At 34.4% G+C, this 70,914-nt stretch overlaps 8 protein-coding genes and 1 long non-coding RNA gene across 12 annotated transcripts; 5 read left to right on the top strand and 4 right to left on the bottom strand.

Moving 5' to 3' along the window:
- The first annotated feature begins 1,100 nt into the window (after positions 1-1,100).
- On the top strand, positions 1,101-3,709 carry LOC126665401 (uncharacterized). Its single transcript, XM_056106375.1, has 3 exons — positions 1,101-1,934; positions 2,002-2,739; positions 2,832-3,709. Exons 1-3 carry the CDS (start codon positions 1,101-1,103, stop codon positions 3,507-3,509), a joined length of 2,250 nt encoding a protein of 749 aa, XP_055962350.1. The 3' UTR covers positions 3,510-3,709.
- Positions 3,710-26,471: 22,762 nt separating this feature from the next.
- Positions 26,472-28,005, bottom strand: LOC130015031 (uncharacterized). Its single transcript, XR_008790030.1, has 2 exons — positions 26,972-28,005; positions 26,472-26,808 (listed from the first exon to the last, which is right to left on the bottom strand). It is a non-coding gene; the product is annotated as an uncharacterized LOC130015031 (long non-coding RNA).
- A 3,555-nt stretch (positions 28,006-31,560) lies between these two features.
- On the top strand, positions 31,561-35,183 carry LOC126665180 (DUF724 domain-containing protein 2-like). Of its 3 annotated transcripts, XM_050357901.2 has the most exons (8): positions 31,561-32,493; positions 32,660-33,064; positions 33,425-33,470; positions 33,544-33,648; positions 33,797-33,901; positions 34,050-34,154; positions 34,838-34,979; positions 35,100-35,183. In XM_050357901.2, the coding sequence occupies exons 1-7, from the start codon at positions 32,413-32,415 to the stop codon at positions 34,939-34,941; spliced, it is 951 nt and encodes a 316-aa protein (XP_050213858.1). In that variant the 5' UTR covers positions 31,561-32,412; the 3' UTR covers positions 34,942-34,979; positions 35,100-35,183. The 3 variants fall into 3 exon arrangements, with proteins under 3 accessions (XP_050213858.1, XP_050213860.1, XP_050213859.1); XM_050357903.2 differs by lacking the exon at positions 34,838-34,979; XM_050357902.2 differs by lacking the exon at positions 35,100-35,183 and having other exon boundaries at positions 32,402-32,493; positions 32,610-33,064; positions 34,838-34,957.
- Positions 35,118-37,246, top strand: LOC130014545 (DUF724 domain-containing protein 7-like). Its single transcript, XM_056106128.1, has 5 exons — positions 35,118-35,206; positions 35,281-35,432; positions 35,554-35,599; positions 35,684-35,788; positions 36,278-37,246. The coding sequence occupies exons 1-5, from the start codon at positions 35,173-35,175 to the stop codon at positions 36,958-36,960; spliced, it is 1,020 nt and encodes a 339-aa protein (XP_055962103.1). The 5' UTR covers positions 35,118-35,172; the 3' UTR covers positions 36,961-37,246.
- A 397-nt stretch (positions 37,247-37,643) lies between these two features.
- Positions 37,644-40,548, bottom strand: LOC126665181 (uncharacterized). 2 transcript variants are annotated; one of them, XM_050357907.2, is made up of 6 exons: positions 40,124-40,548; positions 39,892-40,050; positions 39,475-39,570; positions 39,309-39,386; positions 39,081-39,170; positions 37,644-37,968 (listed from the first exon to the last, which is right to left on the bottom strand). In XM_050357907.2, coding segments are annotated over exons 1-5 (621 nt in total). In that variant the 5' UTR covers positions 40,410-40,548; the 3' UTR covers positions 37,644-37,968; positions 39,081-39,168. The 2 variants fall into 2 exon arrangements, with proteins under 2 accessions (XP_050213864.1, XP_050213863.1); XM_050357906.2 differs by having other exon boundaries at positions 39,275-39,386; positions 40,124-40,545.
- Positions 40,549-42,525: 1,977 nt separating this feature from the next.
- On the bottom strand, positions 42,526-45,735 carry LOC126664462 (scarecrow-like protein 13). The gene is made up of 2 exons (XM_050356854.2): positions 45,570-45,735; positions 42,526-44,552 (listed from the first exon to the last, which is right to left on the bottom strand). Exon 2 carries the CDS (start codon positions 44,337-44,339, stop codon positions 42,708-42,710), a length of 1,632 nt encoding a protein of 543 aa, XP_050212811.1. The 5' UTR covers positions 44,340-44,552; positions 45,570-45,735; the 3' UTR covers positions 42,526-42,707.
- Positions 45,736-48,180: 2,445 nt separating this feature from the next.
- On the top strand, positions 48,181-49,581 carry LOC126665383 (uncharacterized). Its single transcript, XM_050358168.2, has one exon. It carries the CDS (start codon positions 48,181-48,183, stop codon positions 49,579-49,581), a length of 1,401 nt encoding a protein of 466 aa, XP_050214125.2.
- A 12-nt stretch (positions 49,582-49,593) lies between these two features.
- Positions 49,594-50,627, top strand: LOC126665356 (uncharacterized). Its single transcript, XM_050358135.1, has 2 exons — positions 49,594-50,100; positions 50,196-50,627. The coding sequence occupies exons 1-2, from the start codon at positions 49,594-49,596 to the stop codon at positions 50,625-50,627; spliced, it is 939 nt and encodes a 312-aa protein (XP_050214092.1).
- Positions 50,628-51,005: 378 nt separating this feature from the next.
- LOC126665349 (uncharacterized) lies at positions 51,006-52,959 on the bottom strand. The gene is made up of 5 exons (XM_050358123.1): positions 52,924-52,959; positions 52,350-52,621; positions 52,146-52,269; positions 51,499-52,016; positions 51,006-51,351 (listed from the first exon to the last, which is right to left on the bottom strand). The coding sequence occupies exons 1-5, from the start codon at positions 52,957-52,959 to the stop codon at positions 51,159-51,161; spliced, it is 1,143 nt and encodes a 380-aa protein (XP_050214080.1). The 3' UTR covers positions 51,006-51,158.
- Between the last annotated feature and the right edge of the window lie 17,955 nt (positions 52,960-70,914).

The following is a 70,914-nucleotide window of genomic DNA, read 5'->3' as shown; positions in this document are numbered from 1 at the left end:
TCCTGGCGAGGTTGCTTCGCCCCTGCTAGATGTGCTACGTTATCACTAGTCCCCCCCAGTGTGTCGGATATTTATGTCCGAGGTGGTAGTGTCCTCCGAGATCTCCAGTCACGTGAGTGGTGGTTTGATTGTCCTAGTATTGATCAATGCTGACACCCAGCCGCTTGTCAGAAGGGGTAGCTGGTGGGATGTGAAGGGACCTGTCCTTTCGAGTTGGTGCGTATGACAGCTGTTAGGGATGGGTCTCCTGAGTGGCGGTTGTGTTTTCGCGCACCTTTCATCCACGTGTCTAGAGGGTATTGCTAGTGCAGTTTCCTAGGAGACGTTTTAAATGGGAAGAGAGAGAAAAATTAAAGGCGTGTCCTTTCAATTTCCCTCTCTTTTTCAAGTATAAATTGCATTTTTCAAAAACAGATTAAACTTTTCATCTTCGTCTCTCTCGTTTTCTCTCTGCGCTAAAAAAGAAACCTGTGTGCTTTGATTTTTTCTCAGTTTTCTTCGTGTTTCTGAGTGTGAAGGTTCTCTGTTTTTCTCTTTGGCGAAGGATTTTCCAGTGGTTCTGAAGCTTTCTATTTCCAGTGCTGTCTGCGCCAAAGGATTTTCCATTGTTCTTCGAAGGTTTTCTGCTTCACATACAAGTAAGTTTTCTTGTTGAATTTTCAGTTTTTTGTATCTGTGGTGACTTGAATTTTGTGTTTGTGGTGCTTTATTTCTGTTTATTCGTTCCTTGCTTGCTGCGGAGATTTTTCTAGGGATTGATGCTTGTTTTTGCCTCTGTGTTTGTGTAGTGTTTGAAAATTCCTTTTGTTTCCCAGAATTCATTGTTTTGCTTTGTTTTGTGGCAGTTGCTCACTGTGATTTTATTATTTTTCGTTGTTCCTGTGTGGTTTGTTTGGGGTCTGGATTTCCAGATTTTGGGGATTTAGGGTTATGTCCTCTGTTTGGGAAGCGTTTCTCCAGTAATCTGGAGGTTTCGTTTGATGTTCTTCATGTTCTGATGGATTCACCCCCTAGGAAACTCACATTGATCCATAGTTTTAGTTCATTTTGTTTATTTAGTGAGACTTGCCTCATCTGAGCTTGTTTCCCTGTCCTTAGGTATGTCGGGTGACCCATCAGATCGTGAAGAGGGGATGGGGTATGATGACCATGACGTGGGCACAGACGAGCCGTCAACTGAATTTTATGTAGTACGCCCTCAGCGCAATGAGGCTCCCGAGGTGGAAGAGGTGGGGACCTCTATACCTGAACCTTCCCGTAAGGGAAAGGAAAAGAAAAAGGCGGGGAATGATAAGCTTGAGGACCGGGATATAAAGACATCGCGGTGTACGTTGGGTTTTTTGAGGGCTGTGCGAGCAGCTTTCGGCATCCCGGAGGAGTACGAGCTATCGGTGATCCCTAAGGGGAAGAGGTTGAACGATGTTCCTCCCGAGAATACTATCATGCTTACTTTGGAGCATCTACAGTCAGGGATTCGTTTTCCCATTTCCGAGCAGTACCAGAGGTTAAGCGATTATTTCGAAGTGCCTTTATCACAGATTCACCCTAACGGTGTGCGGCACTACTCCTGTTTTTTGAAGCTGTGTCAGCAAAACGGAGTTACGGACAGCATGCGACTCTTCTGCTGTATGTATCTGATGTCGTTGAAGGACCAAAGTCATTTTGCTTACCTGCGATTTCGGGGTGAGAGGAAAGATGTGCCCGGGGGGCTGGTCTCGGGGATAACCGACTCTTTGAGGGATTTCAAAGAGGATTATTTTCAGATTTCTCATCCTACGGCTTTCCAAGGGATGGTGACTGCCTGGGTCACCAAATGCTACAAACCTTTGAAGTGGTTTCATATCCCTGGTCCTATGGAGCGAGATGACATGTACAAGCTCCGGGATGCTGCTCCTGCTGGGGAAAAGGCTCATGCCGATGATCTGAGCCCCAAAGTTCCTTTTGACTATTGGAAGAGCCCGGCTCCAGCTAGTGCCGGTTTGTCTTGCTTGTTTTCATTAGTTTGGTGTTTGTCTTAGCACTTTGTCTTGTTTGGTATCTTGCTTGCTGTGTTGTGCTTGTACTTTTTCCTTTGTTTTGTTTTTTTCTTTTTTTTTTTTTTTTTTTTTTTTTGACTCATTGTGCCTTTGTGTTATTGCAGTGAACAGTCTGGATCCTGCTAAACTTGCTGGGAAGAAGCGCAAGAGGCCTGCTACCCGAGCTTCTACCTCGGTGCCTCCAGCTGTTCCCCGGGCAGCGGCTGATGCGGCCTCGGGGCCTCGGCCAACGACGGCGAGTACCGCGGCCCCTGAGGGGGGTATTCACGTGGTCCCCCTACGGGTCCAACTGCCTAGTGGTATCGATGTCCCCCCTACTGCTGAGCCAGTAGGAGGGAACATTCCTTTCGTGGACCTGGGATCTGCCGAGACTGTGGTGGGGCCGCGAGAGGCTGAGGAGGTCCCCCAGGGGGCGGCTCCTGGGGTGGGTGGTTCCGGTGCTCAAACCTCCCACTTCCAGATGCCGGATTTGCCGGACGTTTCGTCGGACTCCAGCACCGCTGCTTCCGGGCCCAATGGTATTACTCGGGCGCGCTTCGCTGAGTGGGTCGGCCAGCATAACCCCGGGGTCCGGGTATCAATTCATGAACTGCCCATAGCGGGGGACATTGCTCGGGTGACGACTCTGCCCGAGGACGAGGCTTATTATAAAACTTATAAGCCCGAGAACTTGCTGGCCACCGTTTCTGCTCTCTGTATCCAGGTAAAAAATTTTTTTTTTTAAATATTGCTTGGCTTGTCTTTTTGTTTTACTTGATTCATTTCTCTTGTCTAAACAACTGTGTTTTCTTTTAGGCGGCTCAGATGTCGTACCGAGCTGATCGGAATGCCAGCCAGAATGAAGATGACCTCCTGCTGGCCAAGAGGCTTTTACTTGCGGAGGCTGCCAAGGTCCGGGATGCTGAAAAGAGGGCTGGTGAAGCCGAGAGAAGGGCCTCGGAGGCCGAGAAGAGAGCTTCGGATGGTGCTTCTCTGGTGGCCAAGTTGGAGGACAAGCTGAGGTGTTCCGAGGATCGTCGGGCCGAGGATTTGGACATGCTGGAGAAGCTAAGAGGGGAAATTAGCCGGCTTGAGAATGAGCATTCTGCGGCTAAGGATGATTTTGCCAAGCAACTGTCCGCCTTGACGACTCGGAATGAGTTGGCGTCTAAAGGTCTCCGAGAGACCGTGGCCGACCAAAAGAAAAAATTAACTGAGATGACCAAGCGGGCCGAGGATGCAGAGGCCGAGGTGGCCAAGGGAGTTGCTCGGGAGGAAGGCCTGTATGAGGATTTCCGGCGGATGCTGTACATCGGGGAGGTTCAAGTTGGCGAGTTCGTGAAAGGCCGGTTTGGAGCCGACGTCGATGTTTCGGACTTCAAGCTAGACGTGTTGGAGCTGCATCGCCGAGCTAAAGAGCTGCCCGAGGATTATGATGTTCCAGCCGACATTGAGGATTATTTGGCTGATGACCAAGACCAAGGCCCGAACTAATGCCGATGTTTTTGTAATTTTCGAACAATTTGGTTTTTTGTTTTGTAGTTTTGAACAATTTTTCTTTGTCTTGTAAATTTTGGGATTTTTGAGCTTTGAGCTCTTTTTACCAGTTTGAATATTTTCTTTCGTATATACTTGCTTTTCCTGAATGACTTTTCCCATTATTTTGTAGTGTTGAGCTCCGAGCTCCTTTGTTATACTTTGAATATTTTTGCAAAGTTTGATTACTTTGGCCTTTGTATATATCTTGTTTTTTACTTGCCGGTTTGCCTGTTATCTTTCTGAATGAAGTTTTTCATTGTTAACTTAGCTTAGTTACTGAGCTGGTTCCAGTAGTATAAATTTTCTAGTTTCTATGTTGTTTTTATACGTGGGCTCTTGACTTAGACTTGGGATAAAAAATGCTAGGATAGGTTCTTAGTTATTCATAGACCAAGTTTAAGCAAGTTGCTCGGCGTGGATAGCCTATTGTCTTGGGACAACACGGAGTTGTTGTTGCTCGGGGTCGAGAATTGCTCGTAGTACGCAGGTGGCATCTAGCCCGCTGGTGGCGTATGGCCCGTAGATGGCACATAGCCCGTAGATGGCACATAGCCCGCTGGTGGCGCATAGCTCGTGGATGGCACATAGCCCGCTGGTGGCACATAGCCCGTAGATGGCACATAGCCCGTGGATGGCACATAGCCCGTGGATGGCACATAGCCCGCTGGTGGCACATAGCCCGTAGATGGCACATAGCCCGTGGATGGCACATAGCCCGTGGATGGCACATAGCCCGTAGATGGCACATAGCCCGTGGATGGCACATAGCCCGTGGATGGCACATAGCCCGTGGATGGCACATAGCCCGTGGATGGCACATAGCCCGTGGATTTCTTACCGAGTAGAGTGCTCGGGTTTTGGAAAAGACATGAATTCTTTTTAATCTTTTTTATTCATTGAGGGGAAAAACTTATGTTTGAGTTTTACAAAAGCCTAACTCAAACATAAGTGAAAAAACCCCTAGGTACCTCGAAAATGAAAACAAGTAACTACTGATAGTATTTCCGAAGAACCTGGGAGTTCCAAGTTCTCGGGAGCACTCTGCCCGACATGTGTGCTATTTTATAAGCTCCTGCTCGTCCGACCTCAGTGACTCGATAGGGGCCTTCCCAATTAGGTTCGAGCTTTCCCACTCCAGCATTTCCCTTGGCAATGTCTGCCCGTCGTAGGACCAGATCGCCGACTTGGAAACTCAAGGGTTTAACTCTCTTGTTATGATACTTAGCCATTCTTTGCTTGTATGCTTCGATTCTTAGCGCTGCCTGCTCTCTTCGCTCTTCCAGCAGGTCTAAGCATAACTTCTGTTCTTCCTCGTTCTTAGCCTCATCGAAGAACTGGACCCTTAGAGTCGGCATCCCGATTTCCACTGGTATCATTGCCTCGCACCCATATGTTAGAGAAAACGGGGTGTCTCCTGTGCCTGCCCTTGGCGTGGTTCTGTAAGCCCATATGACCTTCGGTAGCTCTTCCAGCCACTGTCTATCGAACTCTCCTAGCCTGGCCTTGAGCCCTTTTAGGATCGTCCGGTTGGTTACTTCGGTCATCCCATTGCTCTGCGGGTGAACTACTGAAGTGAAACGCAGGTCAATGTGCAAGTCGTTGCAAAATTCTTTGAAGGCTCGGCAGTTGAACTGCTTTCCGTTATCAGTTACCAACGCTCTGGGTATACCGAAACGACACACAATTTGCCTCCAGAAGAAATCCCGGATCCGAGCTTCTGTGATGGTGCTCACTGCCTCTACCTCGAGCCACTTAGTAAAATGATCTACTGCCACTATCAAGAACTTTTTCTGCCCCGTGGTTGGCGTGAAAGGCCCCAGGATGTCAATTCCCCATGTTGCAAATGGCCAAGGACTTGTAATAGGACACTGCTCTGTAGTGGGAGCATGTCGGATATTCTGGTGTCTCTGGCAGTTTTCACACTTCTTTACTATCTCCTCTGCTTGCCTAACCATCAGGGGCCAGTAGTAGCCCTGCAACACCGCTTTCTTGGCCAACATGCGAGGAGCTATGTGTGCCCCGCAAATACCCTCATGTATCTCTCTCAACACATACTCTCCTTCCTCAGCTGTCAAGCATCTCGACCACGGGTGGGTGAATGACTTTCTGTACAAGACTCCGTCGAGGAACGCGTAGTACGGAGCTTGTCGCAAGATTTTGTAGGCTTTATCTCTGTTTTCTGGCAGAGTTCCATCCATCAGGTAGTGGGCTATACCTTGCATCCAGTTTTCCAAGGGCTGAGTTAGAAAAATGGTTTCATAGTTGTCAATACTGGAATGCTTTTGAACAGAGAAATGGACTCCTGGTATCTTTTCGTTCACTGTTGCTGCTTTGGCCAATACATCGGCCTCTTGATTTTCCAAACGAGGAACTTGCTCTATTACCCATTTTCCTCCGAGCTCCTGAATTTTGTTCAAGAAGAACTTGACCCTGTCCACGTATCTCCTCATTTCCGAATCCCGAGCTTCAAAAGTACCCAGAGTTTGACAAACGACTAACTGAGAATCACTTCTTATTGTTACGTGCTCGGCCTTGACCACGTTTACCATTCTCAAACCGATCAACAGAGCCTCATACTCCGCGGCATTGTTGGATGCCGGGAAATCGAATTTTACCGAGCTTCGGAGTGTGACTCCGTGAGGGCCTTTCAAGACTACGCCTGCCCCCGATCCATCCAGATTTGATGCCCCGTCGACTTCTAAGACCCACCGTAGAAGTTGTTCATCAGGTTCTTCAGGTTGGTCGCTTGCAGTGGTCTCAGCTATGAAATATGCCAATACTTGTGCTTTCAGAGCCGGTCTTGGTTCATACCGGATGTCATATCCTCCAAGCTGGACCGACCAGCTGACCAGCCGTCCCGACATCTCTGGCCTCTGCAGCGCTTTTCTCAGAGGTTGGTTCGTACGTACTACAATGATGTGAGCCTCAAAATATCTCCTTAGCTTTTCTGCCGCCACCTTCAATGCCAAAGCAAATTTCTCGATTTTTGGGTATCTGACCTCCGGGCCTTTCAAGACCCTGCTAAGATAGTAAACTGGGGTTTGCAGACCCTTATCCTCCTTCACCAGGACTGCCGCTGCTGTCTCGTCATTCACCGAGAGATACAAGTACAAGATTTCCCCCGGCTCAGGTCTACCTAGCACCGGGGGTGTGCTAAGGTAAACTTTCAGCTCTTCAAAAGCTGTGTTACACTCCTCTGTCCACTTGAAATTCTTTGTATTCTTCAGGATTTTGAAAAATGGCAAACATCGTTTGGCCGAACAACTCATGAATCTTCCCAACGCCGTTATTCTTCCATTCAACTTTTGTACATCTTTCACCGAGCTGGGTGCTTTCATGCTCATTACTGCCTCGATTTTCTCCGGGTTCGCCTCGATGCCTTTCTCCGAGATGAGATGCCCTAGAAATTTCCCCGAGCGTACTGCGAAAACGCACTTTTCCGGGTTAAGCTTAAGGTTAAAACCTTTCAGCTTTTCAAAAGTTTCTGCCAGATCTTCTGCATGTTCCTCGATCCCTTTAGATTTCACGACTATGTCATCCACATAAACCTCGACATTTTTGCCCAGTTGATCTTTAAAAACATGATTCATGAGTCTTTGATAAGTTGCCCCAGCATTTTTCAAACCAAAAGGCATCTTCTTGTAGCAATAGGTCCCCAGATCTGTTGTGAAAGCTGTTTTTTCTTCGTCATCTTTACTCATCGGGATCTGGTGATATCCCTGCGAAGCATCTAAGAAGGCATAGACCGCAAACCCGCACGTTGCGTCCACCAGTTGGTCAATGTTTGGCAGAGGAAAACTGTCCTTTGGGCAGGCATTGTTTAGATCAGTGAAATCTATACAAAGCCTCCATCTACCGTTGGACTTTTTGATCAAGACTACATTGGCCAGCCATTCAGGGTAGTCTACTTTCCTGATGAACCCGGCTTTCAAGAGCTTCTCCACTTCGTCTCGGATAGCAATCTGTTTCTCTAGAGAGAAAGTTCTTTTCTTTTGCTTGACAGGCTTGCATTTTGCATCCACGTTTAACTTGTGCGAGATGATCTTAGGGTCTACCCCCCCAATATCCTCTGGCTTGTTGGTAAACTCTTCCACATACTGTTTTATCCGAGCTATGATAGCTTCCCGGTGCTCGTCTGGCCAGTCTACCCCCAGCTTTACATACATCTCGGATCCCTCTGTAAGTTCAATCGTTTCTAAGTTTTCTCGGGGTTTCTGAGCTTTTTTCTCTCTGATGAGCAGCTCGGGTGTATCGATGTTCATCGTTTCCACCGTGCTGCCCATAGTGGCCATGTAACATTGCCTAGATAGGGTTTGGTTTCCCCTGATAGTTATGACCTCGTTTTCCAGTGGGATTTTCATCATTAAGTAACGAATACTAGTCACTGCACCTGTGCTATACAACATAGGTCTACCAAGAATACCATTATAAGCAAGAGGCATGTCAACTATCATGAACAGTGAACGTACCTTCCGTGTTGGTTCCGCCAGGATTCCCTCTGTTCCGTCCTCCTGAGGTATTTCGATGCCGAGCTCTAAGTCTAGCTCGACCATGCCCTCTGGGGTGACCGGAGCCCCCCCCAGCCCCAGGAGAGGAATGTTCACAGGCTTGAGGTCAGTCTTGGATCCTCCCATTGTCAAAAAGACTGATAGAGTCAACAAGTTAACCGAGCTTCCATCGTCTACCAGCAATCGTTTTACCCATTTTGATCCAATGATGGCCGATACAATCAAAGCGTCTTCATGAGGAAAATCTACTCCTTTCGCATCCTCTGGCCCGAAAACAATGTTAGGCCATGGCGACCCGGTAGATACAGACATGACCATCTTTTGCTTTTTCTTTCTGCGTTTGCGACCATACTCGGATTCTGAGGTTCCTCCTGAGATAGTGTTGATTACCCCCGTGACTTGTGTTTTCTTTGATGGGGATTGGGCTTCCCTACTCCCTCCGGGCTCCGACCTGACCGAGTTGACCCTCGTATTTCCTCGGTCTTGGCCCTCCTTGGCCACAACAAAATGTTGTAATCGCCCCTGGCAGACTAATTTGTCTATTTCGCTTCGCAAACGTCCACATTCCTCCGTTTCGTGGCCATAACCATCATGAAAATCACAGAACTTGGATCGGTCTCCATCTTTCACTAGCCTTGGTGGATAACGAATCTCTTCGTTGTTGTGCTTGATCCAGGATAGAATCTGCTCCCTTGGTGTGTTAAGTGGCACGTATTGTCTCGGTACTCCTGCTCGATCCACATATCCTTCCGTTCCTCCTCCAATACTGAAACTGGGCTTAGTACCAGGCCCCGTACTTGGCGGACTGGTCTGAGCATTGAATGGCTTGTTACCTCTGTACCCCGGAGTCTCGTTCAGAGGTCGGTACCGATCTTGGCTACGGTTAGATCCCTGAGTATTCTGCGTTTTACTGGGAACCGGGCTAGCCGTCCCGTAAGACTTCCTCTGCCTTTCCTCGTCGAGATTGATATAATTCCAAGCCCTGTCCATCAACTCGGTGTAAGTGTCAACCGGGTTGGTGATCAGGCTGTCTCGGAAGACTTGCATGCTGGTGTTATCTTTCATAGCATCGATGGCGGTATCATCGTTCAAATCTTCTATCATGATCGCCTCGGCATTGAACCGAGCAATGTAAGCTTTCAAACTTTCTCCCTGCTTTTGAAAGCATTTCTTCAAATCACTGGATCTTTTCTTTCGTTCGATACTCGGGGCAAAATGAGTTTTGAAAGCCATAGCGAGCTCCCTGAAACTAGTAATAGAGCCCTCCTTGAGGTTCTGGTACCACTTTTGCGCTGCATCGCTCAACGTTGAAGGGAACACTTTGCACACCGTGGCGTCCGAGACACTTTGAACTCCCATGGCAACCTGAAAGCAACTTAAATGAGTCATCGGGTCGGATTTACCGTTATATCTGTCAATGGGCGGATATTTAAACTTATCTGGAAATGGGTCATCCCATATAGCCTTTGACAAAGGGCTAGCAATGCCACAGGTAGTAAAAGGTCGAGACTCTGCCTTGTGCCCTTTGTGCCTATCTAGCTCGGCCTGGACCAGACGAGTAACCTCGTCATGCAAAGTTTTCTGATGCTGTGACGCTGCACCCGAGCTATGAACACTTTCTGCCCCGTTTCTCCTGACCGGTGGAGCTCCTGCTCTCGCGGTCCGCAGAGGATCTGCCTCCGGGTCTGGGTCTCCCCTCCCCAAGCCAGCGTCTCCGCGCTGTGTCCCCGGTGGTAGATTCTCGTCTTGCACCCCCTCCCTTCGAGGAGGAGGAGGATCATTCCGACCTTCGTCTCTCGGAAAAGGGCGATCATGCCGACCTTCGTCTCTCGGCAAATTGGTGTCACGAGGATCTTCGCCTCTTGGTGCTTGATACTCTGTGGGACCCCTAGGTCTGGGTCGTGGGTGATCGCTCCGACCTTCCTCTCTCGGAGGACGACCATTCTGAAACTCAGCAGCCTGGGGTGGAGGGACCACGGGGGTGGCCGTGGGATTGTAACTTGGGTAATACTGGGACATGACTGCAAAGTGCATCTGCTGGGCCTGGTGCAGCTGGCGAGCCATATATTCTAAATATTCTTGAGCTTGTAAGACCGCCGGAGGTATATCTTGCCCAGAAGTTGTTCCTGTTCCCGTAGCCACCAGTGTAGCGTCTACCGGGAAGTTGAGTTGAGTGGGAGACAAGGTATTGTGGAGGAAACTCTGAGGCACGGTGGTTCCTGGGGTTGATAAGTGGGTGTGACTTGCATCTGAAGCAAAAGGGTTTGCCCTTGGATAGTTTTCCAACCCATATAAAGGCACAAATCCAGCTCCACTGCCGGAGGCCCTGGATCCTCCCACCTGAGCATTCGCCGGAGGAGTTAAGCCAGTGATCACAGAGGTCCGACCACTAGCAGAGACTCCACCAACCAAGCTAGCGTCGGTAACCGTAGTTCCCAGAGGATCTACCCTGTCCAAAACAGGATCATCAGCCATTGTTTCTTGTCAAGATCTGATCAGCAACGTCAAGAGAACCAGAGTAGAACAGGGGAATACAAAACGTTTTCCCACAGACGGCGCCAAGTGATAAATCACCAAACAGGATCCAAGCTTTTCCGACCTGCACACCACAAGCAAACAGAGGTCAGAAGGAACTCCGGTGGGGGTCACCGGACGTTCACTCCGACGCTCAAGTAAGGTATTGAAGTAGAGGAAGAAGAAGAAGAGAAAAGAGTGAGTTTTCAGTTGAGAAAAAGAGAATTACCTAGGGTTTGTCCTTAAACCCTCTATTTATAGTTAGGGTTTAAGGACAAACCTGCCTTGCTGGCAGGCTGTGAGCCCAGTGGTCCCAGAATTCGGTTATGCTCACGTGGGAGAATATCCCTGCAGGTGGCGCGATTTGTTAGGTGTGTCAGAGGGAACATTCCTCACGCACCTGTCAGAAGATCTTCTGTGGTCCCAGGATCCGGTACACGAGTGAGCGCTTCTGGGCAGGACCTCGGAGCCCGGTCAAGCCTTGAAGCCCGGATATCTTGGGAGTCAAGTTATCATGGTTCCTGTATCTGAGAATGTCTCGGAGCTCGGACCAGATGGTTCGGTCTTTCGGGTTTACGACCTCGGAGCTCGGCCTAGGTTTGAGTCAAATACGACTTGGAGCCCGGATAGAATTCTGGGTCCGACCTCATCAAGCGTGATTGTCTCGGATGATGTTTGGATTCCCATCGATCCGGTGACCCCCCAAGTCATGTGCTCTATGATTTCCAGAAGGTCGGACATTGTTACCAGGTCGGTGAAATGCTTGACTTAGTGATGCTCATTCCTGGCGAGGTTGCTTCGCCCCTGCTAGATGTGCTACGTTATCATTTACCAAATATGGTAACTTGATTTTTAGAGAGAACGCTCAGAACCTACTTCTGGTGTTCTTTCTGAGCACCGTTCCCTGTTTTTAGGTTCTTAGGTCAGACCAGATTAACCACCGCATTTAGTGATCTATCACTTGACATCGTTTGTAGGAATCTCTCTTTTTTCTTATTTTACATTTCACTTTTCACAATAACAACAAAAAAACTTACAATTGGCCTAAGATTAAAACTAAAAAATTCTAGATAATATTCTAATGATTCCAAATAATCAAATTGCATAGCATTTGGAAAAGTATAACTCAATTTAGCAATTACACAGGAGATAGAGTTGTAACCACAAATTTACAAAATAAGCAGAACTCATACCCTATCTTAAAGTGAAACATACTTTAATATAAATAAAATTTTACAAAGCCCTTTAATAGAGTTTAAGTAAATGAGTCTACAAGAGATACAAAAAAATAACCAATTAAATAGATTCTTGTACATTGATTTATTTAAGATTTAATGACACACAATCAGGCTATAAAAACAGACAAAGAAACAACATGGTGTGGAGTATTAGACTATGATATAACTGAAATTGATCAAACACAAAGAATAAAAATTATAATAGACGTGATATTGTTTCCGTTGAATCAAGAAGCATTCAATCTGGAGTTGTATAACTCAACTTATAATAGAAACAACATGATTAATATTTCTGCCAGAAATAGAGCTGAAACCAGAAAATCTAAAATAAAAAAACTCAATTCATTAAACATACCTAATTACTTGAAAATCATACTTCCACCCTAAGAATTTTATTCTTTGATGTTTAATTTTTGTAGTTTAGGATACCAACTCCATAAATCCATATTATATATATATATATATATATATATATTTGATGAGTTAATCATCTTCCATTAGAATAAGGTTAACTTTAGTCCTTCAATATTTGTATAGTGTCAATTTAAATCTCAAAGTTTAATTCATTTCAAACAACTCAAATAAACTTAGTTTAGTGACATATTTTCATTCCAATTTAGCTCTAATATATTTGTATATCGTTATATTTTAATCATTTTGAATAGTTATTGCGTTAATCGAAACCCTCGTTAATTTAATTAAATATCAATGCTCATGTAAATGCTAACGGATGACACTTACTCTTGACAATCAAAATGATTGAAATTAATGAGCATAATTATATAAAATTTAAATATGGGTGTTACAACTCTCCATGCCTTAAGAAATTTTATCTCTAAAATTTTAGACTTACCACCATTATGGAATAGATAAGGATATTTCATTCTCATGTGTTCTTCTACCACCCATGTAGCTTCTTTTGGAGAATAACGACTCCATCTTACTTTAACTATCAGTATCTCTTTATTCCTTTATTTTATTTACCTTTGTGCCCAATAGTTTTATAGGTTCCTCTGTGTATACCAATTTCTCTTTGAGTTTTATCTCCGCTTCTCGTACCACATCACTAGGATCAGATCTATATCTTCATAACATGTAAACATGAAACACGTCATGAATTTTTGATAATTCTCCTGGTAATACTAGTCGGTAAGCCAGTGGACCAATACTCTCAATGATTTCGTTTGTTCCAATATATCACGGACTAACCTTTACCTGTTTGCCAAATCTCAAAATTCCTTTCCATGGAGATACTTGTAGGAAAACTTTCTCACCCACTTTATATTCCATTTCCCTAGGATGTCAATCAATGTAGCTCTTTACCGATCTAATGATGCTTTCAAACACTATTTGAATGTATATAACTTATCCACAGTTTCTTGATCAATTTTAGGACCTTCAAGTTGTGTCATTCCTTTAATATCCTAACAAACTAGACTTCGACAGTTTCATCCATACATTGTTTCATTTAAAGTAATACCAATACTAGAAAGAAAATTATTATTGTAGGCAAATTCCTTCAAGGGTAAACGATCATCTCAATTCCCTTTGAACCCAAGCGCAAAGCCTCTTATCATGTCTTCCAAAGTATGAATGGTTCTCTCTAGTTTCCCACCTGTTTGCGGATGAAATATTCTACATATTGCAAGTTAGTACTCATAACATTTTATAAACTACCCCAAAAGTGTGAGGTAAATTGTGGATCTCTACCGGATATAATTGAAATATGCACACCATGCAATCTAGCAATCTCATAAACATACAATGTATCCAATTTATCAAGGGAATGAGCAGATTTGGTAAGTCAATCAACAATCACCCAAATAGAATCATGTTTTTACGAATTTATGTAGAAACACAAAAACAAAATCCGTAGTGATTTTCTCCCATTTCCACTTAATTACAGCTAAATAATGAAGTTTACATGTAGGTGTTTAATGTTCGACTTTCACTTTTTGACATGTTAAACATTTAGCTATAAATTATGACACACCTTTCTTCATCATTGGGAACTAATAACAAGGCTTCAAATTATTGTACATTTTAGTACTTCCAGGATGCCTCGTATAAGGAGCATTATGAACATCTTCTAATATATCCTTCTTTAAGTTCTCTATATAAGGCACACAAATACGATTGTATCCAACAAGACCATTATCTCATAAAACAAATTGATCGTGTTTTCCTTATTGAACCTTTATTCTCATCTCTATAAATAAGGATATTCAAACTGAGTTTTTTTTAATTTTATCTTCAAAAGAAGGCTTCACTTGCAAGGTGGCTAATAAGGTATCATCATGTGTGTCCAACCAAGTGTTCATTCCTCTAAGTACTCAATATAACAGAGCATGCCTACCATATGACCATAACTTTTTAATTTAAAGCATCATCAACATCATTTTGTTTTTCAGGATGATAATCTATAGTACAGGCATAATCTTTCAGTAACTCGATCCTTCTTCTTTGCCTAAAGTTCAACTATTTCTGTGTAGGAATGGATTTCAAGCTTTTATAATCTGTGAAAACTTGAAATGTCGCACCATATAAATAATGTCTCAATGTCCTTGATGCATGCACAATGGCATCTATTTCTAGATTATATGTTGGATAATTTATTTCATGAGGTCGCAGCTGTCTAGAAGCATAAGTAATAACCTTTTCATTTTGCATTAATACTCATCCAAAGTTTTTCTTTGATGCAATAGTGTGAACTACATAGCCTTTTTTTTAGATGGAAAAGAAAGTATTGTTGTTGAAGTAAGACTTTTCTTTAATTCCTCAAAATGTTTCTTACAAATTTGTCAACAGTTTTGCAATAACATAAAAATCTTTTACAAATCTTCTTTAATATCCTGCCAATCCTAGAAACTTTGAACACCTGTAACACTCTGAGGTGACTCTCATTCAAAAATAGCTTTAATTTTTGATGAATCTGGTTGTGCACTATGTCTTGAGATAATATTCCCAAAAAGGCAAAGCTATTTCTACCAACAAAAATTCACATTTACTAAAATTGGCATAAAGATGTTTGTGTTTAAAACTTGTAAGAAAATTTTTAAATGTTGTTTATGTTGCTAAAATTGGCTTAAACTGATCCACATATTGCTAAAATATTTTGTTCGTTAATGAAATAAAAGCAGCTGGGGCATTCGTCAATCCAAATGGCATCACAATATATTCATGATGGACATACCTAATGTGGACGCCTATTTCCCGAACAGGTAAAAAGTGATAAGGGACTGAAGCGTCCAGTGATGATTTCTAGAGAAATTTGTCTAGTTAACGAGCTTGTGGTCCGCTTGTTTGGTTTCAAACTGGTCAGATCAGTGCACAATTCCAAACTTGAAGGATTGAAATGTAATTAGCTGCAAATAGCCTATAAAAGTCCAAATAGATTGTGATCTAAGTCAGAAAATATTGGAGTAATTGCAATATCTTAGAAGTTTATGGGCCAATTTTAAAGTTTGACAGACTAAGTTAACCATACTCAAACTTTTAGGGTCCCAAAAGCCATTTTTAACACTTTCGGGCATCAAAATAAGTTATTTATTCCCTTTTTACTTAGTGATGGATCTAGGATGCCGGAAGTGAGTCTCCAAATCTTGTTAAGAGAGGACAACATGAAAAGCAACGGTCGAGGACATGCTTTGGGCCTCGTATCTACTCAAATGTTTAAGTTAGTGATAGTTTTAAGACGAAGTTGTATATGTTAGGTCAGGATAATCGTACCTCTGGGCGTATGAGTTCGTTCTCTATTTATAGGCATTCCAGCGTGTCTGCCCTTTTCCTGGGCGATGTGGGATTTCTCTCTCGATGTCCACTACTTAGTTTTTTTATTATTCCATCATTAATCCCCCCCCCCCCTCCCGTTAGTTTGCGTTGGCTAGTATTTATGCCTAGGATCACCGACGTAATTTTAGCATATGTGTCATCTTACCTTTTGAGCCTTCGGACTTTTGCTAAGTATTAGTTGATTTTGCCGCTTTGCTTTTACGTTCTTCTCCATCATTTAGCATGCACAATTTAATATGAATTTAATTAATTAAATATATGTCAAACCTAATCCTAATTAGAAATAGCTAATCACTTTACTCATTTGTAGTTTTTAACTAACTAGCTGACTCCTAACCCAACTTACACTTTAGATAGTACTAACTCTAATTTTACCTCTATAAATAGAACACTAACACAGCCTAGCAAAGGGTCGGACCTGAGAAATCAGTATGCAAGAAAACTTAAACATCAAACCCTAAAAATCAATAGTTTGGCCGAACCTCCCCCACCCCCCACCCTAGACACACCAGTCAATCAAACAAGCTAGAAATGCTTCAATCATTCAGAAACACACTGCTGCACATCGATCCGAAGCTTGATTCCACATTCGGATCACCAAAAAAAAGCCAAGGACTCAAAATGGTACTTATGAGTACCCCAACCTTCTTTTCGTTACTATTTTTTATATTGAATTTAGAAATGCTAGTTTAAACATCTTAGATTGCATGTTTATGTTATTTTACTGTGAAATTGCCATAAACTGTGTCTTTGCCATAACTGCCATGTTTCCATGCTCTTGATATAGTTGCCATAAAATTGACTTAGAATGCATGCTTGTAGCTTAAATTACCATGATTGCCATTCTTTCTACGTTCTTAGTTGTTTGAATATGATTGCCATGAAATCATCTTATAAACATGTATTTAGGGTGTTTAATTCAATTTTAGACATTGTGTTTCGATCTCAGTACGTTTCAGAGTCTTTTCTTTTGTATTTTGATCGTTGTTGAGCATTTTTGCATGAAATCAAACTAAAACGACTAGCCCCTTCAATCCAGCCACAGTGACGCTGCCGCCATCTCACCATGGAGCCGCCTCTACTACGTAGTAGTGCCATCACCTTACAGGGGCGCCACTATTCTTCATTGCCAGATGTTCCCAAATCTTTCATTCATAGTTGTAACACTGTTTTTGTATTTCCGGGCTCGTTTAAACTCGGAATTAGGCCCCGTTTGAGCCCACGAACATGCAATTAGTTATAGGATTTGTTTGTATGTTTTAATGGGTCAATCCCAATTTATTATGACTCCAGAATTACAAATTTGTAACCCGCCATGCCAACCGGGCTTCAAATCCCAAGCCCACAAAGACCAGAATATTCTATACCAGATTTCGGGTTTGATTGAACTTATAATTGACCCCGATTCTAGTCGATGGAACCATATTGACAAGACAAAGAACTTATGTGTTCTTACCAAGTTTAAAATCCCATCACACAGACTACCAGATGACAGACGAGTTCCAAACACTCTGAGTTTAAAAGTTTTAAAAGTAATCTAACCTTGTATGTATATCAACTACACGTGTGTATGCTTAAATTGTTACTGCTTTCTAAATCATGTCTAGATCCAATATTAACATGCTATTGAGCCTAACTATGATAACTTAGTTAAATCCAACAAGTCTATCAAATCACCTAAAAATCATAGGATTACCATGAAAAAGTAATTAATGGTTGTATAGGCATTCAAGATAACTTAATAAAATATACATCAAATTTAGGCTTTGTGCATGCAAAATGGTAAATATCCACCATTGTTTGCTATATGATAGAAATCACCAAGATAAGATGATTGTTTAGGAGTACATGCTACATGTCTTACATGAAGTCCAGATCGAGTTATATGCGCGTCTTACTTGTTTACTGCTTTCAGACGTGTTTACATTCCTAGTACTATATCATATGGACTGCATGTGTGTTAAGATAAGATAACCGAATATGTCACGTAAATATACAAAGTGTTCGATAAGCTAAGTACAAGAGTTTTGGTAGTTTCCACGAACGTGGTCTTTTGGTTCGATGTAAGGTGGTCTCACTTATAAGCGTGAGAGATCTACCCAGTTAGTAGAAAAGGCATTTCCTAGCTTAGCTAGGTGGCGAATCCATTTATTTTCAAAACCTAACCAGATCCAAAGTCAGCAATAAGGCTGGACGAGTGCCCCCCGAACACCGCTCCGCTCACAATGGCAACTTTACTAGGGACGAGTAAACTATTTTTAAACATTAGAACTCAAATGGGTTTTCAAAATTGTTTCCAAAACAGTTGCCTTGGTCTCAACCACATGATTTACGTCTTATCAAACACTCTTATTTGCCTGACATATCTGCACCTGCCGCATCACATTAGACATACTCTTCTCATCTTACTCTCTAGGAGACCTTATACCAGCTCTAATGCTCATACCCGATTTCATGTTTTATCGTTGCACTCTAACGTCTAGAACGTCTTATACAAAGTAGCATCACTCACAGCCCAGTACCTCAGCTGCTTGTACCCGTGATTAAGGAGACCTATGAAAGATATATTTGTCTGTGGGGACCTTAAATCAGTTACTACCAATACCCATCAATTCAACCTAAATACATTCAAGCTTAGACACTAACCTTTTGAAAAGTACCCAGTATAATGTTTATGTTTGAAGCATGATGTCAATGTAAGGATTCTGAATCTGTTTTTTCAAAATATCCAGTTTCATTCTCAGTCTTAGGTCAGGCCTCAAAACTTTTATTAGTATTCAAAACCAGATTTTCAAAAACATCTTATTATGCTAGACTTAAATAACAAATCCAATCAAGTAAATTCCATTTACTTAGTTAAACCTGCAATATCCAGTCTGATCAAGTGAAGTCCATTCATCTGGTCAACCGCTAGGCTCAATTACATTCCAGATATTCTTTCAAGGGGATCGCCAAGTCTACATTTTCTATGTTTGCAAACCTTCCCATTAAGAGAACAAGCAATCCTTACATTGACTATGCCGCTTGTCTGTTTTAGAACTGCTAGAAGAGAGCTTATAGGTAAACGTCGACCTTAGCATTGCGAATGTCCAAATCAAAACTCCTAGGAATAAACCTCGCTTGGAACGCGTGTGTTGGAGGAATAAAGTTGGAAGGAACAACGTGTCTCTGTGATATCAATTGTTCTATGGGCTAAGTGCTACGTGATGTGTGTTAATTAACCTTGCATATCATAAGCATGCATATCACGCATCTCATGCATTCAAAATGTCCTGCATCATATACTAACCCCTTCTGGATGCAGCCACTAGGAAAGTTCGTCCGACTACTCTTTGGCACAAACAAGTATGGAGATTGATCAAACCGATTAGTCCTACCAAGTCACCATTAATTCTAGCCTTCACGATACAGATAGCCAGACGAATCACCGAGCAGCTAAGCAACTCCGCCTCCAAAAATCATTCTGCCAACAAAACTTCCGGGTCACTCAACTCAGCCGGAATGAAAGAATTAAGGAAGAGATATCACCCGCACTACAAGCCGGTATGGACCAGCTAAACGGGGAGTTGATTCCTCCCAAAAATAGACGGATGAACTCAATAAATGGTTCATGGGATTTGCAAAACCCTGGGGAGAGTTAATCACTGAGAAAGATGCTGAGCCGACTTTTGCTACTAGAAGAGCAAACATTGCCGCTAATAACAATCTCATTGAGGAAATGGGAAAAAGAGATGAAGCTGATAGGAAGCGCAAAAAGGAGTATGACATGCTCCAAAGTGAAACAACTAACTAGACAAATGGCCATCAGAGTTTGTTCACAAACATGTTGTACGAAGAACATCGCATGATAGAGATAGAGAATGGCAAGTTCAATAAGGAAGAGGTTGAACGCTTCCTTAAGAATCCAGAAAGAACCCATTCCGATCCATATCAATAATTGGCTAAGAAGATAAAGCAAATCCAGGCCAATCTTCTAGCCAAGAATGGCAACAAATACATCAATCTGGATGAATACTCCCTGGGAAAAGATGAAAAGCTAGCAGCAAAGTTTAAAATGCCAGAACTGGGTCGTTTTAATAGAAGGGGCAATCATGCATCCATATGAAACAATTCATCTCTATGATAAATACAACCATCCTATCCGTGGAACAGATTTTCAGGACTTTTCCGAGGTCTTTGGAAGGGAATGAAATATGTTGGTACTCTGACCTGCCAATGAAAACAAGAGGGGATTAGAGCGAGTTGTCCACTGCCTTTGTTAACTAGTACATCTACGACTCAAATTAGAGGTATCCCTAAGGGATTTGGTGTTAACTAGACAGAAACCAAGAGAGCCATTCTTTAAGTACCTAGCCAAATTGTCACGACCCAAAATCGAGGGCTGCAACCGGCGCCAGGGAATGATAGTGGTAGCTCCAAAACCCAAAGCAAGCCTAAAAACCGCTATAACCTTTTTGCTAATAGACATAAGTTCACACACAAAATGTTTTCAGAAAAACTCTTTAAATGATACAATTATAAACATCAAGTCGTAATATGAAAACGATGCATAGTAAATAGGATTTTACAATGCGATGCCTCAGATCAAGCATAGCCCCATCTTTCACAAACAAACGGTTAAAGCGAAGTTCAAAACTATACAAGTCAATCAACATCAGAGTATACAGTACAAAACCGTTTGACAAAAGCACTATATACAACTAGGACTCGACTACTATAGCGCTATCGATTGAAACTTTCTTTCTGTACATACTTCAAAACATAAACTTCTGGAACAAGAGTAGAAGTCCGTCATATCAAAAGACTATTTACCTGAAAATGATTATATCAACGGGGTTAGTAAATACTGAGTGAGTTCATACCATTTACAAGTGTGTGTTATACAAAACAGTCAAACCAATGTTATAAATCATTTATTCGTATGTGTCCAAATATAACTTCCAATTAAAACCCTAATTTTGGAGCCTTAAGAACAGTTTTAACAAAAGGTTTTCATAGCAAAGAGATTTTAATATTTTTCGATTTGTCTTGGAGTTTAGACGCACTTCGAAAATGTGTTTTGTCGGTTTTTACAAAAAATGAGGTTTTCGTATTTTAAACCAAAATGGTCTTATAGTTGGAACTCGTTCTCGAAATGGAAGTGAGTTAGTACATTTATGGAAGAACTGGATGTTTATCTATGTTTTTAAAACGTTGGTACCATGTTGACAGTAATGTGGGTTTTAGGCCTAGAAACGAAGTTTCGGCCAAATGAGCGTGTCAACGCTGCATAAAATGTTTTATAGTTTTGAAACTGGTTTTGGAAATTTAAAGTGGTTTTATTTCAGAAGGATGGTTTTGGTCCGGAGTGTATTCGCGATTCGGAAATCCTATAAATTTGACATTTTGCAGTTTTACTTCTTTTGCGTGTTTTGGTTTGTCAAGTGCATGCCTTATGTGTTATTTCTCTCAGGGTGTTGGTTGTTTAAAATTCTTGAGTTGGGTGTGGTTTTATCGTATTGATTATTAATTTAGTCATTTTTGTTAAACCCGCCTATATCGAGGGTGTTGGCTTAGGAGACAGTGTAATCTCGAGCAGTGTTCCTATGGCAGAATTTTATGCATTATATTTATTTTATCAAGTAAAAGTATTTTAATGTGCGCAAAGTTAATTTATCATTTTTTTTAAACGGCTTTTTAAACCAGTCGTATAGAAAATATGGAATGTGCTTCCTATTAGGCAATAATAGGACTGCGTGCGCACGAATGAAGATCTTAAGATAAAGGATATGATGATCGATTACACATGTATTGAAGTTAATAGTTGATCTCAGTGGATTAGATTCTCGGGCCTTGTGTTTAGCAATAATACTCAGTGGATCAAATTCTAGGGTTATGCGCTAGTGATATACTCGGTTGATTAAATTCTCGGGCTTCACAACTTGTGGATTAAGTGAATTCAGTGATGTACTCAGAGAATAATTTCTCACGCCTCATGACTCCTTGGATTGGATTTTGGAATAAGTGTTTGATCGGCGAGACGTCTTAGTGGATTAATTTCTCGCGAGCCACGATCACTTGGATTTTTCGATGATATTATGAAATATCACGAAATTAGAGGTTTAGGGTTGCATTGATTTCCATACTTATATATATATATATATATATACACACACACACACACATATATAGACGTACACATACATATATAGACACACACACAAACACACACACACACACACACACACATATATATATATGTGTGTGTGTATGTGTGTGTGTGTATTATGTATATATATAGGTATAGTATGTGTATATATGTATATGTATATACATATATTCACATATATATATATGTATATATATATACATATATTCACATATATATATATGTATATATATATATATATATATATATACAGTCGACCATCTGATAATTAATATATATGGTGGATTAAAAATTTATTAATTATTAGAATTATTAATTTATTGAATTTGTATGAAAAAAATTATTTTAAAGTATTTGCTTTCGTAAACATAATATTAATATGTATATTATAAAAAAAGCCAACTAAATTCACTTTACAATCATTCTATCCAAAAGAAATAACTTTGTATTCAGTTCAAAAAATATCAATTTGATATTAAACCAAAAAATAACTATGAAGAAGTTGTATTTATAAAATAAAATAACTTCTAATATTTTTTATACTAGACATATGAGAAATCTTTTATTTTAGTAAATAATTTAGTTGAGTGTTAGATAACACTTTTATGTCCCACATATAACTTAAATTAATCTATTATTTATATGTAAATATATATATTTCGTTAGAAAAATCTCTCTAATACTTAATATTCATATAGAATATATTTTAAATTTTATTAATTATTAAATAATATAATTATTAATTATGCGGCGTGAAACGAAGTTGGCTCCTTCAATTTTCTATTATTTATTAGAATTATTAATTTATTGAATATTAATTATTAAAGGGTTGACTGTATTTATATATATTAAATGTTTGGTTTTAAGCTTAATAATTAGTTGTAATTTACAAAACTCATTCAATTTCGACTGACATTGTTGTTGTTCCCATTTTCAAGTTTTATTGAGTAAAGTGCGTAGACTTCCCTGTTATAAAAATAAAAAAGGGGTAAAAAAATTCATAAACTATACATATTTTTTCAATTTAATCTCGAATTTTAAAACGTATCAATTGTATGCAGGAAGTTTCATTTTTCTCATTCGATACACGAGGTCATAATATGGTGACGTTGCTGCCAAAAATAATATCCACCTCAGCAAATCACAACAATGAATGAGTGCCACGTCAGCATATGCATCAAATTGAAAAAAACTGAAACTTCTTGCGTACAATTGATATGTTTTCAAATTCGTGATTAAATTGAGAAAACGGGTATAATTTATGAATTTGTTTAACATTACCGCATAAAACAAACTCAGCTATTTATAAGGACAAACCCCAAAAATAAAAAAACCTATTATAATGAAACTCTAGTGGGGTGTTTGATAACCTAACTTAATGTTTAAATAAATGTATTAAGCACTTAATTATATTAAGTTTGTTTGATAACTAAAAAATTCAATTTAATATTTATTCAATTATTTTAAAAAAAACATGTAAAATAATGAGTTAATTTTTTTAATTTTTTTACTGAACACACAATAAAATACTAATTTATTATTGACTAAATTTTATCTCTTTATTATTTTTAATTACTACTCACAAATAAAAATATATTATCCTACATATATTTTTTTTTATAATAACTCTGAGTGTATTATATCTAGATCAATATTTAAAATTATAAATTATTATATTTTTTATTATAAATTTTTTTTCTCTATCTTTATATTTCTTTTTAAAGTTGAGATGTTATTGATTTTATTGTTTCGCTTTTAAATATTATTTGAACTTCCGTTTGTGAAACATAATATTTATTAAATGGCTGTTTGGACTTTTAAAAATTAATATTTTATTTTAAGGACTTTTCTTCAAGTACAATTGAGAGCATTATTATATTTTTTAAAGGTTAATTTTCAAACATATGTAAATAAAGTTTATGATTTTTATTTAATCTATATATAATATTTTCAGTTATTATTTATTTATATTTTAAGGATTTAAATAACATAAAAATAATATTTAATATTTATTTTTTAAATATTTAATATTTAAATATTTTATATATGTAAATTTAATAATTTTCGGTGATTACAGTTATCAAACAGAGTTTCTTAATTTAACACTTAAAAATTTCAAAAATTAACAATAAGGTCATTAATCTCTTTTTAAGACAATATAAAAATAAAAACAAACTACTAGTATAATTTAGTAGGAAGATATTGAAAACTATCTAAAAAGAAAAGTATCTAAACAAGAAAAAACAATTTCAAAAATATGGATGTCATAAATTTATTGGGATCAACACTTTATTAACTTCCTAACTACTATTTTAACACTTAATTCCATACATATTTCTCATCCAACACGTGATCTTAAAAACAAAAATTCTCAAATTCAAACAAACAATTTTCAGATCAAAAGAAACGGTTGAGGAAATAGTAGATTGGAGGAGGAGGCCCGGGCAGCAGCAGCTCGGAGGAAATGGTACATACGGCAGCTGATCGGAAGAGGCCCAGACATCAACGACTCGGAGAAGACGGTACATATGGCAGCAAATCTGAGGAAGCCGCCCAGGAAGCAGCAGTTTGGAGGAAAAAATTCAGGTGAGATGTTCATAATGTTTCCTTTATGCATTGGTTTATATTGAAAACTACGATGTGAAAGTTGAGATGTTTGAAATGGAATGCAAACTGAAATTAGTGAAGTTTGTTGGTGCAAGTAATTGAATAGTTATTCGTTTCAAATTGCAATGTGTTATTTTTTTCTTTCAAAATTCTAACTAGATGAAAATGCTAGTTATGGCATCTACCTTTATTTATAAAGTGGATAATTTTCGTTAGTTAATGTTGATCATTGAGCTTTTAAAAAGTTATTTTAGAGACTGAATCTTACCGAGGAACCGAAAAACATCTTAACTGGTAATTATATGAATTGTAATTCATTATTTTCTAGATATAAGTTGGATGTCAGTATAAATTATACACATGATATATACAAAGTATATTTATTATTTTTTAAAAAGTATACACAAAATATATTTATTATTAACTGATACGAGGAAAAAACATACACAATGTATATTTATTTTAGATGATTATAGTGTTTTAGTATATTTTGTGTATGTTTTATCTATACTGTAATTTCATAATCTGTGATTGATTGATTATAGTTGACATTCAAACAACAGAAGGCACAATCTTAAGTTTTTTTCTACTGTTTATAATTTTATTATATACTTTATGTATACTTTGTCTATCATGTCAAATATTAAAATTCTCTATCGGTACAATCTTGTGTATAATATTGTTGTATACATTTTTAAAATTACAATATTGCCCAAATAAAATGTTTCAAAATTAGTTATTTTAAAATTACAAAGTATACATAAAGTGTGTTTATTATTTTCTAAAATAATAATAATAATTGATTTATTAAGAGGTAATAATTAATTATGTATCAAAACTAATTATTTTAAAATTACAAAGTATACACATAATATACATCAAAAAATATTAATTATTTTCTATAAAATATACACAAAGTATATTTATCATTTCTAAAAAAGTACCAAATTAATTCAAAAATTATCAGAACTAATTATTTTAAAATTAAAAAGTATACACAAAGTATATTTATTATTTTAAAATTAAAAAGTATAAATAAAGTATATTTATTGTTTTAAAATTTAAAATTATACATAAAACATACACAAAGTATATTCAAAGTATATGATATTATATATCAAAAGTATACAAATTATAAGCTAATATATACCCATTGTGTACAAATATGTACTCGGATCTATATACTTAATATTTATTCTGAGAGGAAATGCAATATTTTAATGATTTTTCGCAGAATGCTTGGCCTCCTGCGCTGGAAGCGACACCTGAAGGGTGAGCTTCATCATTGCATATTTTGGATATAATAAGTAGGATAGAGCGGATGCAAGAGCCGTCTAAGGGGCGTAGCGAAGAGCCCTAAGTTTATTTATAGTCAATCTTATCTCCTAGCTATGAAATGAAGTAAGGCTAGCGTTATGCTTAACACATGCATGATGGTTCTTTCTGACAAGATAAAGCAAACCCTATGAAAAGTCTACAGGCTTCAAGTGCAGACGAGTACTGAGGCTCTGAAAAAGAAGATTCCAATGAATCCAAAGAAAAGAGCACTGATTTGATCGTAGATCACCTGCTCCATCTGCTCAAGCTATTCGACCGATTAGATTAGGGAGAGGGAGGGAAGAAAGAAAGAGAACCTATGAGTCGCCGGCTCATTCTTCAACAGGCACGCGGTGATTCTGACACTCGATTAATAGAGTATATAAAAAAGGAGAAAGCTAAATCCCTCAAAACTAGTTATTTTAACATTAAAAAAATAATATAGAAAAAAGACAGAAAATAAACAACAAATATAACATTATTTTAAACAGTTTCTATCAGATTCAAACCCAACATGACATAAACTAAAAAAGTATACACTAAGGATATAAAATATAGACAAAAGTATACAACAAAAATTAGAATTGAATTTGAAACAACTAATTATCAAATTCTAAATCAAACATAATAATTCATATATCTTTTGTATAGTTTTAGTATATGTTTTTATTTTTATTGTAATAGTTTGTATCTTTTTTCTTGTTTATTTTGTATATTTATTATTTTTTATAAAGTATATTTTTGATGGATAAAATTATATTAAAAAAGCCACAAGATGTGGCAGACACCTAACTCAAGAAATTACGCATTATTAATGGCAAATCGCACACTAAAGGCTACCTCTTTGAATTAGGAGGATACAAACTTTTGTTCATAAAAATACAATATTTTGAAATAAATCCATGCTAGAATAAGAAAATCTAACATCATCACATTTGAAAAAGAAAACCGCTCTAGTAAAGCTCCATTGAACAATTGCAAAGATATATGTGTTCTTTGATTGAAAAATTCTTTTGTTGCGAGCTTTCCAAAGTTCCCAAACTATCAATTCGCAAATCAAGCACCATAATTTGAAGTATATATCCCCTTGAATCAAGTGTCTCCATTGCACCATAAAGTTCTCGAAAGTACTTGCATAATCCAATTCAAACCAAAATTAAGTTCCAAACAGAATATGCAAAAGAACAGTGCATAAGAATGTGATATTGGTCTCTGGAGAACCACAAATACCACAACTATTACTATCATATGTAATAATACGAGAAGCGAGAAAGGATAGAAAAGTTACTCTACCGTGAAGGGCTGTCCAAAAAAAGAACTTCAGACGAGGCGAAGAATACGAGTTCCAGACTAAAGAAAATTGTTTGGTAGCAGGAGTTTGATCTTGGCGAAGCTTTACAAAAGAGGTCGGTGTGAATTTTCTGTTTCCTGATTTCTAAAACACCTCATCACTGCCATTAAGTGAGATGTTTTAACTTATGTTGTTGATCCAAGTCTACATCTGCTATAATTCTATCTTCTCTGCATCCTCAATCTTCGGCGCCACAACCAACCATTACTGCAAATCGTGAGAATTGTAGCTTCCTTCTGATAAATTATACAATCTGTGAAAGGTTATGACAGCTAGAGTTTCAGTTTTCCAATAGTCATTCCAAAAAGAAACTAACCCGCCACTTACCATTTTAAAATGCATGTTACACAAACCCTCCAATCTCCATGCATAATTGCACAATCTCATCATATAAACATATTTATTATAAGTATTAAATCAAACCATGGATTACCTATTTATTATAAGTATCAAATCAAACCTTGGATTTTCACTAATGGCGTTAAGATCCACTATATCTATCATCACCTTCAGCTACATTTATTTTCATTGTCCGTATAATAGTTTGGATTTTCACTAATGCCGTGGATCCACGTACCGCCAAATCGCCCATCTCTATTTATCGCCGCCCAATTTTGACGTGTTGATTCTGCCGCCGATTTTTGAACCTCCTTCAACAACATAGAGCTCGAACATGTCTTTTTGAAGAAGTGTAGAGCTTTTTTGATGTTGTTAAACCTGCCATTCCTGCTCCAATAATCACAATTCTTGTCTTCTTAGCCACCATTTTTGCTGGTTTTTTCAAGATTCGGAAGTAAATTATTGTCAAGAAAATGAGTGGAGAAAGAAACTGTATGAAATGAGACTAAATAAACTATAAAAACAAATCATGAATATTCCATTTACATGAAACACAAGAAGAACTCACGATTATTAAGAAGAAAATGAAAGGAAATGGAGGAAGAAAGGGTAAGTGATGGAGAAAAATAAATAAAACTCATCACGTATTGGGTCAAATAAAAGCAAGATCATTAAGTATGAAAACTTAAACAATGTTTAGGATGCAAAAATCAAAAAGAGCACGTGATTTTGAGAATATTTCTCAAAATCAAGTGCTCCATATAATTTCCTTAATTTAGTTTAGCTATTTTTAGATCTGTGTCCATGGAAGTCCATTTAAGTATATTTCCATGATGTAAAAAAGTAAGATAAATTTAAAAATTAATGATATTATTTTAAGAGTAAATTATTCTAAGGCTTTCCACATTTGTCATTGATAACGTTGTGATAACGTTTAGTAGGTGCGAAGAAACCTTCCAAAAACAAGTATCGCTAAGTCAAGCAATTTACCGGAGTATTGTCTATAAAAGGCATCGAGCAACAATAAACAAAGTGGCACATCGCCCGGACCTCGGGCTCAGAGCCTTTAAATATATCTCCTCCAGTTGTGATGCTCGGCTTCACAGACACCGGACAAGATCTATTCAAAGATACCTCCCGAGCTTTGATATCTAACATCAGAGCTCGGTTAGATAAGACCATTAAGTCGAGCTCCGAAATGCCACAAGGATCCACACTCACGTGTTACTGATTCTGGAACCATAGAAGATCCTTTGGCAAGTACAAAAAGAATGTTCCCTACGTCTGACGCACCTAACAAACCGCACCAAATACGGAATAAAATTCCACGTAAGCATAACATAAATTAGAGACCACAAGAAGGAGAAACAACCAGTAAGGCAAGGTTTGCACATAAGCCCTAACTATAAAAAGGGACCTTATGTGCAAACCCTAGTTAATTCTTTTTTCACAATATTTCTCTTCTTCTTCTTTCCCTCAGTAAAAACTTACTTGAGCGTTCAGAGTGAACGTTCGGTAACCCTTACCGGAAGTTCCTTCTGACCTCTGTTTACTGGTGCGTGCAGGTACCAGTAGATCGGATCCATTTGGTAATTAATCAGTCATAATTCACAGTTTGATATCGTTTGTTTGAAAATCAAATGTTTCATATCTCAGTTTGATTTTACGAACACTTACAACCTTTTGTTAAATATAGATATCAAATCGTTAACGGAATGAAATGTGAGATACCAAATCGTTTGAAATGAGGAACCAAATCGTTAGCGCAATTGAAAGTGAGGTATCAAATCGTTAACATAATTGCTGCTGTTAAACCTACCATTCATGCTCCGATAATCTCAATTCTTAGCCACCATTTTTACTGGTTTTTTCAAGATTCGAAAGCAAATTATTGTCAAGAAAATGAGTGGAGAAAGAAAATGTATGAAGTGAGACTAAATAAACTATGAAAACAAATCATGAATGTTCCAGTCACATGAAACACAAGAAGAATTCACGATTATTAAGAAGAAAATTAAAGGAAATGGAGGAAGAAAGGGTAAGTGTTGGAGGAAAAATAAATAAAACCCATTACGTGTTGGGTCAAATAAAAGCAAGCCCATTAAGTATAAAACCCTAAACAATGTTTAGGATGCAAAAAATAAAAAGAGCACGTGATTTTGGGAATATTTCTCAAAATCAAGTGCTCCATATAATTTCCTCAATCTGGTTTAGCTATTTTTAGATTTGTGTCCATGACAGCCCATTTAAGTATATTTCCACGATGTGAATAGTAAGAAATATTTAAAAATTAATGATATTATTTTAAGAGAAAATTATTTTAAGGCTTTCCACATTTGTCATTGATAACGTAGTGATAACGTTTAATAGGGACAGAGCAACCTCGCCAAAAACAAGTATCTATAAGTCAAGCAATTTACCGACGCAGTGTCCGTAAAAAGCACTGAGTAACAATAAACAAAGTTGCACATCGCTCAGACCTCGAGCTCACATCCTTTAAATATATCTCCTCAGTTGTGATGCTCAACTTCATAGTTCAGATTTACTATGACCAAGTTATCGACATAGTGCCTGGGGAGGTCACTGAACACCGGACAAGATCTATTGAAAGTTACCTCCCGAGCTTCGATATCTAACATCGGATCTCGGTTAGATAAGACCATTAAGTCGAGCTCCGAAATGCCACAAGGATCCACACTCACGTGTTACAGATTCTGGGACCACAGAAGATCATTTGACAAGTACAAAAAGAATGTTCCCTACGCCTAACGCACCTAACAAACCGTGCCAAATGCGGAAGAACATGTCACGTAAGCATAACAGAAAATAGGGACCACAAGAAGGAGAAACAACCAGTAAGGCAAGGTTTGCACATAAGCCCTAACTATAAAAAGGAACCTTATGTGCAAACTCTAGTTAATTCATTTTTCACCATATTTCTCTTATTCTTCTTTCCCTCAGCAAAAACTTACTTGAGCATTAGTGCGAACGTTCGGTGACCCCTACCGGTAGTTCCTTCTAACCTTTGTTTACTGGTGCGTGCAAGTACCAGTAGATTGGATATATTTGGTGATTTATCAGTCATAATTCACAGTTTGATATCTTTTGTTTGAAAATCAAATGATTTCGTATCTCAGTTTGATTTTACAAACACTTACAACCTTCTGTTAAATATAAATATCAAATCGTTAACGGAATGAAAGGTGTGATACCAAATTGTTTGAAAATGAGGAACCAAATCTTTAACGCAGTTGAACGTGAGTTATCAAATCGTTAACACAATTGAAAGTGAGGTACCAAATTATTTGAAAGTAAATAATTAAATTATTAACGAAACTAACTTAAGCCCATAATTTCACGAAATCAAAAATGAGATAACAAATCGTTTGATTTCCAAACAAGGAGCATCAGACTGTGAATTATGATAAACGGGGGGGGGGGGGGGTATTAGCCAAAATGGTACCCAACCTTCGCACCTTTTATCAAAATGGTACCCAACCTTTAATTTGTATCAAAATGGTACCCAACCTTCTAACATTTGTTTCAAAATGGTTTTTTAAACATTTTCCAGCTACTTTTGATGACGTGGCAACCAGAAAAATAATTTTTTTATTGATGTAAAATAAGAGTTCGTTTTAATTTTTTAATTATATAAAATCTTATTTGTCATGAGATGTGGCAAAAATATAAAAAATTAGTTTTCCGGTTGTCACGTCATCAAAAGTGGCCGGAAATTGTTTAAAAAACTATTTTGAAACAAACGTTAGAAGGTTGGGTACCATTTTAATACAAATTAAAGGTTGGTTACTATTTTTGATACAAGGTGCAAAGGTTGAGTACCATTTTGGCTAATAACCCACGTGAGGGGCATTAAAATAATTTGTTCTTTTTTTTTTTGAGTGATGAACTAATTATTTGTAAGTTGCTCTTATTTTAAATATTGTAAAAATTTGTAGGGAAATGAATGTTATCGTTGGAAATGAATGTTATTTTAAAGTCAGACTTGAATATGAACCTATTTCCTCAAACATATGGGAACTAGCCGAACCCAAATGCCAAATGGCTTCTTCTGTTAGGCTCAGGTGAGGTGACTCATATATCAGTACTAAAGAGATGAAGGACTAAAAGTGACATTTAGCCAAGATATATATATAAAACCTTAATGAATCCTTTACTCCGAAGGATCCAAAAACCATCAGAGCCATCTTCATTTCTCTCGTTCGTTCCGTACGGTTCGTCGCGCGGATTCCGTTTATCGTCCGTTTCCGACGTTCTATAGCTCCAAACGATCGTATTCCAGAGGCGAATCACGGTAAGCTTGACGTTTTATCGTTTAAACGGATATATTTTGAGTTATATCGATTCAAAGTTTTGGGACACGAAACGATTATATCGTTTTAATCGATATTAGAATTGAATTATAGTGTTTTGGAGTTAGATTATATGTTATACGTGTGTTAAGAGCGTTTTTGGATCAAAAGCATGTCGGAAACTCGTCCGGGACGGTGTGTGCGGCACGCCTGCGTATGACGGCGGCACGCCCCGCATATGCGGGCGCACGCCTCGCGTATCACAGAGGACACCTTTCTCAAAGGAGAAGACCTTTCAACTTATATTCATTCTGACTGCACACTCCAAAACCCAACCAGTAATGGGAAAAACCAAACGCAAGCAAGAAGAAGAAGCATTAGCCGAAGCATTTAAAGAGGGTTCGCTAGTAGAGGTATGCAGCAACGAGGATGGGTACAGAGGTGCATGGTATGAAGCCAAAATCCTAAAAATGCCACCTTTCTCAAACAACAAGTGTAAAGAACAGGCCTTGGTTCAGTACTAGCACTTACTTGCAGATGATAGCCACTCTACTCTACTCACCGAGTACGTTAAGCTCTCTTTTGTCAGGCCCTTGCCACCCTCTTACGACAGTGCTCACTGTGTTGAACCTTATGATGTTGTTGATGCTTACTATAATGATGGGTGGTGGCAAGGAGTTGTCTCCAAAGTTAACAACAAAAAATACACTGTTGTGTTTGATGATCCACCTGATATGATGGAGTTTACCCCTTCTGACTTAAGATTTCACTTTGATTGGGTTAATGGCAAATGGGTTCATCCCAAAAAGAAAAAGGTACTTCCTTTAACTCTTTTTCAGTCTTTATGTGTTCTTAAGTTCTATATTGAAGCATTATTATGTGATTTAGTTTGAAATTTTGTTGATTTTTTAAATTATTTTTGTGTTTTTAGGACTTGGCCAAGTTTCTTAAATGACTGATTGAATGCTCTTCTCTTGGTAGAGAATGAAAGGGTTGAAGTTTAAAGTAGGAATGGCTGTAGAGGTTAACCATAACAAAGGATATTACCCGGCAACTATTGTTGAGGAGGTTGGCTTCAATTCGTACTTGGTCAAGTACACAAATTCAGACACTGAGGGTGACAGTGAAGACATTGTAGAAGAAACTATTGATTCCTTTGACATTCGGCCTGTTCCTCCGAAATCTAAGGCCAAAAGGTTTGATCTTTTGGTAAAGGTTGAGGCTTTTTATGATTTGGCTTGGAGAGCTGGCTTTGTCACCAAAATTCTTGAACATAATGCATATGTTGTTCAACTTAAAGATGAAAACAAGGAGAGGCAGTTCAGTCACTCTGAAATGAGGCCGCGCTTGCGTTTGCTTAATGGAAGATGGGTTTGCAATTCCAAGGTATATTTTTATTGAGGCAAGAAGTTCGACAAATTTGGCGTTTTATTTCCATTTTCAAATGCTTTTGAAACTCTATTTATAACCTATTCTTGTAGTAATATATATTGTTTTTGCTGTTTTTTCATTTCAGCAGTTTCCCATTTCATTGTTTCTGTGCAACATGTCGAAAAAGAACAAAGAAAAGATCGGTAAAGATGATAGATAAATTAGTAGTACTAGTGGTATGGTTGAAGTGTTAGACAAGTAAACAAACTAATAGCAATCTGCGAAATTCGTCAAGTTTTAGAGTATAAATGTGTTTGCTTGTTCTTTACCTAATCTACTGGTTATTAATTTTTTTTGCTCTCTTCACCTTGACAGGAAACTAATGAGCAGAGTGAAGAGAATACAAGCCCGCAATCTAAAGGTCTCATTGGCAAACCACCTAAATCGTCCTTTGCTAATTATTGCTACAAAGCTAACTCGTCAGACTTTTGTAGGTGAAGAACACATTAAAGTTGAAGTTGATGTTACTCAAATGGATATTGAATGTTGTGAAGCTCAAGAGGTTGAATTGCCTGAAGTTACCGGGGCAGGGCTTGCAGGTATGAAGAGTTGATTGCCTGAAATCTGTTATAGTTATAAATTTTTGTTTTGTTTTACAATACACAAATACTTGTTTGATTCTAGAACCACCTAAATTGTCCTTTGCTAATTATTGCTACAAAGCTAATGCTCGTCAGAATTTTGTAGGTGAAGAACGCATTCAAGCTGGTGCTGGTGTTACTCAAATGGATATTGAATGTTGTGAAGCTCAAGAGGTTGAATTGCCTGAAGTTACCGGGGCAGGGCCTGCAGGTAAGAAGAGTTTATTGCCTGAAATCTGTTATAGTTATAAATTTTTGTTTTGTTTTACAATACACAAATACTTGTTTGATTCTAGAACCACCTAAATCGTCCTTTGCTAATTATTGCTACAAAGCTAATGCTTGTCAGAATTTTGTAGGTGAAGAACACATTGAAGCTGAAGTTGGTGTTATTCATATGGATATTAAATGTTGTGAAGCTCAAGGGGTTAAATTACCTGAAGTTACTGGGGCAGCGCCTGCAGGTATGAAGAGTTAATTGTCTGAAATCTGTTATGGTTATAAATTTTTGTTTTGTTTTACAACACACAGAAATACTTGTTTGATTTTAGAACCAGCATACTTCTACTCATAATCTCTCGGAATAACATGCATGTGCTAGTGTGATCGCGTCCAAAGAGGCAAATGCACACTCATATCCTACTTAACTATTAGCTATATCTTTTTGCTTTGTTAGCTCTCTGTATGTTTATGCTTCCTATGTTACAACTACAAGTGGTTTAAATTTTTGAAAAATTATAGTTAAATCAAGTTGCCTTATTCTTGGGAAGGAGTGAAAGAAAGGAGACTTAAAGAGGAGAATTTCCAATTTTCTATTATATGGGGGTGAGACTATTCCTTAAACGTGGCCTGCCAAATCTGTCACCTCGATCAGGAATGAAATTACTAAGTTTATCAACTTCTTTCTTGCATTGCATGATCAATTCTCTCATTAATGAAAGTAATGCACAGGAGAGTAATCTATCAAAGAAAAAAAATGAAAAGAACAAAATATATGTATTATTTGAGCTAATGAAGTTGTATGCACAAGAGAGTAATCAAGTTGTATAATACACTTTTTTGATTACGCTTTTCACGTCAATTGGATAAAAATGATTACACTTTTCACATCAATTGGATAAAAATTAAAATGCTTATAAATTTCAAGTTCGCTGGACACTTCTAAGCGAGATTCTATTGGGGAGATCAGTGAAGTTGATCACGGGACGAAAGAAAAATTTCTGTCTGGTGTCTTACCTGAGGGTACTATAAGCACAAGTCCAGGAACATCATGCCAACTTTCAGATGTGGTATTTTTGAAGCTAGTTTGAATCATCATTGAAGTGTTTTCAATAAGAAGGAAGCGATTGCATTATGCTCTCGTTTACTCGTCTTGTTTGTTTAATGACACGTGTTTCTTAATTTTGCAGGTGATTAATCCGCAAGATGTTTTACTGAATGATGAAGCCGTGGATTCTATAGTAGAGACGGAAATGTTTTCAAATGCTTTGGTTTAGCCAGCAACTTTCAAAAGCAGGTTTTGTGCTTCCGTAAGTCATGGGGCTTAAATTACACATTTCAGAATCCTTAGGATTTGTTGATGATGTTCAGGCGAAGATACTGTGGAGGACACTACCAAACAAAATTCTTTTGATGAAATTGCTGAAGTTGAGCTTACAGCAAAAGAACTGGATTTGACTGTCAGCGCAGCTCATAGTGTTGGAGGAGAGCGTACGAAAACATCTTGTCAAGTTCCTGGAAAGGTATTTTTGGAGTTAATTTGAATTTTATAAGAGAATTTATTGATCCAACGGCATGTACTAGACAATATTTTTACTTGGTCCTTACCTAATCAATTGTTTTTTTTCCTCTTTTCCTGGACAGGAAATTAGTCTGCATAATGATGAGGAAATGAACTGGCAGCAGAAAGGTGTTCCGAGAACAAGGACTCGTCCACCTAAATAAGCTGGCGTCTAACCATTACTAGCCAACTAATGTTGGTCTTTTTTTGTAGGTAAAGAATACAAGACAGCTGGAAATAGTATGCTTGAAATGGATTATGAAGCGTGTGCAACTGAAGAGGTTGAGCTTCTTGGAGTTGCATGTTCCGGGCTTACAGGTATAACAAATCGATAACCTAGCTGAATTCCTTTTTTATTTTTGTGAAGATTGAAATTTATTATAGACCATTAAGAAAGAAAAAATAATCTAATGGACAAATAATTTGTACGGTTAAGGACATATTTGGTGCTGCTAATCGTTCTAATATTTTAAGCATTCTTTGTATTGTCTTATAACTTATGTTGCACGAAAACTTCTTGACTTCTAATTTTCGTGATTCCGAAACCTTCATATTTATAACAGTCTTGTAAGAATTATAATTTTTCCATTTTTTCAGCTTCTTTATTTCATATTTTTTCGTGCTACACAGCGTATAACATGCAGCATGCTCTATTATATAACTACCATTAGCACACTGAAACCATCATTGGTGTAAAGATATATTATCAAAAGAGCATAGAATCTAGATGTTTTGAGAAACAATCGTAATTTAATGCAATTTGGATTTTATGTTTGTTATTTGCTGAGTGAGAATGATAATGTCCAGGATATAACCCTGGCAGTGGTGTAAAGCAAAACCAAGTGAATGATACTAGCGTAACTTCAATGCAATCACCTGTAGTAAATGTCGGAGTCAGCTGTCAGCTAGTGGAGAATGGAGATACGCCATTTGAAAAGTGCTCACCTCTTTGGGAAAAAATTGATTCTCAAGAAGTTTTCCGAGCTATGCCACAAAGGCCACATTTTCGAACTCTTATGAGATATAAAAAGTTAAACAGAGAAGGATTGGCTCTTGGTAACATGATAAACTTTGCCTCTTTGGTAGAAAAGACGTGTAAGTTGCAAGTTGATGATCCAAGAGACGTCATGAACAGCTATTTGGATGCTCTTTCCGAGTTGGAAATCCATGGTTTTGATGTGAAGCCAGTAGCAAAGCGTCTTAATGAGCTAGTGTTGATGAAAGATAGACAAGAAGAGCTTCAAAATCGGTTGAAAGAAAACGAGACGGAATTTACAAAGGTGAATAGTGAAAAGACAAACACTGAGAAAGAGATTGATGCTCTAGATGAGGAGATAAGAATGTTGAAAGAGAGACAAGCAATGAACAAGTCAATGAAGGTTTGCAATGATTCTAAGATTGCCTCCTTGGATTTGGATGACAGTGTTCTTTCTGAACATATTTCTAAAGCACAACAGGAATTTGAAAGTCTAGCTACCTCTTCTTGGTAACACTTATAAGCTCTTGTAGTTGGTACTGAAATGAACCATCTTCAGGTTTTCTAAGTTGATTTTGCTACTGTAACATGCAGTGAATTGTCCTTTCAGATCAGAGGCATAACCAACAAAATGGTGTCGTTTTTTGATATTTGCATGTTGCAATTGATGGTCCTAGGATTGTTTGTTGGACATATTGACCTAAGTGGTGTCTTTTTGGAACAGTAGGATACTATTATGTGGATATTCTACTAGTTTGGATTTTGGCTGATTATGTGCAAATTAGGACCGTTTACTTCAACTGTAAGCTGATTTTATTATATATGTAAGTGCTAGCAATTTGCAGTAACGGATATTACAAAAAGCTAACACGATTGAAAGATTTTGATAATAGGCAAAACAAATTCATCAGAAAAAAATAGAAAATCAACCTCTAGTAAATATTTACACCAACCAATAGCAATCTCTATTCAAGAAACAAAAACTCAGGCAGCTCGCATGGATCAAGAGACCAAATGTGAGGGGCAATTTTTTTCTAAAACAAAAGAATGTAACATTGATAAAAGTCAGCAACTCGTCTTTGGCTTTTCGATAAGCAATTTTAAAGTATAATGGCAGAATGGTTTAGCAGCACATGATAACTTGATAAGAACACCATTTCAACCTAATGTGCTGATACAGAAACAGCAAACAAATCATCAGTAGAACAGCTAGAAAGATGAATAAATACATACTCGTCGAAAAAGAATCTGTACAGCCAATGCATCTTAAATTTATGCATTTTTCTGATTGATACCATTACATAGAGTGTAGTTGCAAAAAATGACATTCAACTGGAATGCCCTTGAACCTAGAGGAAAATGAAATAACAAGACAAAATTGAAAGCCCCAGTTATTGAAGAAGTGAAATCAAGCTCAAGCATTTGGCCGTTCCTACTACCGTGTAGTCTCAATTCGTCCAGTATATTAATACCCACAATGCGTCATTGTGATTTCATAATTTGCTTTATATGTCCTTCAAATCTAAACACAATTATAAGAGTGAGACACTAATATTAGTCCAGAGCAAACCAGAGTTGCCCAATCAAGTACCAGTATCGAAAACAGTGTTAAAAAAGGAAAATGGTAAACTACATTTTGGTGTTACATGCTTAATCATAGTAATAAATCAGGAGAACATATTTCAATCCCAACTTATTGCAACACTTTAATCCTGCAATGAAAATATAACTCTTACTAGTTTATGTATACTTTTTTCCCAAATTAAATACCTACTAAGAAATTATGAATTTTAGAAGAGAAAAATACTTACAGGAGCAACCAATTACAAAATGGACAAAGGGTCGTTGCGGCCCCTAAATCAGGGTCAATTAACTCACCTAGCCATTTTAATCTAAGGATAGGTCAATTGAGGACAAAATTGGATCATTCCGATCCCTGAACTTGTTCATTTTGCCCAATTTGGTCCATAATTGACCTGAAAATAGAGTATTGTCCTACATTGATTAAAATGACCAAGTGTGAGTTAATTGATCCTAACGCACAAGTTCAAGGACCAGGATGGCCCTTTACTTATTACATAATAGCACAAATTTTACTGTATACAAAAATAGATATGATATAATCAGTTCCAAAGTAATCCGCTATGTGCTCTCTTTGTCTATCTGTGTTTGTATCCCACAAGACCATAAAAATTCACTGTAATTTGTGTTAAAACTGGAAACTCAAAAGAGGCTGCACCTAAACAAAACCCAGTATACATGGACATGTTCTGTAGATATTTATTAGATCTCGAAGAATGTATCTTGAGACATTGTTACAATTTTGTAAAGGCTATATTGTAGCTAAAACTGATAGTTTGTAGTATAATGCTCAGGCAAAATTGCACTCTAATCATATGCATGTCTTGAACATTCCTAGGAAGAAAGATTATCTGAGACATCATCACAAATAACCCATCATTTCATCATCAACCATTACTAAATCCTAATGGTTTTCCTTTAATTGCCTTTTAAGAAGTTAAGCCTTATAGTTTGAAGAGTCAGTATAGAACCAAAAAAGGTCTAGCTCAAGTTCATTCAAGTCCAACAAAGGAAAGCATTTAAAAGACAACAAAAAGGCGTAGCGCAACTCACTTATATTAATATAAATAGATAACAAAGAGAAGATTGGCGAGCTTCATTCCTCTATAATCTGTCAACAACTTAGGAGAAAATACGTGCATCCTGCAACAACAAGACAACAACAGAAACTCAAAAGATTATACCAAGCTTGTAACTTCGATGCGTAAATCAGTGTTAAAATGAAATTAAGTGTAAGTAATTATTACTACGAAATAAACGATCACTCATTTGCAGTCGCACATCTAACAAGATATGGCTGATCAAAAGCTTGCGATAGACTGCATAGCTGAAGTCCATTTAACTGATTCTTGTGCTCCACTGCTCATATAAACAAGAAACCAAATCTGATCCCAAGTTGAATAGGAACATGACAGTAACACATTATACAGAAAACAATAACACGTACCGCCATTTTCTGGTGTAGACTTTTCTAAATCAGAATTTATCGAACGTGCAAGATGTTTAACACGATTTAATCTTAAGCCTGATTGTGGAGTCACACCTGAAGTCAAAAAAAAAAAAAAAAAGTAAATTCACAAACTATACACGTTTTCTCAATTTAATCATCGATTCGTGAATATATACACCAACTTTTTATTTTGTGTGAAATCAAAATACCGGTTTATAATCCAATGTAATTTTCTGAGGTGGCAGCCGGAGAACGACTTCCACCTCAGCAAATTACACAAGACAATGGTTGCCACCTCAGAAAATTACACCGGATTATAAGTCGTTGTATCGATTTGACACAAATAGAAGTTACTTGTATATAATTTACTTATTTATTTAAATAGATAAATGCTTAAAAAGAGAATGAATTTACAAGTGGAATCTGCATTTGCATTCTGAATTTCATTTGCTGTAATAATAAAATCAGCAGCAGCAGTTTGATTATCATCCAATGATCTGGCCAGATGTTTCAAATGATTTAAACGTAATCTCGTGGGTAATGTAGCTAATTTATGTGCTGGAATTTCCAATCCTGAAAAAAAAATTACAATCCGTTATAAAAAAAATCAAATTTGTTGAAGGGAAAACAAAACGGAAATGCTTACCAACAGTGACATTACTATGGCATTCAACGGCAGTGACATAATTATTATTATTATTGCATTCAACATTTGTAGCGGCGGTTAGGTGGTGGTGGAAGAGAGAAGTTTGAGCTCTAAGACGACGGAGTTGATAATTACGGCGACGCCTAGCCAGATGCTTTTCTCGTTCGTCCAGACTCATGGATTGTCGTCTTTGTCTATCTCTAATACGACGCCGTTCTCTTTCCTGCTCTTTCATCGTCTCCCTCCTCCTCCTCCTCCTCTCTGATCCTTCTTCCTCGTCCTCCATGCTTTCTTTTGGTTTAATTAATGATTTTAAAAAAATTGAATTGAATTGAGTGAAGTGATTGGTTCGTTAAAATATTAATTACAAAATTAAAAGAGGAAAGCGAGAAATTAAATTAAATTAAATATGGACCGCTAAATGTAATTTGGACCGAAACCTCTGCCTGTGATGTCAATATTTGAAACTGAATTGGTCAAATTTTTAAATTCTTTTTTAACTTTTTATCTCTCATATGTATGGAAAATGTTTCACCCACACCCGAGATTTATGATGAATTCTTTCATAACGTTGGGTAATTTTTTTTCGTTTATTGAATTTTCATTTTTTTCATTTTAGTATTTTCGGGTGGCAACCAGATTTTATTAGTTTTACTTTGAAAATTTATCACATATATATAATTTCACTTTAAAAATGAGTTTTTAGGTCAGATTATGCACTTATGGCAAGTTTTCAAGTAAAAAAAATCAATTCTGGTTGCCACCTAAGCATTTTTGGCCGGAAAATAACAAAATGGAAAAAATTGAAAGTTTAGTGATCAAAAAGAAAAATAAAATAGTTTAGTGACTGAAATTAAAAAAAACTTGAAAGTTCAATGACCTTCAGAATCAATTATCCCATAATGCTTTAAATTTATAATAGAATTATTTGCATATATTAAATTACGATATTTTGCGTTATAGCAATTTAAGTAAATGTTGCATCAATTCTAAAAAAAAAGATGTAATTAATAACAAATTCTGTATTTAATAAATTTAACATTAAATTCATATTTATTATTTTCAACGAAAATATAAAGTTACGAAGTTTGACAGAATGACGTTGAAAAATGAAAATATATTATAAAAAAAGAGTATAAGATGAATGTTTTTAAAAACAATGTGCTTAAATTACTGCAAACACGAAAAACTCGAAATTTGATATGCAAATAATCCTAAACTATAAAATTATTTATAAATTAATACTTCATCGCATATTTCATCTATTTGAAATTTCTAATTCCTATTTAATTCATTAACTTAATTTTTATTTGAGAATTTAATCTCACGATTCTGGTATAATGCTTCTCGGTGCATTTAGAATTTAATTTATAATGTATATATTATTTATATTATAGTTTATCGATAATTCTATGAACACTCTTTTTTATAATTGGGGATGAGAGGACGCTTGTGGGAGTATTTGAACCCACAATCTACCAGTTTACAGTACAACGCATATACCATTTGAGTTATAGCTTATAGGTACTCTATAAACACTTTTTTATATATAACTCGGGGATGGGAGAACGCTTGTGAGAAGAATCGATCTCACAACCTAGTAAATTGCTGCGTAGAGCCGTTTTGAGTTATAACTCATTGATGATACCCTATAAACACTTAAACTTGCATATTTCATTACTTTTAATTTATCTTTATATATGAAAATGTGTATTACTACTAGTACCTTGAAATATTATTTTATGTATTTATCATTATTATTATTATTTATCTAATAAAGTACCCAAAAAAACATCTCTCTATAAATTTTACCTCCCTTTTCTCTAAAAATATATATTTTCTTTTTCATCTTTTGAAGGATGGGAGAAGGTGATTATCCGTTTTTGATCGGAAATCACCTCATCTCCGCTCATAAATATAATTATTTTATAGCTTTAATCTTTATTTCAATAAAATATCATCGTTATGTAGTTTTTCCGATATGGATATTATAGTTGTTTTAATGAAAATTTTATGGTTTTATGTTTTTTTGTTGTTTTTTTTTTAAAAATCTCTGAAGAATTTTTAGTGATCGTTCGGATTTTAAAATCAATTTTTTGAAAATCTAAGATTTTGAAGAGTTATCTATCTTAATTTCTAAGAATTTCATCGGCAAAAATGATCGGAATAATTAGTTTCACCGGATCAAGCGAATCGAGTGTGTGGCAGGTTAATCGGAGATAAGGGCAAATGGAAGTAGCCGCTCCAACATAACTTTTGCTTCTTGTTCAGTCAACATATGCAAAATCTATGTATAGATTTGTTTCTCCAATTTTTTCATTAGTTGATATCTTACATTAGTCTTGTTATATAACTTTCCTTTTATATTAATCTTCATCAATAAATTTTTTAGTAAATCAAAATTATCTTAAGAGTGAAATCTTATAGTTTGTTTCTTTGACAGTCTAGTATCTGAAAAACGAGCTATTTTCAGTTCTACAGTTGAACATGTGCAAACATGACTACATACATCATTGCTCTAAATGCGACACCACAAACAGTTAAACACCAAAATCTACACAAGTTATATGGAATTGGCAGCTTCTCATCTCCAAGCAGAGGACGACGACATGGCCGTGTTCATCCACCATAAATATACACCTCCATCCTTCTCTTCCACTCCATAATTCCTATCATATTCCTTTAGCACATTTCTCACCGCTTCTGTCACCTGCGAACTTAGCCGGTACTGAGTAAATCCAGCCATCATAAGGCGCGACCTCCATTTCCCGAAGAGTTCATGGCGTTCAACTCTCTCAGCTCCCTCACAAGCTATCATATTAACAATGTCCCGAGCCACACAGTGCTGCTCTGCATTTATTCTTTGCTTGTCAGCCCGGGAGGAACCAGCATCAATTGATTCAAACATTGCACTGTAATATGCTAGCGTTTCCTTAAACCGTGGAAGGAACGGTTTGGTATTAGTGTTGGATTCTTGCTCCACGATGGTCACAACCTTCGGAGACAAGCTCTTTGTCAGCCTTAGCAGTCGATCTCTGTGATTCCAAGTGCTCACACTTTCATCTGGCATGTGGTGCAATATATATGGAAAATTCACTACAACAGCTTCCCCGGGTTGCACGCCAAGATGTTCAAGGTGAACCTCGCAGCCAGACATGGCAGCATCATGGAAATGGAACAGCACATTCTTCGACTGAGCAAAGTTTGATAACCTTTTCCGCACAATATCCAGTCCTCCACCACGAGCATAAGCTGATTGGGGATCATCAACACCAGTTATCCGAATAGATGGCGGACCACCTGGCCGATCTGCAAGTGCCTGTATTAGATAAATCCACTGGGTACCCTGAGCAATCTGAAAATCAATTATATGAATTCTCGGCTCATATTCCACAGCTTCCCTTATGACAGCATTGGCGGAGGTATAAGCAAATCTCCAGTACGGACAAATCTTATAAAGAATTCCCATGTATGTCATCAAATCTGAGCTCACTGGTGCTTCACACTTCAAAGCTCTGTAGATTTTACTCCCCGACAGTTCTAACCTAGCTCTAAGCCCTTCCAACATATAAGCTCCTAACCTTTGTATCGGATCTCCAGAGACGGATACCATTTGCTCCAACACAGTCATTAAACCTGCTGCTCTAGGAATGTCACCATCCGCAACGGCTTGAGCACAAGCAAACAACATCTGCCTTAAATCCAACCTAGGGATCATTTCCTGCATTTGGGCCCAGTCCCATCCACCTAACTGATCAGTTTGGTGGAAACAGAAATCGTCATTGTTTGAAATGTTGGATTCTGATCCCAATAACAAAAATTCCAGTTCCCTCAATTTCTGCCTCATCAATATATTATCATCATCGGCAGATGAAGATCCACTCATTGGAGATCCATAAGTATTGCAAGGAGAGTGATGCTGATCTGACAGGCATGAATGTGAGCCTTGAGGTGAAAAGGGACTTCTGTTGGAGGAGACACTGGCAGCCGGCGAATCATAACCAACAAAACCTGCAGTGGCTGAGGATGATTCCAAGGTAAAATATTCTTCTTTGACGGTTTGAAAGGAGACGCTGGTACCTTGGCTGCCACCATCTGATAATGTACTGTTGTCTAAAATTTGTATATGAGATAAACCATATTGATCAATTTCTTGTGGATGATGGTAAAAACTGTGAATACCAGCCGAATTTCGATGCTTCTGAGAAGTTTGCATCTAAAAGTAGCTATCGATTTACTTGCTTTCTCTGAATAAGAGGATGTGGTATCCTTGTCAATTATATTGGTTCACTCTGCTTGATTATAATTGCATAAAGCTGCATGTTATTATGCATCAGACAAGGAAAAATAGTCGACTCCAAGATCCCGAGCATGAATTTTTGAAGACAATTTGAACTTATTATTTGCAGCAGTAGTAGATCACCTTAATCTGCACATAGAAGGAAACCTAATGTAAGATTAAAAAGTCAATATAAACTCTGCCTTAATGAGAAATTTAGAAAAACAAATGGCAAAACAATAATAAAAGGGAAAGAACAGTCATGAAATGATAAATAGTAACCCAAGATCATTTGAAGGACCATCACTTGCCCGGTTCATTCTTCTCAAACTATCGACCTTAACGCATTGAGCTTCCGACATTTCAACCGGCTTTTGACTTTTAACACAACCACCAATAATGTACAGTCAAAACAGCCAAAGTAATAAAAATGAAGACTTAGATGGTGATTGAGAAAGATGAGCTAATTTCAGGTTATTGACTTTCATTACATTGGGGGAAAAGCAAACAAACAGTACCCATCGTTTTCCCAAACTCAACCACACATATTCTACTCATTATGATTTACAAGAACTCTAAAACTAAACCGTAAACATTCGCGAAAAACGAAATCGTGATCGACTATAAAAATAAACTTATTCAAGAATAAATCCCAAGAATACTGTGTGATAGTTGATGCTGATTCACCTCTTCATTCTACGGATCAAAAGGCACTTTAAACACTAAACAGAGAATTGTAGTGCACAAACCGACAATCAGAACAGATAAAAAAATAAAGAGTAAAGCAAAATTCATTCGAGATGCCAAAGCATAAAAATCCAATCTTTAACTTTCAAACCCACATATTTAAGTTTCTTTTCAAAAAAGTTATACATAAAATAAACCACAAATTCTTTACAAAGAATCAAAACAAACTGTACAAACAATAAAACAAATTATGTAACCTGTTAATTTCAATGAACAGAATCATAAACAAACAGCCAAATAACATATAATATATACCCTTTTGGCCTATGATGCTAATTAGAAGTTTGTAAAAACTAATTTGGAATTCAAATACTGCAATAAAATCAAGCTCCTCAAATTCTAACACGAACCCATGTTATGAAATTCACTAATAGCCAGTAAAATCAAATCCAAAAAAGAAAAAGAAACAAATTTAGATACCTGGAGTGTGGGATAAGTAAAGGTCTGTGTAATTGAAGTTGTTTTAGTGAATCTTCTCTGTGTTTTAATGGCAAAGGAGAGCTATGAAATTTGTTTCTATGTGTTCTTTTTCTTGTTGTTGTTGAGAGAAATGGGATACCCAGTTGGCTTTTGGGTCAATTACATTTATGAATCTATCTTCCCAACAGATGCCCATAATTATCTAGTTATTTACATCTCAGCCACGCAAACGTGTGTGTATATGTAAGAAGTTTGGCTTCTTATAACCTACTAATATGCATTAATATTTACTTTTACTATTTTATTTTAGGCCTAATGTCTTAAAAAACTCTGACTTTTCATCCTTTTTTTTAATTCTATTCTGATGTTACAAATCAGTTAATTTTACCCTATTTTGTATTTTTTCATTTTAATTATAACATAAAGTATAACATTGACCTTTTTTATTTGACAAAATTCTTTAAATTGATCTTTTTTGCATTAAATTAAATTTTTATATTAAATTGACCATTTTTGAAAAATTCTTTTGAACTTTTGTCACATAAATAAAGGTCAATTTTATGCTTTAGGGTACAATTGAAATAAAAAAAATACAAAATGGGATAAAATTGACAAATTTTCAACGTCAGAGATGAAAGGTCGGGGTTTTTTTAAGGCATTACGCCTTTATTTTAAAAGGCCTCTTTAAATAAATATTTATAAATAAATAAAACATTCTAAAAAATATTATGTCAATTTTTTTAAAAAAAATACAATTTATATTTTTTTATAAAAATAACTTTTTTAATTTCAAAATTACGATTTTAGTTAACCAGCGGTATACTAATAAGTTACTAATGGTATACTAGAAATAATTATGTTTTGAATTCACAATTTAACTTTACTAACAAATTATTAACGATATAATTAAAAATTAATTAACTATAAGGTTATTAGGAGTTTACTCACAGTTCACTAACAGTGTACTAAAAATAAAATTAAGTTTTTTTTAAAATACAATTTGTTTAAAATACACTATTAAAATTTACTAACGATATATTTAAAATAAAATTTATTACAAATTTACCAACGGTTAACCCAACTTTTATTAATAGTGTACTAAAAATAAAATTATTGGTGTACCATTCATAAACCGTTGATTAACCAATAAGAAAATTATTCCAAATACACAAATTCATCTCTGAGAATATACTAAAAATAAAATTATTGATAATACCATTTAGTAAACCAACACCAAAATTATTACAAATACACAGTGAAAAAAATTGAAGAAGGTGACCACCGACTGCCATCACGGCGACATCAACCTCTCGAGCTCCGACAAAGCCAAAAGCGACGGCGGTAGTTGGATCTCCAAAACACCAACACCATTACAAAATAAACAATATTACAAATCGCAACATACAAATCAAGCTAATAACCACCGGTACAACCATAAAGCATAAATTACATGAAACCGAACAAACCCCCAATGAACAGAGAATACCAAAAGATCAACAGATCTAGATCTAAAATCAACGATGACATCAGATTCAAAATCATGAACGGTGCTGACTCGATCAAATTAGATGCAACGATTGTTCGGAGAGTGTCCGTTGTCGTTTTCAGAAGATTCGCAGGTATGCTTAGATCTCTTGAAAACACTGATCGAAAAAGATGGAGAGCTCAAAGGATGTCGAAAAAGAAGGAAGGTCGCCCAATTTGAAAACCACATCGTCGTTGCTATTAATGGGTGTTGTGATGAAACGATGAAAAACGTTAAAGGCGGCAGCAAGAAACAATAAAAACATTGAAATGAGGCTCTGAGTTGGAGTTGGAATTAAGAAAAAAAGAGGGAGATAGAGAAAATGTATTGTGATAAAAGAAAAGGAATAAAAAAAAAGATCAGCATTGTATATCTCTAAAATGAAAGTTAGGCCCGTAATTGTGAAAATAATCTCTCATTTTATTGTAGAACAATTTACATGATTCCCCTAAATGGTCCCTCTTCTATTGTTTTTTCCTCAGCTTTCTATTTAAGCAACAATCCCTCAAAATAATAGGAAAGTTTGCAAGAATCCCTCAATACTCCAAAATCAGTTACAAATAAAAAATAAAAGGACATTTATAACCTCAAGCTAAATAACGTGTATAATATAGAAAAGACTTTCTTTCCAAACAAACAACAAATACAATCTTCATCTTCAACCTCAATCAAATTTGCCATTGTTAATGAATTTATAAAGAAAAATTAGACTCATCTTAACTACATTACCGAGCTGATCTCTGTGCAATTTTTGTCCATTGATAGCTTCGCAGTCAAGATCAAACCAGGTTAGTAATAATTGTTTACATTACATCAAGTTGATCTCTGTGATTTACATAAAAATCAAGCTGATCTTCTGTCCATTTTTCTGCCATTGATAGCTTCAAAATCAAGCTCAAACCATGTTAGTTATCAGTAATGTAAGAAATAAAAAAAAATCTGTATAATAACACATTGCAAAAATATATAGTAAATTCAGTTAAATATAAGTTTAATAAGTTTATAGTAAGGATTTCAAATTAAAAGAGAATCTAATTCGATTTCAACAGACAAAATTTTGATTTATTAAAGTTAGATTACATGAATATGAAATTATATGATTTCAAGAGCATTACATTGTTAACTGTAACTGTTTTGAATAATGATTTTTTTCATTATATTTATGTGATAAAAACAGATATGCATAGTATTTTGATATTTGTTCACTACAATGGAGAATGGAATCAAAACATGGAGTATGTAAATTTTGAACCAATGGGAATATTGGTTAAAGAAGACAGTGACTACAACAGTTTATTGGAAATTCTGTCAAAGCAACTCAATATCAACCTTATGTCAACTTGCCTGGAGATTAAGTATCAAGTCAAAAACAATTATCCACCAATGAAAATAACAGACAATGGAAATTTGTCATTCTACTTGGAGCTGAAAAAGAATGCAACAGATTGCATGATGTACCCGTTATGCATTTCATTCATATCGTCCGGAAACGAAGTGGCATTCTTTGACTCCACTTTCAATGTATCAAATGCGGATGTGCAGTCAGGACAACAATCAGCAAATGCATCAAGATCAACATATGAGGTAGGCTCAACAAGTGAAAAAAGGAATGAACAGATGTCCGATGTGATAAACTATGCTAGATTTTTGAACAATGAGTTCACACATGATGAAGATGAAGTGGAAAGTAACTTCAAAGATGATAATTTAATAACAGACACAAAACATAGAGAAATCAAAGAAGGACAGTCATACAAGAACAAAGATGTTTTGAAATCAATTTTGAGCACTTATGCAATCAACAACCATTTTCAATTCAAGGTACAGAGATCATGTGAAAGGCAATATTTCTTGAGCTGTTTGGATACAAATTGCACATGGAAATTTAATGCTTCAAGAAAAGGAACATCACAGATTTTTATCATTCGAAAACTTAATATTAACCACAATTGCTCAATGGTTGTGAGAACTAGTGATCAAAGGCAGGCAACATCGAGTGTAATTGGTGAATACATTAAATCCAAGTACACCAACCTCAAAACTGTTTACAAACCAGCTGATATTATGAGAGACATGAGAGATGATCATGGAATAAAAATGAGCTACTCTAAAGCCTACAGATCGAAAGTAGTAGCTCAAGAAATGGTAAGAGGAAAACCTTATGACTCTTTTTCATTAATACCAAGCTACTTGGACATGCTAGTGGTTGCAAATCCGGGTTCGTTTGTCAAGTTGGAAGTAAAAGATGACAACAACTTCCTTTATGTTTTTATGGCATTGAATGCATATATAAAAGGATGGGAGTTCTGCATTCCGGTAATTGTTGTTGATGGCACTTTCCTTACTTCAGCCTATGGAGGTATGCTTTTAATAGCATGTGCACAAGATGGAAATGGTAAGATATTTCCTCTAGCTTTTTCAGTAGTGGATTCTGAAAACGATGACTCCTGGGAGTGGTTTATGAGGAGAATTAGAGATGCATTTTAGATGCGAAGTGACATGTGTATAGTTTATGATCGACATGAAAGCATTAAAAATGCAGCCACTGCATTTTTTCCAGAAGCTTCCCATGTATTGTGCACATTTCATTTATTCAACAATGTTAAAAAAAACTTCAAGAAGTCATCAAAACAACTACGAGAAGCATTTTATGGGGCAGCAAAAGCCTACACAACTGAGGCATTTGACTACTACATGAAGCAACTTGACGGTATGTGCAGAGGTTTAAAGACTTACCTAGAAGCTGTTAAGTATAAAAAATGGGCACGAGCACATTGCGAAAATAACAGGCACAGAGTCATGACAACTAATATTGCAGAATCAATGAATTCCAGAATAAAGGCAGGTAAGGATCTCCCAATCACTACACTACTTGAGTACCTACGAAAAATGGTGCAAGAATGGAGCTACGCGAATAGGCATCTGGCACGATCAACTTTCACAAACCTATCAAAAAGAGCAGAAGATATATTGAATGACAATTACATTCAGTCATTGAAATTAGTGGTATGATTTAATTATATAAAATTTAATAAGTAAAGTTCACATATAGTTAACATATGGTTCATATATGGTTACTGCAAATTTAACTAAAAATGCAGGTTTCAAATTCAAATGACAATGTGAAGACAATCTATGATCATAAAACAAAGTTCATTGTCGACCTCAAAAAAAGAACGTGCACATGTAGGAGATTCGACATTGATGAAATTCCTTGCCCACATGCAATGGAAATACTCAAAGAATTCAATCAAGATCCTTACAAATTTTGTTCGCATTATTTCACAAAAGAAACAATACTGAAGACATATGAAGAAACAGTATATCCAGTGGTAGATGAAAGTTTGTGGAATGTCCCGGAAGAAGTGGCACAAAAGATTGTTAATACACCACAAGGAAGAACAAAGTCGGGAAGGCCTAGGAAGAAAAGAATTAGATCTGCCGAGGAAACTACAAATCATAACAAGTGCAGCAGATGTGAAAAAAAAGGACACAATGTGAAGACATGCAGGAATATGCCTAAGAAAAAATGATCCAATTTATTAAAGTTCACTTCAGGTTGATATAAGGTTGTTTTGAGGTTCAAATACATTTCAATTAAAAAGACATATTGAAGTTTTAAAGTAATATAAATTTCAATTTCTTTATATATAAAATGTCCTATATATTAATGCAATCCACAATATATGTAATAAATTTAAAAAGACTTGTTGATTTGTTTTTTTTTTAAGTTGACATAAGGTTAATATTAAGTTCACATATAGTCCTTAAGTATGAGTTGTACAGAGTTATGTTCAAATATGGCTTATATTAGGTATAAAAAAATTGTAACTTTGAATTAATATTTAAAAGCTACACAAAGAAACAAATAAATGTTTAATTGTATAGTAGACTAAAAATAAAATAAAAGAGAGAAAAATGGTGCCAACTAGAATTAAAAATATAAATTCTGTTTACAATATAAAAAACAAAAGACAAATAATAACATCCAAAGTACGATAGTACGATAATATTCAGATATATTTCCGATACAAAACAAAATAAAATCCTAAAAGGAAAAATGCCTAAGAAGCCACCCTCTTGATTTTCAAAGGAGCTTCATTTTCACTAAGAACTGAAGATTCGTACTTCCAACGACCATAAAAATATAATGACGAAGCATAACGAGCACGGTGTTCTTCGGCACTAAAATCTTGCCCCATAACTTTTCCATCAACAAAAAACTCAGCAGCGGCAAACATATGAACTCCACAATCACTGCAAGAAGTAAGATAAAAATGTTAAAGAGGTATAATAGATAAGAATGACATAAGGTTCACATACAGTTCACATCAAGTTCATATTCTGCCACCATAACTTTAAAAAAAACAACTAAATAAAAATGGTAAAAAATATAAGACTTACGTATCAGTTTGAATGGGTAAGTTCTGCACAATCTCGATTCTGAATGGGTCAGTTATACTCTTTCCCTCATAAGGACCGCTGGTAGTGTCTATGTCATCTCGAGATTCAAAAAATTTGACATCTTCAAGGAAGAGCGGAAGCAACACACTATAGCAGTTAACGATCTCAATTGCAGATGAGTCACTTCGGACTGACCTCAACGAATTGTAGACATATATGCATCGTTCCTTGAAGTTCAGTCGAGCCAATATCCAATGCCAATCTTTACCGCAGTTGATCGGGAAAAGAACATCATCAACATCAGCCCACTTGGTGTTGCAACGCATATGACCACCGTAAATGTACTCAGCCGCTGTATTTTTCGAAGAAACAAGTGACGTATCTTGCTTTTTCAAGTATAAAGCGTATATGGCTTGAATACGTCGATCGAAATAATTGTCAGTAGTTGTGCATCTGTTGTTTACAGCACGTCCGTTTTTAATTTTTTTCCTCAGATAATAAAGCAAAATATCTACATGCTGCAAAAAAATAAAAAATAAAGATAAGTTGATATGTAGTCAACTTATGGTTATTGCAGCTATCATGAGTAATTAAAATGATAAATAAATAAAATAATAAAAAGAAAAAATAAGAAAAAAGATACTAACAGAATACGCAATAGGATGTCCAATGTGAAAAAGATTGTAAAACCAACTTTTTGAGTCAATGTTACCCACTCCAAGACAAAAACGGGGACGCAATATATCAGTCTTTGAATCGTATATTTTCTTCCTAAAAACAAAAAGAAAACATATTTAAAAATCTAAGTGAAACAAAATAATTATAAACATAAAATAAGTTAGCATACGAACCTGGAGCTTTTAGAATTGCCTTCTGCCAGCCATTTCCTAACAATATCTTGTTTAGTGACATCGCTAAATAAATTGCAATTACCGTCAAATGGACAAAGACAGACGCTGCCAATAGTTGGCTTCGGCATAATGCAGCCTGAAGAAGAACCAAACTCGTTCAAAAATGGTGACTTCATTAAAAAACTAGGTTTTACAATCCTTTTAGAAGGAACTGGAGTCACAACATCAGGGTTAATAGAATCAGTATCGAAGTTTGCTTCTATATAGTCAATCTACAAAAAGTAAAAAAAAAACACATTTTAAGTAACCTGATATGAACTCAATAATAACCTAATGTAAACCATCACATATAAAGTTAAACAATTAATAAAAATTAAAGAAAACAATACCTCCTTAGATTTCAATTTAGCAATGGATTCATATGCCTTTTTTTTTCAGCCTCATTACAGATTTCTTCTGTCAAAGTGCATGTTGGAGATATTGAAATCGCCTTACTTTCACGCGGAACCTAATAAATTGAAATTAAAAAAGTAAAGAAAATTAACAAAATTTAATTTATAAATATTAAATATACCTTAGCAGTCGAAGCAATAACAACATCAGCTTCCATATTCTTCTCATTTGGAACATCATCAGTAATGTCAGTCTAATCACCAGCCTTCTCGTCAACCAAATCTGCATCTTCCATTTTTTTAGAACCATCTTCCTCACAAGAAGACTCACCTACATCTTCACTTTTTTCATCACTTTCTTCTCCATCAGAAGGCTCCCCTACCTCTTCCATTTTTTCATTACTTTCTTCTTCATCAGAAGACTCCCCCTCTTTATTTTCTTTTACAGAAGAAGACTTAGGATCGATTTCATCAGTATGCGTGACTTTTTGAGCATCAACGAAATCTTCAACTCCTCCTTCGGTTCCTATAGAACTATTTTTCTTCGCGGGAAGATCAGCATTTTTCTCTTTTTCAACACTATCTGTCTGCACACTATCAGATACTTTCTTTTTCTTACTCAGAGTCTGTTACATATATGAAGTTCATATTAAGTTCATATTCAGTTACAAAAACATAATATGAAATACAATAAATTATATTTTACTGAACCCTTAAAAGTATGGCAGATTCTTCAGAATCAGTGTTTTCTGTTTCAATAGAAACTTCAGGTTCAACAGAAGATGATTTAGAATCATCCTCATGTTCACTGCCATCTCGAGAAGATGAGGCATCTACATTGGAATCATCAACTTTGTCCTGTAAGCAAAGCAGTACATATTAATAAAAAATGTAAACTATTAAAATAACAAAAAACAGTAACACTAAATGATAAAAGTACTAAAAAATCAAAACACATTACCTTTTTTGAATCAACAATATGAGTAAGCATCGCATTCAACGAATTTACAACTGTCAAAACTTCGGAAAATTTGGAAGTGAAAACACGTTTAAACTCCAATATGTCAGCCTGCATGGTCTTCTGACCAACCATCAAAACTTGAAGCTTCTTTTCCATTTTACTTAAATCCAAAGTTTGCGTTATTGATTCAGAAGCATTCGATATATCAAACACCGGACAATAACCGTCTTCATTCCCGCCTACTTGGCTAACATCAGAATCATTCACTGCATTACCCTTACCCTTATTCTTTTTGAAAAAGTCACCTAAAGGAAGGGCATTCTTTTCTGCAGGGGTTGGAACAATAGACCGAAAAAACACCTACACATAGACCAAATGTGAACCCAATGTAAACCATACATGAAAAAAAGCAAATGATAAATTCAATTTAAAAATCGTAAAATTAAAAATCTACAAACCTCATCAGATGCAAATTCAACAAAGAGTTCTCTGTCGACAGGAATGTATTTCGGATGAAAAAATGCTTGCCAACTCAAAATGCGCGGGATAGCAGTTTTGTTCACAAGCTGAACAAATGTTTTTTTGGCTGCCGGGCAGCAATCATAGAATCAGCATTGTAATACATATGGAAAACCATTTAGGCGATAGTGGTAAGCATTGTCTTCAGCCTTAAGACATCCTGGAGTAAGAACAGCTTTTGTGGCCAAAGAATCAAACGTGCACTTGAATACATCAACACCCCACGTATAGTCATTAAAATCGTCAGAATCAACGACATCAAAGTCTTTCAAAGGGATACGAGCAGTCTTTGGTGAAGCAAGCAAGAAATTATGCAAAAAATGCATAAATGCGAGCTTAAAACCGTCCTCCTCCGAATCCCAACGCCTAGATAAAAACAAATCCTGAAGGGTTTGTTTAGAAACCGATTGCAGCCTGCTGAAGTACTTGTCATAAAGGCCATTTGCAACTTTTGGATAGCCATATTTACTGCTGTCACCTTGGCGGTTAAAACCTGACACCAGCGCAAATTCTTCAATGCCAAATTTCAGCCGACACCCGCCGACTTCAAACCATAATTCAGATTTGTTCAATTTTTCGACCTCCTTTAGTAACAAACAGTGAATAATCTGATTTTGGACTTTGATCTATGGAATGTCAATGAGGTACCCAAAGTAACATTGTCTGAACATTTCCAATTCACCGGCATTAAGAGTCGATTTGATTTCGGAAATGATATCATACGACATGCGCGTATCGACCTTGGAGTGAGAATGAACTTCTCGACTAAGTTTAAACTGCTATAGCTGTACATAAATGAAAGCGAAAAATGTCATAATTCAAAAAAACTTAATGTCAACTAGATATGAACCAACATTACACAAAAAAAATTAAAAAAACAAACAAACATGGAAAAACAGTTACAATCATAATGAAAACAGGTTGATACAATTTAAAATAAAAAACATAATTCTAGAAAATTACAAATACATAACAATTCTGCGCGACTAAGTTTAAATTGCTATAGATGTACATAAATGAAAGCGAAAAATGTCATAATTCATAAAAACTCAATGTCAACTAGATATGAACCAAGATTACACAAAAAAATGAAATGAAAATAAAAACAGAAAAATTAAAAAAAAAAAAAAACAAACAAACCTGCAAAAACAGTTACAAATCATAATGAAAACATGTTAATAAAATTTAAAACCAAAAACCTAAATCTGGAAAATAACAAATACATAAAAAACAGAATACATAACAATTGTTTGTTTAATAACTACTAAGTTCATAATTAAAAAACATTATACACAAGATCAAGTATAAACCCTAAAGAAATGTAACTTAATTGAAAATCTATTGAGTATAGGATAAATGTTAAGAAAATCTATAATAGACTAAATGTGAACCCTAAGTAAGTTAGAAAAGTATGAAATCACATCTTAGGAGCAGTTTTCTTTGATTCATTGATGGAAATGCCTTTGCGCTTCTTCGATGACCTGATTAAATCATCTGCATGTCTCTTCTTCAAAGAGGTAGGAGATGGACGAACTGAAGCTTCTTCAATTGATTTTTTTTTACAGTTTTTTTAGGTTTCTTTGCAACGGTCTTCTTCCTCATTTCGCTGGGTTTGATTTCAGGTTGAGAATCAGACCCACCGCGTGTGGTAACCATATAAATAGGTCGAAAAAATAATAATGGAGGAAGTTAAGGAATAATGGAGGAAGTTAGGAGATAATGGAGGAGAAGAAGCTAACTGTTAGCAAGGTGGGAGTCTGCGATCGTGGTGATGTCGTGCTGAGTAATTATCAGAAAAAGGATTTTAAATTGTATTAATAGAAATAACCGTTATGTAGGAGATGATAGAAAGAATGATTCAGTGTATTACACACACAATAAGCAAAATACATCAGGGATAAAATAGGAATGAAAAATGCAAAAAGGTAGGCATGAAAGAAACGTTTAAAATTTGAGGGATTTTTGCAAGAAAAAAAAAGATGGGTTATTAACATAATATTTTGAGATTTTGAGGGATTGTATGTCATTTTCTCTTTATTGTATAATGTGTAAATAAGTTTTTTAAAAAGGCTATTGGAAAAATAAATTATGACATTCACTTTTGTAGTGATTTAATTCAAACGTTTAAAACGTTACGAAACAAATCCTAATCTTTCTTATTTTTGAATTTTGTAACCCCAGTCAATTTTTACGGCAGTTTTTTTTTCTCTTTTTTAGTTCACAAATAGCAAAAACACGAAAGTGTAGGATTTTATTTGATTTTTTTTTGAAATGTTAGGATTTAATATGCCTATATATATATATATATATATAATATAATATAATATAATAATATGACTGTCACGTATGCATAAAGTTGTCGAAATATGATTGGGCTATAAATTGTAAAAATAAAAAAGGTTGAGATCTGTTACGTAATTAAACCATTACGAAAGTAAAACGTTAGAATTTATTTTACAAATATCTTTTTTAAAAATGTATTTGAACTATTAACATTATATTTCTCCTCTATTCCTTTTATTACTGTAGTATTTGAACACAAATAATAAATAATTAGGTTTTTAAAAAAATAACTTTAGCCTTATTTTCAGATTTTCATAAACCAAAATCAATTAATTTCAATAAAAATGTTCTTATCACTTGAACTAATTCATCCCATTTATTTTACTCTTATTTATTATTAGGCTTAATACATCATTTGACCCCTAAACTATACACTTTTATTCTCTGTGACTCTTAAACTAAATTGATATTCTATTCGACCTCTTAACTTTATTTTTTGTTCTATTTAACCCGTCAACTGCAATTTTTTTGCCGATCTTACCTTTTTCTTCCAACATGGCAAAAGCGCGTGTTTTCAAACGCTTTGAAGCGCGTGAAGGATAATTAAAATGCATAAATTGTTCTATTGAACCCCCGAACTACATTATTTTGTTCTATTTAACCCCTGAACTTATTTTATTTTTCTATTGCACCTTCAAACTTTTAATTTTTACCTATTTAACCTTCTCAAAAATACAATTATTTAATTTTTATCCATTTAATCTTCTAGAAAAATAAAAAAAAATTGAAATTTAGTCAAATAATTACATAATATAGCTTATTGTACATGTAAATATTTGTTTACATTTCAATAATGATAAATGAAGTTTATCTGTTTTAACAATATTATAAAATATATAAATTTACTATACTGTGATAATATAAAAAAAAGACTAAATTTTTTAAAAAAATTATAATTTTTAACGTGTTTCACGAATTCCCAATTTTAAAATTTTTAATACACTACACCAGCTTTTAAATTTTTGCAATTTCAGATTTTTCAAATCAATTCTAAATTTTTAAAATTTATGTTAAAATTGAAAAACACGCTAAATTTCATGATTTCTAAAGCCTTAAATGATTTTTTCAAATAATATGTAAAGTACATCACTTTTTATTTTAAATTAAAAAAATATTTAGGCTTTGTATATTTTTTGACCCCTAAACCTTACCCTTTTATTCCCTATGACCTCTAAACTATTTTTGTGTTCCACTGGACCTCTTAACTATTTTTTTTATTCTATTTAACCCCATGTCAGCAAAGTCATGTCAGCAATTTTATCCACGTCATCGCGCGTGGTGTGCACATTCCGATTGAGGGGTTAAATAGAACAAAAAAAAAGAATTAAGAGGTCTAAAAGAACACGAAATTAGTTTAGAGGTCGCAGAGAATAAAATGGTATAGTTTAGGGGTTAAATAATATATTAAGCCTTTATTATTATAAAATTATATCTTCTGTATTGAAAATTAAAGAGATGGAGTGAATATATATACATTGTTTCAAGTACTAATAGTTTTGCTAGAATCATGTTTTTTAAATATTGTATTTAATTTTTAAACTTAAATTTTCATCTTTTTTAATTTGAATAAAAATCCTTATTATTTCCAATACAATTTATAAAAAATTATTAATAAAAAATTAATACTTTCTAATATAAATGATTCAATAATTTTTTAAAATAGAATAAAATTCTATTTTAATTTCAATAAAAATGTTCTTATCACTTGAACTAATTCATCCCATTTATTTTACTCTTATTTATTATTATAAAATTATATCTTCTTATTGAAAATTAAAGAGATGGAGTGAATATATATACATTGTTTCAAGTACTAATAGTTTTGCTAGAATCATGTTTTTTAAATATTGTATTTAATTTTTAAACTTAAATTTTCATCTTTTTTAATTTGAATAAAAATCCTTATTATTTCCAATACAATTTATAAAAAATTATTAATAAAAAATTAATACTTTCTAATATAAATGATTCAATAATTTTTTAAAATAGAATAAAATTCTATTTTACTGATGCTAATTTTTTTATTTCATCAATCAATAATTTTAAGCATTTTTGGACATTGAAGGGGTACTTTTATTTTTTGTTCAAACAGAACAATTTTTACCTATGAGCTATATAATTCAAACGGTATAAACACTGGGCAGCAAACTGTTAGATCGTATTTTCAAATTCATCCATAAGCACTCCCCTCTCCCTCAATTATCTAAAAAAAGGATAATTTCTAAACAGTGACAGAGCCACATTTATTAATACCCCTCTTAATTTCTTAGATATTTTTTTAATTTATATAAATTATTTAAAAGTTATTATATATTGATTGTTTTAGTTTTAATAAATTTTAACTTTTACATATTATTTAAAAAATATATGTATGTATTTAATTTTTTAGATATACGCTCACACATTTTTCTTTTTTTTTATTTGGATAATAAACACTGAAAGTATCCAAGCTATCACTATATTTCAATTTGGTAACTGAATTTTGAATTTTGTTATTTGTTTACTAAATTTTAATTTTTTTTAATTTACTTATCAAACTTTAACTTCTTTTTAATTTAGTTATCAAATTTAGTTACCATGTCATCTATTTTGGCCTAAAATCCTCTTTAACTTCATTTCAATTTAGTTATAAAATTTAGTTACCACATCATCTATTTTGGCCTAAAACCCTCTATTCAAATAATTTTAAACTCTAGTAATCAAAAACTAAAAAAATTAAAATTCGTTCATCAAAATAAAATATAATAATAGTTTAAATATTTCCGATGTCCATTGCCTTTTTTTCATTTCGTGCCCCTGAACTTTGATGATGCATGCTTGAATATCTATACTGTTAATATTTATTTCATTAAGCCCATGCACTTTGACAATGCACAATTAAATACATATACGAAAGGTAACCCTCTCCTTCCTTTCTCCAAATTTCTGTCTATTTTTTTCTTTAGTTCTCAAAAAATATTGGAATTAATATACTTTTATGTTCCAACCTTTTTAAATTGACAATGCGGCATTTGAATTTTATTTTTCGTTACAATTAGATATTGCAACTTGTTAAATAATCACAAAACAACATATTTGCTGGTTGATGACTCCAGCTATTTTTAATTAGGTTTTCTGAATTTTTGTTATTTACGTTTTAGTCCTAAATTTTTTATTTTTTTAAACAGAAATCTTCTAAAATCTACAAGACTTTGATGCCATCAATTGTGAGTCTACTTCTAAAACTAAACTAAAAAATTACTTAGAGATCTTTGTCTGTTGTTTTTAGACTTCTTTTACTTCTCATACTCATGAAAGTATAAAAAACAAGCAACATAATCTAACGGTTAATTTTCTGTTCTTAAAAAAATAATTTTCAAATTCACTCTGTTTAAAAGTCAATTTTTCTAAATAATTAGAAAGATTTTTGACATGTTTATTTAAATTTATAAAATCACACTTAGAGAATTAAGATGATCAACAATAGAATATAACGATCCTATTACTAGTTTTTTGCCTACTCCGTAATCTAAATAGAAATAATCAAGATGAGAGAGCAATTACAATTCATCAAAACATCAAGAGAGAACTTAAATCCTAAATTATAACAATTCCGGATTAATTAATTTTCAAGTTTCAACTTCAAATAAATTACTAATAAAAATAATCTTCTTGTTGAAATAAAAGTTAAATATTCTCTCTAAAATAAAATTAATTTAATACAATAATTAAAATAAAAAATCTATATTACTAATTTTAACTAAATTATGATTTTGCATGCCCGTAAGTCCTTAAATTTCTAATTGTTTCCGTTTAATTACCGCTCTTTGATTTCTTTTATTTTAGCGAATACACTATAATTTTATTTAAATTAAAAAAATTGGTGAGTTTATTTTTAACTATTTATTTGCATACATGAACTAAAATAATGATTTATTAAAAAACAGTAGTATAAAAAATTTCTATATTATTATTTTGGCATAACCATTTTTGAATCTAAACTTTTGCATTTCTTATCAGTTACGACAAAATCTTTTAATTTTAATAATTATGTCCAATTTAAAAAATTTGTTTGCGATTAGGGCCAAAACTTTAATTTTTTTTTAAATCCAAACCTTTCAATTTTTATCAATTGCAACTAAAATTTTATATTAACTCTTTTTAGAAACTAGACAATTTTTAAAATTTGATTGTAATTGATAGAAGAAGCAAAGATTTGAATTTTAAAAAATTAAAATCAAAATTTTAGTTATAATTGCCAAAAAAACTTTCAAATTGAACATAATTATAAAATTTAAAAGGTTTGGTCGTAAATGATAAAAAAATGTAAGGTTTGGATTTAAAAAAAAATTAAGCTTATTATGTTTTACTAAATCAAGATTTGCATGTTCATGCGTCTTAAATTGATGTCACGCCATATTTGTTAATAGAGACATCCAATTCGAAAAATATTAAAATTAAAATTGAGATTTGAAAACCATTTAATGGTTAAGTGGGACTTGGAGTAAACGTAAGACTCTTTTTGTACTTTTTACTAGCAGACACAGCGACATTGAAGTCTTGTGGCGGGAAAAAATGTCACATCTGACAGCTTAACGGGAATTTAGATTTATGTTAACTCGTATGTGTTTTTATTAAAAGAAGAAACATGTGAGAGTTTAAATTGAGATAGAAAAATATATAGTAAATTTTTCGAATTGTTAATAAATTAATATATTTGTTAATAAATTAATAAATTAATAAATGTTTTGACAAATATTAATAAATTAACTTTAATATTTAGTAAACTGATAGTAAACTGTCAATAAACGGTTAATAAATTAACTGTACGGTTAAAAAATAAATTAATAGTAAATTTGAGATTTAAATAAACTGTTAGTAAACAGTTAATAAATTAATAGTAAATTTTTTGTTGGTAAACCGATAATAAATAAAAATCATATTTTCACATTTCAAAAGTCTAATTTTAAAATTTTAAAAAGTCAAACCATAAAAATCAATCCAAATTGGTTAAAAAATTAATAAATTAATATATTAATAAATATTAATAAATTAATATTAATAAATATTAATAAATTAATATTAATAAAGTACAAATATTAATATATTTGTTAATAAATTAATATATTTGTTAATAAATTAATAAATTAATAAATGTTTTGACAAATATTAATAAATTAACTTTAATATTTAGTAAACTGATAGTAAACTGTCAATAAACGGTTAATAAATTAACTGTACGGTTAAAAAATAAATTAATAGTAAATTTGAGATTTAAATAAACTGTTAGTAAACAGTTAATAAATTAATAGTAAATTTTTTGTTGGTAAACCGATAATAAATAAAAATCATATTTTCACATTTCAAAAGTCTAATTTTAAAATTTTAAAAAGTCAAACCATAAAAATCAATCCAAATTGGTTAAACCGTATTTTTCAAAATATTTACCCATGGTATGGGCGTTTTTGAAAAACTCCCTATAAAAAATATTTAATGAAGCATTCAACATTAAAACACATCTCTCTTTTTAAAGTTTTTTTTTATTTTTATAGAATCTTTTTTTTAGAATCAAAACAAAAAATTAAAGGAATTATAAAGAAAATTTACCTTTAATGAAACTAAAAGAGATTGTCACACCTTAAGAAAATTCTCATCTGGCGCATTTTTCCGAAATTAAAGACAATCAAGACATTATAAAAATTATAAACCCTACACTTAAAAATATAAAAATAAATCTAAACTTTTACCTTTTTTAAATAGATTGAAATTAAATTCTGATTCAACAATAACGAGCATGAATAAGGGATTTGTTTTTTTGGAGATAATTATAGAAAAACGAGAAAAAAACATTTAGGTTAAGGAAGACTATAGTGAAGGAAAAGGCTCAGTCGAGAAAATGAAAAAAGAAGAGAAAAATAAAAAAATAACGCTTGATAATGTAATTTTTGAGGGGATATTTTTATAAACTTTCGAGAAAAGAGCGTGGACTATGTAATTTTCTCTATTAAAAACAGAAAAACTAGTGGCCCGTTAGACATAGTTTGCTTAGAGGTTCAATGTCAAATTCGTTAATATCAAACAAATAAAGGGTAAGTTATTAAAATATTGGTTTTCCTGGAAGCTGGTTAGCCGTCATATTCTGCGAAACATCTTTGATTTATAAAAAGAGAAAAAAGAAACCTTGTGATTGTAATGATGACGTTATAATTACTCATTAGCACCTTCCACTCCACTGCTTCTTTATCTCCGTACACAAAATAATTACAACGCAACGGTTGCACCACTTTATTTGTACAATAAATAAATAAGGCGTCAGTCATATGCAATATTTAATAATAAAAAAATAAAGGATTAATATCAAAAAAAATCATGAATTTTACACGTTTTTTCATTTTAATCACATAATTTAAATTTTCTCATTTTCATACACGAACTACCAATTTTTCTCAAATTCATGGAAGATGCTAGGGTGACAATTATTTATTGGTGTAAAATGACATCCACCTCAGCGAATTACATCAATGAAGCCGTGACACCTCAGCACCATACATGAATTTGAGAAAAAGTGATAGTTCGTGCATGAAAATGAGAAAATTTAAACTACGTGATTAAAATGAGAAAACATGTAAAGTTGATGAATTTTTATAACATTAACTCAAAAATAAATAATAAATAAAATTTTCTATCGCAAATGATTATTGGCTTGTTGTAAAAATAACGTGATACATCCGTTGTGTGGGATAAACACTCCCGTACAAGATATGCCAATGGTAAAGAAAATTCTTTTAGTTTGGAGAAAGAGCATATTAGTAGTTCATTACTTATCATTGTATCATTTGAACCCTTAACATTTTTAAACTATACATTTCTTTTTATTTTTCAAAAAGAGCATATAATTTTTTTTTAGTTTATTTTTTTCCACTCAGCCCTATAATATTTTTAATTATTTCTTTGGTTTTTATAAGTGTGGAGTTAAAACATCCTTTATCTCCGTACAGGATATGCCAATTTATTTTTAGTTTATTTTAAAGGTCACCACAGCCTAGATCATGACCTCCGGTGGAGGCCAAGGTGACATTATAGCCTAGACCACGACCATGGTGGAGGCCATAGTAATATCACGAGAAAACAGTCAAAAATTTGTCGCTAAACATGTTTAGCGACATATTACTAAAAATTTAGTCGTAAAATTTTACAGCGACAGATTTTTTAAAAATTAGCTACGGATAATCGATCGTTAATTTTTTTAAATAAAAAATAAAAAAAATAATTTAATATTTTTATTAAAACGTAAAATGAAATATTATTTAATTCGTCGCCTCCATCACCCACCCACCAGCGATAGGTTACCCTCCGTCATCCACTCGTAATTTTCACAAACTTTCCAACTTCCCTCTAGGTCATCAATCCTTCTATTTCTCCCGCCAAAAGCTCTTTAACTATGAAGTTCCCCCGCAATTTACTCCCGCATTATAAAATAATTATTTTTTAAATAAATAATTAATAAAGAATTATTTTTAATAGAGTAAAGGATCAAAACCCCCCTAAACTTGGCACAAAGTATCAAATAAGACCAAGTTCGCAAAAGTGAATTAGAGGATAAAAGACCACTTTACCACCTGAACTTGTGTCAAAGTATCAAAAAAGTCCAAAACTGGAAAATCATATCACTTATACCCTGAATTTGTATAAATTTGGTCAAAACCCCCCTCAACACTCTTACCCCAGAGAGTGAGGTACACTCTCCGATTTTTGAAAGTGGCTTTTTTGGTAAAGTGTTTTTTAATGGTAAAAAAGTTCAAAATGGTCCTAAATATTTTTTAATATTTTAATTTAGCACATAATAATTATAAAAACAATTTAATTTTTTTAAGTTTAAAACTGTATATATCAAATTAATATTAACAAAAATTATAAAGGACTTTTTTAGTATGTTTTACAAAAAAAGTTCATTTTTTTACATTCTCAGGCGAGGAGGAGGAGCTCTTTGTCACAACCTAAATTCTCGAGCTGAGACCGGCGCTAGGAAATGGGAGTGGCAGCTCCGAAACCCATAGCAAACCTAAAAACACTAATAATTTTTTCGCGCTTCATAAAGCGTGTTTCATATATGAAACAATATCAAATTACATATGACCTCGGTTTGCATAAATATCAGAGTTAAAACGTTTTATACAACATCTAGTCAATAACCTCTAGTCTACTGCGGACTGCTAGAATGAAAACCTTCTTTCATGTCTTGTACAAATGACTTCCGAGAATTAAAACTTCGAAACCTTTAACCCTTCAAATCATAGCTCTCTTTCTGTAAAATGGAAGGAGCAACGGAGTCAGTATAAAACTGAGTGAGTTCACAAAATTACAATGAATATCACATAAAGGGTGAAAACGTTTTAAAACTGCTTTATGTAGAAAGTGTTGCTTTTCTCAAATCTTACTTTATATACTCTTTACTCAATTCATATACGTTTCGATAATCGTATATATATTTCATAGTACATACATTTTATAAACTTTATGTTTATGTTATATTCATACATAATATATTTTATTTCTCGTTATTTGATGTCTTTCTTTTCTCGTTTCGTTTCTTTAGTTTTCGACGGACGTTTTAAAATTTGGATCGTATTGTCCTAATACATCCATAAAGAGCTGCACTTCTGACAAGTCGCTATAACTTATTTCTTATGGTTTAGTCCCGAGATAATTCAACCGAGTTTAACCATAACCATATGGTTGTAACATCCTGTATTTTCAAGGGATTAAATATTGCGACGTGTCCAATATTTTATTAGATGGGAGTGTGTAAATTAAATTTAAAGATAAATTTAATTTACAAGTGTACCTAAAAGTATATTGTGGCAACAAGATTTTAAATTTAAATTTTTAAAATTTAAATTTGGATATTTGTATAGTTAACGGGGATAATATAAATTTATGAATTGGGTGCGGAATAATTCATAAGTACCGTGCGAATATTTTTGGTGCCCATATTCGCGAAAAATATTTTAAAAAGGTTATCGTGAAAATTTGATAAAATATAAGTCGAATGAGAATAAAAATTATTAGATTTTAGGTAAATTTTCACGAAATTCGAAAGTCGTTTTCGTTTGAATTACGGACGACTAATAAAAAAATTGGTTTAAAGTGCATGATTGACCTAGTACTAAACTGAACTTTCGCCAATAATATATATGATTCAAATGCACTTAAATGGATAACTCATTTGCTCATTTCTTATGCAAATGTTAAGCAGCTTTGCTCTCAACAGTGGCGGGGAGTTAGGATTTTATACGATTTCGATCTGTTTCGTCTGTTTCTCGATTCTAACTTCGTTTCTTCGACGATTACTCGAGTAATCGAGGTATTAATCCCGTATTAAACGTTTATTTCGATATATTTCGAATATATATACATTTATAAACGGTTACCGAATCAAACGATTAAAATATATGTCAGAATTGCGTTTGGATTGTGCTATAGTGAACTAGGACGTAATTATACACGTTTGCAGCGTTTCGAGCGTTCTGAGCACGTCGAAATGCCCCCGGAAAATTGGTTTCCAGGTGTTGGAAACCGGCTGCACGAACGTGCAGCGGCCTGTTGTGCCATGCACAGCAAATCCGACGCTGAACGAGAGGGGGATTTTCGGGGGCTTTATTTAAAAACGATAATTGTTTTCAAATTAAAATGATAAGATTTTTAAACCTAAATCTAAAGACTTTTAAAATGATATTTTAAAAGTAAAGTTAAACGTTTAAAAAGGACTCTAAAAGAGTTAAAGTCGACGTTTAACCGGTTTAAAAGATTTAGCAATCGGCTTTGCTAAATAATTAGTATACAACTATGAATTATTTTGGCAGTCAAGTCTATTTTATTAAATGATTTTAAGATACTGCTATACCTAAAAGGACTTCTAGAGTGAAGTCTAAACGTTTTCTCGAGATGAAAACGGTTTAAATGGTTTTAACAAAAGAGACCATAATTGTTATGTTTTTTGTGACTTGAATGGTTTGACTAAAACTAGGTTTCAGGACCTAGATGTTTATACTAGAAATATGTATTGATGTTTGTGTGTTTTGTATGTTTAATCCGATTAGCTGTCCAGCAGTCTGACCAGGACTCAGGGGAGTCTGTCACACATATGACGGTGCTAATTAGTAACTTAACAGTACTATGAGTTTACGTGTTTACTTTTGAATATTAGTATTCAACTGTTTTAAATCCATAATCGCAGTAGTATAAACTTAGCTAATCCATTGGAACGAGCTACCTATTGGGTGGCAATACGGTTGCGTGATCACCAACAACGATTCTAGATGTACTTTTGTCGAGGTGTAGAGTATGTCTGTCGTGTTAAGTCATTGGGAAAGTGAATGACCCGACTTCACGGGTAAACCCTGAGACGACAGTAATACAGTTACGGTCGTGGATTAAACGACAGTGATTTAAATTCACGGTCTTTATTTTGTAGTCTATTTGTCGTTCCGCCTCCGCCGTTCCGTTTCTGCCGTTCCGCCTTCATCTCGCCGTCATCTTTCTTTTATCGTTTTGATTTTAGATCTGAAATTTTTTGTTATTTTTTTTATTTTCAGATCTGTAATTTATTTTATTTATTACTGTTTTTTCACCATTAAATAAAGAGTATATTTAAAGAATCTAATACTCATTTCATGTTATGTAGAATAATTTTGTGATTTTATGGAATAAAATTCTGTTGTTTCTGCATTTTTTTGTGTTTCTGCATTTTTTTATTCTGCATAACGATTTCTTAATGATGATTGATTGATTGCTGAATTATTGTAATGTTACAGTGTTGTTGATTTTATTTTGACTTTATGTTGATATTATGTTGATATCGACTGATTTTTTTATATTTTAACATTGAAAAATAAGATAATATTGTTTGTGAAATCAACTAAAAAATAAATTAAATTAAATTGAGACTAGATAATGATATGGTAACATCAAGGAGAAGACATATAATGATGTTGAATTATTGTAATGTTACAGTGTTGATATTTTTTTGATTTTCAGTTGATATTTTATTGATTTTTATCATCGGTGAAGAAGACAGTAATAATTTTAAATTATTGTAATGTTACAATGTTGATTTTATGTTGATATTGTGTTGTGTTGATATTTACTTTTTAACATTAACGAAAAAGAACACATTATATGTGAAATAAAATAAAAAAATTAAAATCAAATTGAAAAAATATTAAAAAAAGTAAAAATTAGTGCAAAAAAGATTGAAAATTTTAAATTAGTTAATTTATTACACATGTTGATTTCGTGTTGATTTCATGTTGATTAAAACGGACGAAAAACATCAACAGTTAAAAAAAGTCAAAATCCAAAAAAAAATCAAAAAAATCAAAAAAATTAAAAAAAATTTAAAATTAAAATATGTGATAAATATTAAGTGCAGGAATATCAAGTGAAAAAAAATTAAAAATAATGAAAGAAAATGTTGGAAAATAGGAATTAATATAAAAAGTAAAGTTTTTTTCAAAAAGTTATAAAAGAAAAGAAAGTTGGTATGAAATGTAAAGATCCTTGGTGGTAAAAAAAGTAAATATTGGAGAAAAAACAGTATTTCATATAAAAAGCTCTATTTTATATATATAACTGTTTTATATATATTATGCAATTTAGGTATTATCTGTAAACTGTTTACTCACTCAGAAATATTTATATTTTTGACGCCGTTGTTATTTCTCATTTTTAGACAATGAGCTTTGAGGTCAGTCGATTTTACGAATTTTAGGATGGAAATCGGGTCGTGCAAATTATGAAATCATCAAATTATATCAGTGGTTCATAAATGCTTGCATGTGTCATCCAATTTCGCCACTGCTCATAAAAATAAAATTTAACATTTAAAATCTAATAATTTTCTAAAATCTAACAATTAAAATACAAAACTTACTTTTTTTTATAATTAGACAATTTAATTCTAATAACACAATTCTCTAATATTTTATTTTTAGTTTAAGGCTTAATCGCCAAAAAAATCCTCACCTTTTAGCCCCTTTTCAGTTGCACCCTGACATTGCAATTTTGTCAGTTGCACCCTAATTCGCACCTTTGGGTTTCAATTCCACCCTTAAAATCAAATTGGACTTTTTTCACTCGGGAAAAATTCATAAAAACCCTTATAAAGTACTCGTTTGAACTCTTTTTCATATAAAAAGTTAAAAATGAATGACTTATTTTAATTTTTTTCAAATAAAAAAGATATCAATTTAGTACTTGAGGGTGGAATTGAAAACCAAAGGTGCGAATTAGGGTGCAACTGATAAAATTGCAACGTCATGATGCATTTGAAAAGGGGCTAAAAGGGGTCTTTTTGGTGATTAAGCCTTAGTTAAATAACTAAATTTTATGATATATCAAAAAAAACGAAACATACCTTGTAGTTCTTTCTCGAAATTGTATATTTTATAGCCTGTCTATAGATATAAAAAAAATTATTGTTCATAAAATTATAACAATATTTCAAAAACAAAAAATAAAATTTACCTATTAGATCATCTCCCACACTGCTTTAGATTATACCCAATCCAATTTCGCACACTTATGCGAATTAACCGATAGGAATTCATGTCGGGTTAAAGACACCAAAATGTGAAATTTTGATTTATTGTGCGCACATATTGATAAAAAAATTAAAAAGAGGAATAAGGGATTAGTCCGATATTTCAAGCGTTTGTATGATTTGTTGAAAGTTGTGTCCAATGTTTAAAAACCGGACCGGTCGGTTCGACCGGTTCAACCAGAATCCGGCTGGTAGTCCGGTTTTTTAAACGTTTAGATTTGGAAATCCGGTCCAACCGGTTTGGACCGAATTCAACCGGGAAATCTAGACAGAACCGGTGATTCGGAACCGGATTGAACCGGCCGGTTCAACACATATGCATATTTTAGAGATTATTTTAATTAAACTTCTGAATTTCTTGCTTTTTTTTAATTATTTCTTTCTTATTTTTGGTTTTTCTTTACTAAAGTTAAAAAAATCAATCAAAAGATTTATGTTTATTTGACTTAGCGTAATAATTATATGATTTAATTATTAATTGAATTAAAAGTGGCACATTTATAGTTTAAGATCAAATCAGTTATTTGTTTCAATGTTAATTAAGAAATAACTATTATATATTAGGAGTTTGACAAATAAGTTAATCTTTTTTAATATCATGCCTAAAGTTACCTTAAAAGCATAATGCTTTCTATAATCTGATTCAATCTGACTTTTAAAACAAATAGAAGTAATATTTTTTTTTATAGAACTTCACTTTACCGGTTCGACCGGGCGGTTGAACCGGGAACCGTTGGCCACACCGGTTTGGCCACCGGTTCAGTTTTTAAAACACCGGTTATGTCCGTGATTTTGGCGAATTGTTGCGTACAAGTGCAAAAAGTGAACAAAGTTGATATAAAAAAGAGATTAGTTTACAAAGTTTGTGAATTCGAGTTATGCGTCTGGTGTCGTGTTTGATTATGCGTTGTCATTAAGTATGTTTGTTGATTGTCTAGTGAACTTGTGGAAATTGGGTTTTGATTAACGATTGTTGTTGATATTAATGACAAAAACGTTTTTTTACAAATTATGGTTACTATTTTTGGAAACGTCTAGTTACGAATTCATGTCTCGCCACCTGCAATCAGGAAGAATAAGAAACTTACATGAAGAGCGCATGATATCTAGAAGAGAATGAGCGTACCAGGCCTGACCTTGGGAGTATTTTTTTGTATAGATTTCAGTAGAGTATTCTAACCTCAAATAGCAGCTCTGCAGAACATGTTCTGAACCTGTCTGCGATTCTTGGCTTAGGTAGTTTGCCCTTTTGTTTGACATCAAATTCTACAAAACTTAGAAAGCATTTTGAACCAAGCAACAATTAGCAAAAATTTCATCCTTAAGATGTGAGTTTGTACCTGGTATGTTGTTCATTAGATTCCACAAAACTGTCTATGAAACAATAATTGAAATTATTCACGGTTTGAGAAAAAACAAAGTACCCTCCACGTTTTTCAGTTCAAAAATGAGATTGGAGAGCAGAGAAAAGAAAAAAAAAACAACTAGCTTGATGATTTTGTCTGAGCAGCTGAAGAATCTGAACTGGCCAAAGGCTGGTCTGGCACTGCGCATCAACATAAATATTCGGAGGATACAGAATTAATGATATTAGTTTGAAACTGCTTAAATTATAGAAAAATTGAAGTTTAAACTTTCAAAATATAAACAAATCAATCTCACAAAAGGTCCTCTTTTACTGGATTCACCAGTGTGGCCACTGCACCTCTTTTGAAGATCACTATTCAAATAAGAACAAAAAAAAATAACTTTCAATCCAAAAGTGCAATA

Source organism: Mercurialis annua, linkage group LG1-X (assembly GCF_937616625.2).
Source record: "Mercurialis annua linkage group LG1-X, ddMerAnnu1.2, whole genome shotgun sequence".
Classification (NCBI taxonomy): Eukaryota; Viridiplantae; Streptophyta; class Magnoliopsida; order Malpighiales; family Euphorbiaceae; genus Mercurialis; species Mercurialis annua.
This window is presented reverse-complemented; position numbering and strand designations above follow the sequence as displayed.

Bases quoted from the DNA above. Each gene is read 5' to 3' on its own strand.
- LOC126665401 (XM_056106375.1), top strand. From the start codon at position 1,101: ATGTCGGGTGACCCATCAGATCGTGAAGAGGGGATGGGGTATGATGAC. The intron at 1,935-2,001 runs GTTCCTTTTGAC...TGTTTTCATTAG, and splicing joins CCGATGATCTGAGCCCCAAA to TTTGGTGTTTGTCTTAGCAC. The intron at 2,740-2,831 runs GTAAAAAATTTT...GTTTTCTTTTAG, and splicing joins TTTCTGCTCTCTGTATCCAG to GCGGCTCAGATGTCGTACCG.
- LOC126665180 (XM_050357901.2), top strand. From the start codon at position 32,413: ATGATGGAGTTTACCCCTTCTGACTTAAGATTTCACTTTGATTGGGTT. The intron at 33,471-33,543 runs GTCTCATTGGCA...AGACTTTTGTAG, and splicing joins TACAAGCCCGCAATCTAAAG to GTGAAGAACACATTAAAGTT. The intron at 34,155-34,837 runs GTATGAAGAGTT...ATAAATTTCAAG, and splicing joins TACTGGGGCAGCGCCTGCAG to TTCGCTGGACACTTCTAAGC.
- LOC130014545 (XM_056106128.1), top strand. From the start codon at position 35,173: ATGCTTTGGTTTAGCCAGCAACTTTCAAAAGCAG. The intron at 35,207-35,280 runs GTTTTGTGCTTC...GATGATGTTCAG, and splicing joins CCAGCAACTTTCAAAAGCAG to GCGAAGATACTGTGGAGGAC. The intron at 35,600-35,683 runs GTGTTCCGAGAA...CTTTTTTTGTAG, and splicing joins AATGAACTGGCAGCAGAAAG to GTAAAGAATACAAGACAGCT.
- LOC126665181 (XM_050357906.2), bottom strand. From the start codon at position 40,409: ATGGAGGACGAGGAAGAAGGATCAGAGAGGAGGAGGAGGAGGAGGGAG. The intron at 40,051-40,123 runs GTAAGCATTTCC...TTTTTTTTTCAG, and splicing joins CCATAGTAATGTCACTGTTG to GATTGGAAATTCCAGCACAT. The intron at 39,571-39,891 runs GTAAATTCATTC...TTTTGACTTCAG, and splicing joins TGCAAATGCAGATTCCACTT to GTGTGACTCCACAATCAGGC.
- LOC126664462 (XM_050356854.2), bottom strand. From the start codon at position 44,339: ATGCAAACTTCTCAGAAGCATCGAAATTCGGCTGGTATTCACAGTTTT.
- LOC126665383 (XM_050358168.2), top strand. From the start codon at position 48,181: ATGAAATTATATGATTTCAAGAGCATTACATTGTTAACTGTAACTGTT.
- LOC126665356 (XM_050358135.1), top strand. From the start codon at position 49,594: ATGTGTATAGTTTATGATCGACATGAAAGCATTAAAAATGCAGCCACT. The intron at 50,101-50,195 runs GTATGATTTAAT...CTAAAAATGCAG, and splicing joins TTCAGTCATTGAAATTAGTG to GTTTCAAATTCAAATGACAA.
- LOC126665349 (XM_050358123.1), bottom strand. From the start codon at position 52,959: ATGGAAGCTGATGTTGTTATTGCTTCGACTGCTAAG. The intron at 52,270-52,349 runs GTTCGTATGCTA...TTTTGTTTTTAG, and splicing joins GGCAATTCTAAAAGCTCCAG to GAAGAAAATATACGATTCAA. The intron at 51,352-51,498 runs GTAAGTCTTATA...TACTTCTTGCAG, and splicing joins TTACCCATTCAAACTGATAC to TGATTGTGGAGTTCATATGT.